The sequence below is a fragment of the Peromyscus leucopus genome, chromosome 3 (assembly GCF_004664715.2).
Source record: "Peromyscus leucopus breed LL Stock chromosome 3, UCI_PerLeu_2.1, whole genome shotgun sequence".
NCBI classification, from domain to species: Eukaryota; Metazoa; Chordata; class Mammalia; order Rodentia; family Cricetidae; genus Peromyscus; species Peromyscus leucopus.
Window position 1 is genome coordinate 60,229,125 of NC_051065.1, and position 70,202 is coordinate 60,299,326.

Below are 70,202 nucleotides of genomic sequence, written 5' to 3' on the forward strand. Positions count from 1 at the left end.
GAACCTGATTTATTATTATTATTGTTATTTTTACCAGATCTCTATTGATTACCGTGTGGTTTTTATTGGGGGTGTTTTTGTTTGCTTGTTTTTGTGTTTGCTGGTTTGCTTGCTTGCTTCCGACACAAGGTCTTGCTGCAAACTTACTGTGTAACTGAGGATGGCCTGTTTCTACCTACCACGTGCTGAGGTCATGGAAGTGTGTGTGTCACCAGGCCTATTTTTTTTTTTTAATTTATTATTATTTGAGGGGTGTTCTGTTGTACTCTGTGGAGGTCAGGGGACAACCTTGTGGAGTCAGTTCTCTCCTTCCACCTTTATCTGGCTTCCAGGAAGGAACTTGGGTCGCGAGCTTGTCTGGTAAGTGCCTTGACCCACGGAGCTGTCCCACCAGCCCCCCCCCCCAGGCCTGCTTTTAAAGAAGCGTTTCTTTCTCCACACTGCACCTAGGAAAACAGTCCAGACACTTCACCTTTCTCACAATGCCCTCACTGCTCTGTCCGGTATTGTCCACAGTTCCCTCTCTGCTGTGCCAGGCCTGTATCTTCAGCATGACCAGACCAGACCCCATTTACTTCCATCCTGCTCTTAGGAGGTCCTGGGCCGGGGAAATTATGCTCAAGTCTTGTTCTTTCAAACTCCAGCTCTGCTTCTACTGCCTCAATACAGAATGCCCCATCCCTCCAGGCTATATCCTTTTCTGGCTTTGAGCAGAGCTTTTTAGAAATATCTCTAGGTCCTAGAAACTGTGCTTGAAAAAAGCACAAGGACAGGGCAGAAGGGCCTTCTGAGCCTTTACATTTGGTTTGATCATGGAAGACTATAATACTTTTTTAAAGGTGCAGTGTATAGCCCAAGTTGATGACCAACTCAATATCTTGCTTGAAGCCAGGTATGGTGATGTAGGCATGTATCCTAGTACTGAGGGAGCTGAGGCAGAAGGATGACTTGAGATTAAGCCTGTCCTAGGCTCAAAACAGGGAAGAAAAATCTTGCCTCAACACCTCGCCCTCATCCCTGCTGGCATTACAGCACATACACACCACCATGCCCAGCTTCATGTATACTTCTTTTAAACAATTGGAAACAAAGTGTCCGGTATCCCAGTGTCGTAGAGCACTGTCCTCCAAGTAGAACAGCCATCATCATCGGAACAGCTGGGACTGCTTGCAAGAAACCAGATCTGGCATGCTGACTATTGACATTCCCTCAGAAGAGAGTAAGGAGGATGTGAGGTCCAGCAGCTTCCTCCCGCACCTCCCAGCCACTCGAATGCAATTCTCCTCTAACTGCACGTGGCCTCCCTTCTCAGGAGGGGCTGGAGCACCTAAGAGTGTAGGCTGACTGATGGGAGACTCCATCTCTGCAGCTCTAAGGAAACTGCTGTCCATGCTGAAGTGTGACTTCCCAGTGGTGCAGCTGTTTTAGGGTCACTCACTCTCCTGTAGATAACCCCTCACCCATGCTCTGTAAATAAGTTCAATAAATGCATTGGTTCCCCAAGCTGGAATCCCACGTTGATTTGTTGTCTGTAGGTGTTTGTTTGCTTCAGCTCAGGGAAAGAGTTCCCAGCTTCCTATAGTCCTTAACTTTAAAAAAAATGTGTGTGTATAGGTGTTTCACCTGCATATATGTCTGTGTACCACACACGTGCCTGGAGCCCACAGAAGCCAGAATAGAGCAGGTCCCCTGAAATGAGAATGACTGTTGTGAGCAACCATGCAGATGTCCCAGTCCCCCCAGAAGAAGAGCCAGTGCTTTTAATTGCTGAACCATCTCTATATCCCCCATAATACTCTCATGAGTGCAAATAGTTCTAATTGTGATCAACAGAAGCTGGCTGACGAACCAAGAATGAGAAACTTCTGGGAAGAATCTGGAATCATTCACAGACTCAGGTGCAGTTGAACCAACCCAGGATACAGGGGGAAAAAATCACCTTATCTCTGTTCCCTTCTCTGTGTTGGGTCTCTCTTCCAAACCAGCTTACTTACTCCAAAAAATGAGAGATCAGACTGTTTTAAACCCAGTATAGTTACTTCATCCCTGAAGAGGAAGAGCTTTACTTGGTTCAGTTTATGTCACAAGCCCACCCTGCCTCAAGGACTATTGCCTGGAGACTAGGATGCTATGATGGAGCTCACCTAAGTCAGATGCTTGCCCTTCCATCACTGACCAGGCTGGCGATGCAACCTAACAAGATGACAATAGTGACTTGCCCTGGTGGCAAAGGTCTGTAATCCCAACTCCAGGAGGCTGACAGAGGAGAATCCTAAATTCAAGGCCATCCTAAACCAGTTGAGGTTTGCCAGTGCTACAGAATGAGTTCAAGGCCAGCCTAAGCAACACAGTGATACTATGTATGTCTCAAAAACAAACTAAAAGAATGGGGTGGTGGTGGCTCACAACTTTAATCTCAGCATTTGGGGGCAGAGGCAGGTGGATCTCTGAGTTTAAGGCCAGCCTGGTCTACAGAGTGAGTTCCAGGACAGCCAGCGCTACACAGAGAAACCCTGTCTCAAAAAAAAAAAAAAAAAAAAAAAAAAAAAAAAAAAAAAAAAAAAAAAAAAAAAAAAAAACCTAACAAACAAAAAGGGAAAAAAGCTGGGATATAGCTCATATCAGGGGGCACTTTTAAAATATGTGAATGACCCTCATGTGAATGACTTTTAAAATATGTGAATGATTCCTAGTACTGAGGTCAGGGAAAGAAATTAAGGGGAAAAGAAAAAAAACCAAGCAAACAAAACCTGAGAGGAGCCTTTCCTACAGGGAGGGAAGTTCTGTGCCAGGGGAAGAGAGGCATGCCAGGCTGATGATAATGGGGCTCCTCAGCATACACACAGCAATGGAAGCACCTTGAGCCAAGGTACGCTCTGTCTAGTATTTTTTTTGTTTTGTTTTGTTTTGTTTTGTTTTGTTTTTGTTTTTCAAGACAGGGTTTCTCTGTAGTTTTGGTGCCTGTCCTGATCTCACTTTGTAGACCAGGCTGGCCTCGAACTCACAGAGATCAGCCTGCCTCTGCCTCCTGAGTGCTAGGACTAAAGGCATGTATCATGACTGTACTGTTCAGTCACCCCTGTTAACCGGCTAGCTCTGTGTGTAGTGCTCATACTCTACAGACGTAGAGGACACAGATCCTAACATGGGCACACCCTTATTTCTCTAATAGCAGCAGCACTGTTTGTAGTGATTGGAAGCCACATTGAAAGATTTTTCCAGAGGCATGTGTCAACACATGAGTGTCAGCAGGAAGGGGCAAATGTAGTTTCTGAGAAAGACTCAACAAAGTGACATTTTTCTTGGCGAGTTCCTTGAAGTACAAGGCTTTGCTCTTGTAAATATAGAAGCAAAGCAGAAGCCATTTTGTTATTGAGTGCTTGCTCCATGCCAGGCACACAGCTTCCACAAACAGTCCACATGAATGGCCTTACATTCTCAGTGGAGAGATAAAAGTAGCAAATACAGAGAGAGCATGAGCCACACCATCTAAATATTTATTTATTTGTGTATTTGTGTGCCTACATGAACATATGTGTACCACATGTATACAGAAGCCCTCTGAAGCCACAAGAGGGTGTCAGACCCCCTAGAACTAGTTACAGGTGGTTGTGAGCCACCATGTGGGTGCTGGGAACTGAACTAGGTAGTTCTCCAGCCTTCGTGCCTTTAAAAAAATAATTAGATTTTTTGAGACTGGGTTTCATTATGTAGCTATGGCTGTCTGGAACTCAGAGATCCACCTGCCTCTGCCTCTGCCTCCCAAGTGTTGAGATTAAAGGTATGCAACACACACACACACACAGAGAGAGAGAGAGAGAGAGAGAGAGAGAGAGAGAGAGAGAGAGAGAGAGAGAGAGAGAGAGAGATTTTTTAAAGAGATAAGATGAAAAGCAGAGAGAAGAGAATTAAGGGTTCAGAGACCTCAAATATATTTTTGTAGTGTTTTGGCATATATAGAATTGGAAGAAAGGGCAAGAAAGCATGCATAATTAAGAAGAATGCATAATTAGGCAGTCGTGGTTAATAGATCGTCTAGTTCATTGATGTCCCAGTTCTGGTTCTGCAAAGTGGTTAGAAGAAGTCCTTATCGCTGCCATTGAATTGCTTGAGAGGATCCATCTGGCCCTACAAGATAGTTACTTCTGCTGCAGGGTGCAGCTTCAGGGTATAACTGCCCTTACCTGAGAGATGATCTGTTTTTCAACATTCTGCTCTTCCTGGGATTCAAAGTGACTACAGGCTTGGGACAATGACTTATGTCTGCGCCTTCGGCTGAGAAAAGGGATGACATGGGTCCAGTAGACACACTCCTTGGATGATTTACATGCTTATGGAGAGTCAAGCAGGAATGATCCGAACAAAGTCAATAAACAAGATGAAGGCGGAGACACTGGGACTTGCCTTGTGAGCCAAATGAGTCAGTGCTTTTTTAAAAAAAAAAAAATTATATAGATGGAGGCTTTAAGTGCTTGAGAAAACAGATGCTGAAAAAATTCTTTCAGCAGGTCTTGGAGGATGTTGTTAGCTGTAGTCAATGTAGAAAGGGATTGAAAGGAAGAGTATGGGCTCAGGACCCCCAAGACCAAGTAGTCAGCACAAAGGACAGTTATTTGCTCCAGAGGGACAGGGGACAGGAATAAGGAATAAAGACAGGAGATAGAGGACAAGGGAGACGAGGAAGGGAGTAAGGGAGAGGGGCCAGGGTGTCTGCCCCAAGGGGAAGACCGCCTCTGGCCGGAGAAGAGACAGATGTGGCACATAGGAAAATGGCAGTTTATGAAGGTACAAAGGGAACCCCCATGTTAAAATGAGGTGTTTAATTTACATGTTAATTAGGTGAGCCAAAGGGGCTTTTGATTGCTGGACTTCAATACTCTGATAGCTGGATCTTGGCAGTCAGCCACAGGAGGAGGAAATGGCTAAATACAGGAATGAACCTTGGGGCTAGCTTCAGGAATGTAATCTAACGGTTTTTAGCAAAGCAGAGGGAATCAGAGAGAAGGGCAAGGCCTGCCAGAGCCACATGCTCAAGTAGGCTAGTGTCCCTTCAGGGATCACTTGTAGAACATGAAGAAAGAACCAGTCTAGTGAGAGTAGATTCTCAGAGGAAGCTATTCATGCCCATTGTTCAAAGTGGAAACTCCCATCCTTCTCATTCATCATCGACGGACAGTGTGGTGGAAACGAGGCAAGTGTGGCTGGTGTTGCTGGTATTGGTTTGGGGGGTTTGTTGGGAGTCAGTGTCTCTTTCGATATTTCTGGCTAGCCTGAAACTCACTACAGAGCTGAGGCTGGCCTCAAACTCCTGAGTGTTGGGGTTAAAGGTGCTGGTGATGATGTGGCCAGACGTTTCCAAGCCAGAATGCTCAACATATTCACCACGGTACAAGGACAGGTTAATTATTTGTGATTAAGGCTACCTTGAATTCTGCAATGCTTCTGATTACCATAATTATTATTCTACAGTGGATTGCCCTGGGCATTTGAATCTGAGTTTCTAGTTTCTAAAAAGCCAAGTAACCGGTGAGCGTTTGGAATAAAGTCACTTGCCTTTGAGAATTCATCTTTTTTTTTCAGCCTAGGCTGTGTTCTCCCCTCAGAGAAAAGTGTGAGTTTACTCATTTAATATTATAATATCATATATAATAAAATATTATTATCTTTATTTTTGACAATTACGTTCATGTACAGAACGTATCATGATCACATCCAACCCCTCCTTACCCTCTCTACTAGTCCGTCTCCTTCCCACGTGCCTCTTTTTTTTTTTTTTTTTTAACTTACACATATTTGAATCTCTTAAAGCATTTCGCGGTGTGCAGGGGCTGACCTTAAAGCCAAAAGTTGCTCTTGATTTTGCGCCTATACCCCATACTCAATGGCTGGAGTGGCAAGCTGCAGTTCACCTTCCCGGAGCACTGTGGCGCAGTAGAAACGCCGCGCGGCGGCGGGAGGAGCGGGGGCAGCTCTTCTTGGCACGGGGAGGGGGCACGTTCCCAGAATGCACCTTGTATCAACACCGCGGCGGTGGCGGCTCCCCGAAGTCCAGGCGGTTGGCGGAGTGGCACCCGGCCCGAGCTCTCTCCCGCCAGTCGGTGTTGTGGGGCGACTGCGGCCATGGCGGAGTCGGCGCCTGCTCGGGTAGGGCGCGCCGCAGGCGGGGAGGGCGTCGGGGGAGACAGCGCCCTGCCCGGGGCGGGGCTTGAGCGGCTCGGTCGCGGGCTCGGTTTCCTCCGCGGCCGTTGGCGCCGGCGGATGCCGACCTTCCTCCCGGCCACCCTCCCTCCCCTCCGCCCGCTTGCTCTCCGGGTCCTTGTGCGTGGGGCTCCGAGCTGGGCTCTCTGCGTCTCCGCGGAGAAACTTCTGCGAAGCTTGTTGAATTGTTTGTGGTCGTGCCCGCATAGTTCCCTGCTTCGTGCCAGCTGAGGGACTCGTTTTCTGAGTTGGAGTGATGGCGCGGGTGAAAACCCTGGTTCCGCTCGTCGCTTTTGAGCTCAGCAGCCGGAGACCGCAGGACTTAGGGCTTCTCTCCGACCAGTGGGTTTTGGTCCGGGTGCCACGTTCTGCCGTAGATTTTTCTGAACTGAGTTTGCAGCTACAGGTTGAAACCAGGCGGGGCCTCCTCTCCTTGGGGACAGGTGTATTTTCAGAGCTGTAGGTGCGCACTGTTATCTGCTTTCCTCCCCTTCCAGCTGTCTCTATTCAGGGAATGTGAAGACTCTGAAAATGACATGAGGGCTGTCCCAGCGCTCACCTCTCTAGGCCTTTGTCTCCTTAACTTGAATTGAGAATGTTGGGTTCGTGGTTAAAGAAATTTCTAATTTTTTTCCCCTGGCTCTTTTTTCCATACTCTGTCACAGTAGCGGTTAACTTAGGAAAAGGGTAGGATAGATGGAACTTAACTGGCTTCTTGTCGTTGACAGGGCCTCACTCTGTGTAGTACAGGCTGGCCACCAGCTGGTGACAATCTTCCCTACTCAGTCTCCTCAGTGCTAGGATTACAGGGGTGAACCATTATGCTCGGTTTTGATTGGTAGTGGTTTGTTTTGAGGCACAGTGTCACGTGCCTCAGCATAGCCTATCAGAGGATGACCTTAAACTCTCACCTCTGACCCCCAAGTGTAAAGATTACAAGCATAAGCCTTTTTCTTGTCTAAATTTTTTTTTTTTAATCTTTCAAAATAAGGTCTTGACATGTAGTTGGCTGCCTGGGACTAGCTATATAGACCAGGCTAGCTTTGAACTCCTGCCTCTGCAACCCAAGTGCTAGTTAGAGACTAGGAGTTCGACTCCCTGCTAGGCAAACAGAGGGGCCATGGCTAGGTAATAAAGATGGCAAATTTCCAAGATGGACATTCTCTTCCTCATCTTCCCAACTTGAGACAAGACTGGCAGCCTAAACCAAAGGCCTTTGGAGGCTTGTCTCCCACCAGCAGGTCCCCTGCTGACGGTCTGGATCAACAAGTTCAAGGCCTGATCAGACCGTGTTGCCCAACAATTATGGGCCAATCAGTCATCTTCAAATGGAAGGACTCTTCAGAGGTTTTAAAACCCCCAGCCTTGGGTTGGGGATTTAGCTCAGTCAAGCGCAAGGTTCTGGGTTCGGTCCTCAACTCTGAAAAAAGAAAAAAAAAATAATAAAAATAAAAATAAGACCCCCAGCCTCAAAAAAATCCCAGTAGCTTCCTGAATTTCCCTTCTGCTTTGCAGGTGGTCCTTTCTCTGTGTGTCTGCTGCTCATGTGTCTCCTTGCCCCCAATGAACACTTTTGATCAACTGCAGATTCTGTCGGTAGTGTTTGAGATTTCTCTTGCCTTTTAGTTCTTTAACTGGTGGAGAGGACAAACCCCATCCAGACCCCTAGGCTGTCTCATCTCCAGACTCCTAGGTGGTGTTAGTGGGACCATCCTTGTGCTCCTCGGCGTTTGAATTGAGTTTTACTGCAGCTTTTTTGGGTTCAGAAACACTTTGGGGACCCTGAGATATCTTTTTGTGAAAGAAAAAAAGAGGTCAAAGAAAAATTGTGTTGAGAACTTTGCCTTGGCTGGAATTGACTATGGTTTTTCTAGGAAATGGGTAAGAACAATTTAGGAATGGACTGAAGGATTTATCAGTGTTTATTTTCAAGGAATTACACTAAACTGGGAAAGAGGACACTCGTGTTTACAGCATTTCTGTGTCCGACTTACTTAAGACACAGGTGCAGTCTGGTGTTTCTCTAGGGTGGATTGTACCAGCATGAGGTAGGAGGACCAGCAGACAGACTCCTTTTCTGGTCATTCCACCCTTAGTTATGTGTCACCAGCAGACTTCATTGAGATGGTAAAGGTCCACCAAAATCTCAAACTCAACTTGAACTTACAGTTTTGGCACTGTAGAATGTATTTAAACTGTTCTTGAACATATTTGTACTCTTACATCTCTCTTCAGGTAAGGATTCTGTACTGCTAAGCCAAATTCATGTCTTGATAATGACAACCAAAAATAAAAAATGCTGAGGGGAAGAAACCCTATGTAAATGAGATGTATAGAAAATCAGAAGCCCATTATTTTGTATGATAATTTAAAAACAGCATTACAAATAATACTTATAACCCAGAAGTAGACAGTGTGAACTCTTTTTTTTTTTTAGTGCAAACTCTTAAAAGATGAGCTGAGTTGTGAAGCCAACTTTGAGAGCATTTGCTGAACAATTGTGTTTGATATTTATGAAATCAAGAGACCTTGGAAAAAAAGAAAAACTAAAGTTAGGACTTGAAGCAGCACTGGGTCAAAGAGTAAACTTTTTTTTTTAAAGTCAGGGTTTCACAATGTAGGTAGTTATGGCTGTCTAGGAACTTGATATGTAGACCAGGCTGGCCTTGAACTCACAGAGAACACTTGGCTCTGCTTCCCAAGTTCTGGAATTAAATGCCTGGCTGAATAAGACAGTAGCTTGTTACGGAGTTAATGAGAAATAATTAAGCTATATGACAACATTGATGTAGAAGTTAGGAAGAAGTGATGAAAGTCAGTGGTCTCTGTAAATATACTTTTCATAATTGCTAAAAGACTAAAAAGTCAGTCACAATAAATATAATTGAATTAAAAGGCAAAGATTATGAGGATGGGGAAAATCCAACCTTCATTTTGGAAAAATCCAAAAGAAAAGTCTATACAAATGTTTAAATATAAAAGGATATGAGAACAATTTGTCAGAATAACACTAATTAAAAGAAACTTGGCTTAGAAGTGAATCATTGCCAGAGATCGAAAATACTCCTGCACTAATAATGGAAAAGGATTCAATTTTCTATCTTGAAATGACATCTTTAAACTAGTTTGAGGCTAATTACATAGCTTCGGATATATTTTAAAATTGACAGACAAATTTCATCATTATTTAGAATATTCAAATATAATCTAGTATTTTATCTAGCAGGAAAAAATAAGATATTGTACATCCAGCAGAACTCTTGCAGAGTGTGGGGATACGCTGCTCGTTCACTGCAGTAGTCTAGCTACAGGGGCTGTCAAGCCTTGAAGTACAGCTAGTGTGACTGACAAAATGAGCGTTACATTCTTTTAGTTTAGCTCATCATGATGGCTCACGCCCTTAATGCCAGCACTTGGGAGGCAGAAGCAGCTAGATCTCTGAGTTCTAGGCCAGCCTGGTCTGTATTACGTGTTCTAGGCCAGCCAGAGCTATATAGAAACTTGTCTCAGAAAAGGGAAATCCCCAAAATAGGAATAGAGAGCTGGGGAAAGGTGTGTGTTCAAAAGCCATTATTAATATTTGTTTAGTTTTTATTTATTTACTTGTTTATTGTTATTTGAGACGGTTTCTCTGTGTAACAGCCCTGGCTGTTCTGGAACTAGCTCTATAGACCAGGCTGGCCTTGAACTCACAGAGATCCGCCTGCCTCTGTCTCCCAAGTGCTGGCATTAAAGGTGTGTGCCACCACTGCCTCACTATTTTATCCATTTTCTATCAGCATATAATGTCTCTGTATATACAGTATAGGTACTAAAGAAAGAAGGAAGAGAGGGATGGCCTGGAAAGATGACTCCATGGATTAGAGCACTTGTTACTCTTGCAGAGGACCGAAGTTCAATTCCCAGCACCCATATAGTGGTTCAAAACCATCTGTAACTCCAGTTCCAGAGAATCTGATGTCCTCTTCTGGCCTTCACTGGTACAGGCACACGTGTGGTACCCATATGTACATACATGCCAAACATTCATAGAATAAAAAATGTAAAGAAGAAAGAAAAGGAAAAGACACATCAGAAATGGAAGTTGTGTTCACACAGGTCTGGGTTGGTATTAGATGTGACTTAGACTTTGGGTAGGGCTGTTGAATAGTTGGGGTCCCTCTACCTTCTGCATGCATGTGGGCTTCTTCACATACCTGCTTGCCTGTGTCTGCCCCACCAACACAGAGTGGAGCACAGACATGAGGCTTTCTCCACTTTGACTTCAGATTTGTGAGCAAAGTAGATGTTGTCTTTAAGTCACTAAATTTTGAGATGGCCTGATACATAGCAAGAGTTGTCTGGGCTGGAGAGATGGCTCAGAGGTTAAGGGCCCTAGCTGCTCTTCCAGAGGTCCTGAGTTCAATTCCCAGCAACCACATAGTGGCTCACAACCATCTATAATGAAATCTGGCTCCCTCTTCACCTGCAAGGATACATGAAAACAGAACATTGTATACATAATAAATAAATAAATCTTTAAAAAAAAAAAAGAGTTGTCTGGAATAGAAAGCAAGGAAATATATTAAAATATCGAACATGCTTTAAAATTCCTTCAAATGCAATAGCATACTGTATGTATGGATCAAAACATTTTATCCTAAAAATGTTATTTCTCAAATTTAATCTGTGGAATTTGATGCATTTCCCAACACAGTCTCTGAAGATACTTTTGTGAAATTCTTAATGTTTGTAGAATATCAGTGGGCCAAAAGAAGCCAAGGTACTGCTATAAAATAAAGAGATGGGATTTGTCTTAGTAAGTATAAATACTTACTATGCAGCTAGAGTTAATAAAGTCATAGTATTGGTTAAGTGACAGAAAAATTAACCCATAGAAGGGAAAAGATGGCAGAAACAGACTGACAGGTAAAAGAACTTGATTTATGGTAGAGAATAACATTACAGATTAGTAGGTAAGTGTTGATGGTTTACTATTATTATTAGTTTTGTTTGTTTGTTTGTTTTTTTTTGACAGAGTCTTACTATGTAGCCCTGGCTGCCTGGGACTCCCTATGCAGACCAGGATGGGCTTAAACTCACAAAGATCCACCTGTGCTGTGATTAAAGGCATGTGCCAACACGGCTGGCCCTGCTTTTATTTGTTTGTTTGTTTGTTTGTTTGTTTGTTTTGTGTGTCGTGTGTGTATGTGTGTGTGTGCCATTTTACTCCTGTGGTTGTCAGATGCCAGCTTGTGGGGTTAGTTCTCTGCTTCCACCATGTGGATCCCAGAGATCAAACTTTTAGGTCCTCAGGCTTGGCCTTTATCTGCTGAGCAATCTCAATAGCCCGATAATGGCTTTAAAAATTGTTTTTTACATTTATTTATTTACTTTGTGTATATGTGTACATGGATATGTGTGCACACATGAGTGTAGAGGTCAGAGGACAGCTTGAGGGAAAAGCTTAACTGTATGGTGATATTTTTTCTATTTTTCTAATATTTTCCAAAATTATTATAAAATACACATGTAACTTTTCTTTCTTCCCTCCTCTTTTTTCTTTCTTTTCTTTCGTGTTTGTGTGTGTGTGTGTGTGTGTGTGTGTGTGTGTGTGTGTGTGTGTGTGTTGTTGTTGTTGTTGTTTGAGAGACAGGGTCCCTGTAACCTATGCTGGCCTTGAACTTGCTTTGTAGTGGATGACCTTGAACTTTTAATTCTACTGCCTCCTTTTCAAGTACAGGGATTTACAAGCGTGCATCATGGTTTATATGGTGCTTCAGGTCGAAGTCAGGGCTTTGTGCATGCTAGGTGAGCATGATACCAACAGAGCTGCATGCCCAGCCCCACAGGAAATTTTCAGTACCTGTTTTAGTTAGGATTTCTATTGCTGTGATGAAACACCGTGATCAAAAAGCACATTGGGGAGGAAAGGGCTTATTGCGCTTGTGCTTCCATATCATTGTTCATTATTGAAAGAGGTCAGGGCAGGAGGCTGGAGGCAGAAGCTGAGCAGAGGCCATGGAGGGGTGCTGCCTACCAGCTTGCTCTCCATGGCTTGGTCAGCCTGCTTTCTTACAGAACTCAGGATCACCTCCCCAGAGGTGGCCCCACCTACAGTGGCCTGGGCCCTCCCACATCAGTCACCAATTAAGAAAATACCCTATAGGCTCACCTGCAGCCTGATCTTACTGAGGCATTTTCTGAGTTTAGGTTCCAGTGATTCTAGCCTGTGTCAAATTGACATAAAACTAGTTGGCACATTATCAGGAAAAAAAAGCATATTTGAATTTTTGTTTGTTTTAAAGAAGCTAGCTAGGAGTCCTGGACTTGGACTTGCTTTCTTTCTTTGATAGTTGGAAGTGACCTTGTCTCACTGGCTCGTCTCCTCAATCCTACAGCACAGGAGGAAACGGCGTTCCACACCATTAGCTCCCGCCACACCACCTTCACAAACCACAGAGAAAAGCCCATATTTTCAGACCACAGAGATCTCACTTTGGACAGTGGTGGCCGCTATTCAGGCTGTGGAGAAGAAGATGGAATCCCAGGCTGCCCGACTACAGAGCCTTGAGGGACGTGCAGGGACAGCCGAGAAGAAGCTGGCTGACTTTGAGAGGACAGCCGTAGAGTTCAGCAACCAGCTGGAGGGCAAGTGGGCCGTGCTGGGGACCCTGCTGCAGGAGTACGGGCTGCTGCAGCAGCGCCTGGAGAACGTAGAGAACCTGCTGCGCAACCGGAACTTCTGGGTCCTGCGGTTGCCCCCTGGCAGCAAGGGCGAGGCCCCCAAGGTAGAACCTTTAAGTTTAAAAGTTAGGAAAGAAGGGGAGCCTAGCCCCTGATTAGTCCAGATGTTAAACCACTGGCCGTACTCATGATAGGAGTCGACGTACTCATCATCTCTTGTGGCTTACCCCTGCAGGTGTCCGGATCCCTTGAGAATGACGGGGTCTGTTTCTCAGAACAGGAGTGGGAGAACCTGGAGGACTGGCAGAAGGAGCTCTACAGAAATGTCATGGAGAGCAACTATGAGACCCTGGTCTCTCTGAGTGAGTGGCAGTTTTCTCCGTGAATCCTCTCAGAGCCCTCCTGATGGCACCTGAGCCTCTGCCTGACTCATCCTCTGATCCATTGCTGGGAGGAGGGATGAATCACCTGCAGAGACTTGGGAAGGTCTCAGGGATGAGCCTTTTGTGTTTCTTCTCTGTGGTAACACAATTCACTTCTTGAAACTGTTTATGAAGATATTATGCTGCTGTATAATATAGGCATTTAATACAGAGCTACAAAGTATTAGTTACTTTTCTGTTGCTGTATACAACACTGAACAAGGCAACTTATAGAAAAAATTAATCTAGAGTTTCTAGTTTCAGAGGGTTAGAGTCCTTGATGGCCAAACAGAGGTAGCAGATGGCAAGTGGTTGGAACAGCTCCGAGAGAGCTCATTCCTTGAACCTCAAGCAGGATGCAGAGAAAACTAACTCACATTGCCTTCAGTCTTTTGAAACCTTAAAGCCTGTGCCCACTGACTTGCCTCCTCTAATAAGGCTACGCTCCTAACTTCCTAAACAGTTCCACCAGCTGGCGACAAAGTCTTCAAACATGTGAGCCTATGGGTGCCATTTTCATTCAAACCACCACAAATATACTTTTGTTTAGTTTAGTTTAGTTTTTTGAGACAAAACCTCTCTATGTAGCCCTGGCTGTCCTGGAACTCATTATGGAGATGAGGCTGGCCTTGAACTCACAGAGATACCCATGTCATCTTTCTCCCGTGGGCTGGGACCTAATGTACCACCATGCCCAGCTAATGTGCCTCGTTAATATTTAAGATGGTTTGATGAGAAATCCTGTAAGTTTGGAACTGATGAGGTGGCTCAGTGGATAGAAGTGCCCGCTCTACAGCCTGATACCTGCGTTCAATCCCAGGATAGAAGGAGACAACTGACTCCTTAGAGGTGCCGTCGCGGGCTTTCTTCTGGGCTCCAGCCAGCTCCCAAATCATGGCACAGAGACTTATTATCGATTATGAACGGTTGGCTTTCTCTTATGCTTGTCCCAGTAGCTCTAACTTAATTTAGCCTGTTTTTTTTTTTTTCATCTGTGTTTTACTCGGGGCTTTTTACTTTTCTTTTATTCTGTATGTCCTACTTTCACTGCTTCCTCCGTATCTGGCTGCCTGGCTGGCCCCGGGCGTCTCCCTCTCTTTCTCCCTCATTCTCTGTTGTTGGTTGTTTTGCTCTTTTGTTCTTTTGTGGGGGTGGGGGGTGGTGAGGGGGATACTCAGGGCACACAGCTCCCAAATAAGTCACACACAGAGGCTTAATCTTAATTATAAATGCCTGGCCTTAGTTTGGCTTGTTTCTAGCCAGCTTTTCTTAACTTTAAATTATCCCAACTACCTTTTGCCGCTAGGCTTTTTCCTTTTCTTACTTCTGTAAATCTCACTTTCCCCCATACTCCATGGCTGGCTGGGTGGCTGGGTGGCGGGGTGGCTGGGTGGCTGGCTCCTAGCATCCTCCACTCCTTGTTCTCTCACTCCTTCTCCTTTTCCTCCCAGATTTCTCCTCCTATTTATCTCTTTGCCTGCCAGCTCCGCCTGTCCTTTTTCCTGCCTTGCTATTGGCCATTCAGCTCTTTATTAGACCAATCATGTGTCTCAGACAGGCACAGTAACATAGCTTCGCAGAGTTAAACAAATGCAACATAAAAGAATGCAACACGTCTTTGCATCATTAAACAAATGTTCACAGCATAAACAAATGTAACACATCTTAAAATAATATTCTACAGCATTTCCCCTTTTTTGTCTAAATAAAAAGAAAGGTTTTAACTTTAACAGTAATACTATACATAACAAAAACAGTTCTTAGGTAAGAATTACACTTACAATAATCTGTCCACTTGTAATTAGCATATTCAGAGAAAATAATGCATTATCTATCCTACCTTTGTGAACCCAAAGTTTTTCAACTAATTTACTTTCTATCATAACTAAGGAAAACTGCAACTATCATAACTAAGGAAAACTGCAACTATAACTATCTAGTCTTCAACTCCATCAGAGACCTCAGAAGGATATAATATTATCTAATGACAGAGACATTTGACTGCCTAGATAGTCACCCAAAGTGCCTAAGCAACGTTGGAACATCCATCGTTAGCCTACAGATCCAGATTATCTGGCAAACTTTTCAGTGAAGCAGGAAATTTGAAGGTCTGTCCTGCCTTATTTTGGCATAGTCCAACAGTCTTTTTCCTGTGTGTCCTGCATGTCCAGTCTGCACAGCACATTGTCGGCAGTCAAGGTAAAAGCAGTTTCTTTGCCCAGTGGCTAACCTTACCACAAAGAAAGCAAACTCCATAAGGAGTTTCTTCAATGCCCATCATCTTCTCTGAAGTAAATTGGTGCTGCCAGAAGCAGATGTGTCTCATTGTCATGAAAAACCCTAAGTTAACAGAACATTTTAAACGCCATATTCTATAGGTCTTTGAAGTGTTTGAAGACCATTTATCTGTTTAAAATGTATCTCTGTATGATCTAGAAAACACAAATAATATACACATGTAATATATCTACAAATTTGATTGTTATAGATGACTAACTACTGACCTGTGTTTCATGATCCTAAATATGTATCCTAAATAGTTCATAATAATAGCTTTCAAAAACTAGAATTTTACCTTATCTTTTTAAATGAACCACATATGTACAGTACCTTAAACAAGAGTAGAAACATATACAATATGTTGTAACAAAAATAACCTTAAATTTGTATCAGTATACAAAAATCCTTTAAAGAAGAGTAGAAACATATATACAGTATGTTATAACAAAATTTACTTTCAATTTATATCAATATACAAAAGTCCATACCAATATAAAATATTTGAGATTAATAGTTGTTTTTTTAGTTTAAAGTAGATTGAATAATCTACCCTTTTATCATTCCTATATTCTCCTAAAGATAACAAACATCCATAACCCACCAATTAACCAAAAGCCTCCCACACCCTTCTTGGGAATGTGAGCATTGTTTTCTCCAAACTGCTTCCTAAAGATGCTTGGACGAAGCATATTTAGGGACCTTGAGAAAATTTTGAGATAATAGCGAAGTCCTGGAAAGACCAGCTATAACCTTTGTTGATAGATATCACCTGTCAAGGTTCAGGAGGTCTCTCTTGATCAAACCTGATCCATATTAACCTGGAACAAACCCACAGCCTCTTGTTTCCTGTGGAAACAAAAAAAAAAAAACACTTCTCTAAAGTAATGCATTTTTTTATTTCTTTTTTAAAGTTCAAGCATTCCTAAAATATCTAAGTTGGTTCAATTTAGCAGTCCAGTTCGCAATCCCATGTCTCTTAGCAGCTGTTGTTTGCTTATCAACATTCAAAAAATTCAAAATCAACACAATGATATACATGATCCAGATTCCCTGTGTATTTCCCATCTCTATGTGGCTTATTCTTTTACTAATTATTTTATTATTTTACTCTCTCTCTAAAGACTTTCCTATTTCTAAACTATTTCTTTCTTTCTATAACTGCCCATACCTGTTTTCTTTCTTTCTTAAGCCTGTGCACATTGTAAAGCACACTGGAACCTGTTTAGAGGTTTCTCCGTCTGGACCTCTTTTATTGCGTATCTTTTAGCCTTATTTCATGAGCAAAATAGACTGCTGAGCTACACCTGGATCCTCTACGCAGCACTTGGTTGGCTCCACTTGCTTCTAGGTCCATGAGAGCCAAGCCGAAAGCCCTGTGGGAGTTGCATGACCAGGAACTGCATTCAGCTTCCTAGCTATGAAATGCCAGTGCCCTGCACTGTGGCAGGCATGCTTAGTTAGTTTTTTGTTCCTATTTCACGTACCAGCTGCTCAAAGGCTTGCCAGCTGGCAAACACTCTTCAAGAGCCATGTCCTCTCCCTGCGTGCACTGCTCCCCTCTGCCCCTCCCCCCAATTTCTCAGACCCTAGGGAAATTTGAGCCTCATATTGGTACACCAAAATGTTCTTGGTTGTTTTGCTCGTTTGTTCTTTTGGGGAGCCCACTACCCAGCTGCCAAATGAGTCACATATGGAGGCTTATTCTTAACTGTAAATGGTGCCTGGCCTTAGCTTGGCTTGTTTCATGCCAATTTTTGTTAACTTTAAATTATCCCAACTACCTTTTGCCTTTGGGCTTTTTACTTTTCTTCTGTAAATCTTACTTTCACTCTTACTCCATGGCTGGCTGGGTGGCTGACCCCTAGCATCCTCCTCTCCTTGTTTTTTGCTCCTCCTCCTTTTCCTCCCAGATTTCTCCTTCTATTTATTATCTCTGTCTACCAGCCCCACCTGTCCCTCTACTGCCTTGCTATTGGCTGTTCAGCTCTTTATTAGACACTCAGATGTTTTAGACAGGCAAAGTAACACAGCTTCACAGAGTTAAACAAATGCAACATAAAAGAATGCAACACATCTTTGCATCATTAAACAAATGTTCCACAGCACAAATGTAACACATCTTAAAATAATGTTTATAACAAGATATCTACAGAGTCTGTTTAAAGGGCAAAGAATTTATTAAGGGGAAAAACTCATCATACAGAACAGAATTGACACAGGTTCTGGAATGCTGTTCCGGCCACCTGGATCAGTCCTGCATCCAAGTCCCATGAGGGAGCGAAAGAGAGACCGATGCCTATGAGCATCTCAGGTCTTAAGGGTCCCCAAGAGGCCACGCCCCAGGGGCATGTACTTCAAGGTCATAGGTAGGTGGATCAGTTACCTGCTGCCTCTCTAGGGGTGGTGCTTCAAGGTCATAGACAGAACAGCTACCCACTGCAAATATTCTACAACAGTTCTCTCCTCTTTTCTCTTCCTGTTTCTTGTTCTCTTGAGCCTAGATTCCTCCTCCTACTCATTCTCTCTGCCCACCAGCCCCGCCTATCCCTCTACTGCCTAGCTATTGGCCATTCATCTTTTTATTAAACCAATCAGGTGCCTTAGGCAGGTAAGGTGAAACAGCAACATAGTTATATAGTTACCTAGTTAAACAAATGCTGCGTAAACAAATGTAACATACCTTTACATAGTTAAAGTCATATTCCACAACAAGTGGCTTTCTTGCCACAACAATATTGCCTTCTGGCTTTCACATATGCACTATGGCACAGATGTACTCAAACTGTTACATGTTATATACATACACACATAAATAATAAAATTAGAGCTGGGCGGTGGTGCCGCACGCCTTTAATCCCAGCACTTGGGAGGCAGAGGCAGGTGGATCTCTGCGAGTTCGAGGCCAGCCTGGGCTACCAAGTGAGTTCCAGGAAAGGCGCAAAGCTACATAGAGAAACTCTGTCTTGAAAAACCAATAATAATAATAATAATAATAATAAAATTAAAACATTTAATTTTTAACTTTTAACATTAATTAAAAAGGAATCTTGTGCTGGGCGGTGGTGGCACACGCCTTTAATCCCAGCACTCAGGAGGCAGAGGCAGGTGGATATCTGTGAATTCGAGACCTGGCTGGTCTACAGAGTGAGTTCCAGGAAAGGCACCAGAACTACACAGAGAAACACTGTCTCAAGAAAAAAAAAAAAAAAAAAGAATCTTGTAACTTGAGATAGACAGCACAGGCTGACAAAACCCCTTTTCTTGGCAATTAGCCGGTGTCATCACCAGCCACTGTGGTCTCCATGTTTGTTTGGTAGACTGGAAGTACTGTATGTGGAAGTGTTTTAGGTAAAATATTACTAATGCATGCTATATGACGAATGTATTCTTTTCTTGTTAGATAAATTCTTTTAAAATGTGGGTCCTTGGAGGAATACCAAGGAGGCCACTGACTGACCAGAATGAGGGTGAGGAAAGCCGAGTGGGTCAGAGAGGTGACTGATGTCCCAGAGGGGTTATGCACTCTCTGAAGGCTATTCCCATGTCACAGAGCCTGCCTTGCCTGGCATTGCTTCAGCGGGGAGGCCAGGAGGATGAAATTAGGCACTGTGGAAGGAATCCTTGGCAAAACCTCAGCTGTATGGGCAGAGGTGGTAGTGCTGTGTGGACACTGGTACCTAAGCCTAGTGGCCCTCATGAAGGAACAGCAGAAATTAGGGCCAGCTCATGCTGGTGAGGATGAGGAGTAAGAACACTCCTCCATTGCTCGTGGGAGTGCAAACTTTTCACTTTGAAAATCAGTATTGCAGTTTCTCAGAAAATTGGGAATTGAACTACCTCAAGACCCAGCTATACCACTCTTGGGCAGATACCCAAGGGATGCTCCATCATACCACAAGGACACTTGTTCATCTATGTTCATAGCAGCGTTATTCGTAATAGCCAGCAACTGGAAACAGTTTAGATGCCCCTCAACCAAAGAATGGACAAAGAAAATGTGGTACATTTACACAATGGAGTACTACTCATTGTTGTTGAAAATGATGACATTGTGAGGTTTGCATTGGCCAGAAATGTCTGGGGAAATGACAGTAACATTTTCTCTGTGTCTTTCTAACCGTTAGTATTGATTCCCTGGCATCTGACCAGCGCTGTAAGTTTTTACTCTCTTGGACTCACACTGTGTCTTTTCCAACCCAGAGGTCCTTGGCCAGCCAGAAGAAGAAGCGGAACTGGGTGCAGAGATGGTGGGTGACTTGGTGGAAGAAGGTACCCACCTGGGTGAGTAGTTCTAGAATATTCTTCCGTCTTCTTCCTCTATCTCTATCTTGTAGGTTCCTATAGCTTATCAGGAATTTCCCCATAGCCAAACTGCCAAATAATGTCAATGATCTCATCTGGCACATGCAGGTTGTGGACTCCTGTTTAGTTTTGTTGTTGTGTTTTTGCTTATTTTATTTTATTTTTTCCAGAAAGGGTTTCTCTGTGTAGGTCTGGCTGTCTTGGAATTCCTGTGTAGACCAGGCTGGCCTTGTTCTCAGAGATCCACCTGTATCCGCCTCCCTGGTCCTGGGAGGTAACACCATCCAGCTTATTTGTTTATTTTTAAAGGTTTATTTTGTTTTTATTTATATGTATGCATGTGTGTCTGTGTGACTGTATGATGTGGGGGGGGTATCCATATAGGGCAAAACAGGGTGTTTGATCCCCTGGAGCTGGAGTTAGGGACGATTGTGAGCCACCTGACGTGGGTGTTGGAAACAAAGGCTCTTGTTCAATGGGCCATCTCTCCAGCCTCTGCTTGTTTTTGAGACAAGTCTTACTATGTTGTATACAATAGCCTGGACTCACTATGTAGCTCAGGCTGGCTTAGAATTCATGATCTTCCTGATTCTACCTCCTGAGTAGGATTACAGTCGTGAGCCACCATACTTGCACTAGAACTGTTACAGGTGTTTCTTAACTCCTGCCGGTCTTTGGAGTATTGCAGATCGTGGCATGCTTTTTCATGCCCTGTAAGTAATAGACATAATAGGCTGTGGTCAGAGTGAGTGATAGAGAGTGGGCAACGAGTCTCAGGGCCAAGGGAGAAAGAAACTGGGGAAGGCATTTGAGCAGAATATCCAGGAGGAACAGAACTGGATGGACTTGTAATTTATTTTATTTTATTTTACTATTTTGTGTGTATGAGTGTTTTGCCTCCTTATGTGTACTGCATGCTTGAAGCAAAGAAGATATCAGAACTCTTGAAACTGGAGTCATCGATGGTTGTGAGCCACCATGTGGGTGCCGGGAATATGAACTTGAGTTCTCTGCAAGAACATCTTGGACTCTTACCCACTGAGTCGTCTCTCCTTCTGGATGCATGGTTTTCAAACTGTTAGTTTAGTGGGTTAAATGCAGGGCCTTGCACATGCTAGACAAGCGTCTGCGGCTGGGCTTTATCTTCAGCCCCCCTTTTAAAAAATCCTTTTAAAAACTTGAGATAGGGAGTTCGAGTCCAGTGTGGTCTACAGAGCGAGTTGCAGGACAGCCAGAGCTGTTACACAGAGAAACCTTGTCTTCAAAAAGCAAAAGAAATTTTTTTTTTATTAAAGATAGGATCTCACTGAGTTGCCCACACTCATCTTGAACTTGCTCTATAGCCTAAGCAATCTGTTAACTTGCCTCATCTTTCTGAGTAGTTGAGATTACAGGCCTGTATCACCAGGCCCAGCTTCAAATTTGTTGTTTTAACACTTTTGAATTAATGTTACAATATATTTTGTCATTTTTTATAGTTTAAATACCAGTCTATAGATAAGTTTGGACAACTATAGTAACATTGTTCTCTTAAGAGTAAGATGTTCAGATCCTCCTCCAGATTGTCCTCATTCAGTCATCCTAAGGAGCTCTGTTCTGAGTCTTCTGAAGTCCTCAAGCGTTTGGCTCTGGAGATAGCGAAGTGCTGGAATGTAATCTTTTGTTGGTCTTCTTCCTTGCAGCAGATAGGGCCATGGTTAAGCAGGAGGCGCTGTACAAGCAGGAGGGCCCTGCAGGTCTTCCCAGCATGTTTTCCAGCGCTGCTGAACAGCAGGCTTTCTTTGGCTCAGAGCAGGCTGTGTTCTGGAATAGTCCAGGAGATTCTGCCCTCTTGGAATCAGGCCCTGGGGACTCTAACCCTGAATCTGTTGAGGGCAATAGGGACCCTGCTCCTGCTAAAAAACAGAAGTCTCAGAGGCAGGTGCAGCTGGGTCAGGAGTGTGGACAGAGCCAGAAGGTGAAAAGGGACGCCAGCCCGTACAAATGTTCTGAATGCCAGATCAGCTTCCGCTACAAGCAGCAGCTGACTGCTCACATGCAGAGCCACGCGGGCAGAGAGCCTCACTCGGCCACAGACCCAGAGGAGAGCCTTAGGCCCAGGCCACGGCTGAAACCACAGGCCAAAAAGTCGAAGCTGCACCAGTGTGACGTGTGCCACCGGAGCTTCAGCTGCAAGGTCAGCCTGGTGACCCACCAGCGCTGCCACCAGCAGGAGGGCCCCAACACCAGCCCGCGGATCCAGGAGAGGTTCTCACCTAACAGCCTGGTTGCTCTGCCCGGCCACATCCCCTGGAGGAAAAGTCGGAGTTCTCTCATCTGTGGGTACTGTGGGAAGAGTTTCAGCCACCCGTCTGACCTGGTGCGCCACCAGCGCATCCACACCGGTGAGCGGCCCTACAGCTGCCCTGAGTGTGAGAAGAGCTTTGTCCAGAAGCAGCACCTCCTGCAGCACCAGAAGATCCACCAGCGGGAGCGGGACGGGCTGGCCGCAGCACATGGAAGGCCCAACGGCCTGCTTTAAGGTTGCCGGCCCCTCACCATCGGGGGTGGAGGGGGGTGGCATGAGTCCCCCGCAGAGATACTACAAAGTCAGGCTGACTACTTCCTGAGGAGAATTGTTTCTGCTTGCCCCCCTTGGCTAAGCACAAAGCCCAGTCTGAGACACAGGAGAGGATCTGTGGCCCCAGCCATCTTGGCCCTCTACCGGGTTTACTGTTTCTTCAGCCCCCAGGTCCCTGGTTTTCTCCTCTCTGGTGCACTGTCACACCACCGGGACTGGTGGTCAGTTCCAGGGTCCACCTTAGCATTTCACACGTCTTCCCACAGTTCAATGGGGCCACAGATGTGTGGAGAGTTCCAGGAAGTCACCCTCCATTTCCCTGCCTTTTGTAGCCTCCCTGTTAATAATTAGTATAAATAATTTAAAGGAACTGCTTAGGTTGTTCTAAAGACCCCTTTTTGGAGTTAGATTCTCGTTGATTTTTTTAAAATATAGCTCAAACTTGTTTTATAAATTTCAAGAGTTGTAGAAGTTGTTCCTAACATGGGAACTGAGCCTACCCTCCAGGAGGGAATAGTTTATGGGCTCTTTTAGCCCACCCACACTTAACATAGGCCGCAGAGCCAAGACACACTGCTGGCTGCCCTCAGTGGGTTGCTGAGTGTGCTCAGATGGGCTGGTCCTCTCAGGTGGGCCGAGAGGACGCCCCGAAGCCCCTGCTGGAGTCAAGACTTCTCTGAAGAAGCTGAGGGTTCGGTTCTGGGAGTCGGTGTCTGGACGTACTCTCCTCCTCCCTGCCCCTTGCTTTGCTGTGTTTCTGCAGCTCTGTGGGGGGTGGGGTGGGGTGGGGGGCGGAAGGCTGAGGTTGATTCTGTTAGACCAGATATCACTTGAGGTGGTTCAGGTTAGACTTTCCAGTGTCTGTCCCGGGGTGAAGGAGAAAAGCACAGATGCTTGTCTCAGGAGTGTTGAGTACGCGCCCCACTGTCATTCGGGGAGGGAGGAGAGTGGGTTCTTTGGTCATATGTGAATGTATCCTTGGATGATTTACAGTTGTCTGGAATAAATCTTGTTACATGTATTTAAAAAAAAGTCACATGCAATGTTTTCTGTTTATCAAGAATTGTCACCTGGAATGAAGTCGGGAGAGATCCCTCACCAGGAAGCCTAGCCTGAACCATGCCCACCTTGCCTCAGAGCTCACACACTGGACCAGGGGTATTGTTGCTTCTCCAGTTATATGCCTTAATGTCAGGGCTAGATTCTGTATCCCTGTTCCCAGAAGTACAGTCTCAGCACCTGCTAGGAACTTGAAGGTAGTACAAGCCCAGACTCCATCCCTCTGGGTTGGAACATTTTATTTGTTTGTTTGTTTTTGTTTTTCCAGACAATGTAGTCCTGGCTGTCCTGGTACCCGAGTCTCTGTAGATCAGGCTGGCCTCCAACTCAGAGATGTGCCTGCTTCTGCCTCCCGAGTGCTGGAATTAAAGGTGTGTGTTAACACTGCCTGGCAGAATTCACATCTAAAAAATTATTTTTGGTGTTTTGAGGTGGGGTTTTATGTGACCCAAGTTGGCCTTGAACTTGCTGTGACCCTTGAACTCCTGATCTTCCCATCACCATTTCTCAAGTACCACCATGCTGCGCAGCATTGTTTTAATGCCAGCATATAGCACTTTCATTGCGATATTAAAACTTGAAACGCAAATGTTGTAGGGGGTAGGGAGAAAAGCATACTTTATCCCACAGGGACTGAAGAAAAGCTAGGAAGTGAAGATCAGCAGGGAGCCAGGCTTCACAACCCACGAGATGCTGTAGCTGTGGTGGTCAGCATCATTTTCTCAGAGAACACTTAAGGCTTTGTCACGATGACTGGGTGTGCATTGGGTAGAACGCCTGTAAACAATCCCTAAACAACGCCTTCAGTTTAAAATTTTCATTGAAGTTCTGAAAGTTTAGGAAGTAGAGCCTGGACAGTTACAAGATTACAAAACTTGTGAAAAATCCATTAGAAAAAGAAAAGGATTTTTTTTTTTTCTTTTTTTGGTTTTTCAGAACAGGGTTTCACTGTGTAATAGCTTTGGCTGGCCTGGAACTCACAGGGATCCTCCTGCCTGTGCCTCCAGAGTGCTGGGATTAAAGGCATGCACCACCCCTGCCTGGCCCAGATCACAAAGAAGGCTTCAGAAATCCCTGCTCGCCCAGGGACAGATACTGTAGTGTCCAACACAGGAAGGAACCTGTTTTAAAAGGCAGATAGTTTCTGAAGATGGGAGGGGCTATCAGAGGCAAAGGCTTCCTTCCTTCCCACTTGAACTTGGGTAGAACTTTATATTTAACAGAAGGACCTCCCTCACATTGGAGAAAAATCAATAGCACCTTAATCCATCATGTCTTTGCATTACAGCAGCAAGATCGTCTTAATGTATAATAGATAATTTCATTCAAAAATTAAAATTCCTGCATCCCCACTTGAACAGCAATTCTTATTCCAGAGTTAACGCATCACTTGTGATATTAGTACTAGACAATATCCTTCGTTGGAATCCTATATCAAAAAGACAGAAACTGAATCTTCATTCAAAACAAAATGAGTAACTTGGGTTTTATGGCATATAGTTTTATTCAACACGAGAACAGGAAGAGGACATGGAGGTGGAACACAGGTAGGTGTCTATACAAAGACTGAAGCTGGGCATTGGGGAAATCTCATGGGTCCATGTGTACACGGAACATACTTGTTTTTGTTTTTGTTTTGTTGTTTTTGTTTTTGGAGACAGGGTTTCTGTGTAGCCCTGGCTTTCCTGGAACTCTGTAGACTAGGCTGGCATTGAACTCAGAGATCCACCTGCCTCTGCCTCCCGAGTGCTGGAACTACAGGTGTGTGCTACCATGTTCGGCACATTCAACATCTTACCGTCATTATGTGACCCTCAGTAGGCACTGTTTTTTGTTTTAGTTTTTTAACATTTGTATGTGTATGGGTGTGTTCATGCCACGGTGTATGTGTGGAGGTCAGAGGACAACATGTGGGAGTTGGGTCCCAAGGGTCAAATTCGGATTCAGGTTGTCAGTTGGTGTTGGACATTTTTTTTTTTTTTTTTTGGTTTTTCGAGACAGGGTTTCTCTGTGCAGCTTTGCGCCTTTCCTGGAGCTCACTTGGTAGCCCAGGCTGGCCTCGAACTCACAGAGATCCGCCTGACTCTGCCTCCCGAGTGCTGGGATTAAAGGCGTGCGCCACCACCGCCCGGCACATTTTTTTTTTTTAAGTAGCGCACTCTAACCCAGCTGTTCTGGAACTTGTGATGTAGCCTAGGTTTCAATACACAGCAATCCTCCCACCTCCAGCCTCCTAGATGTTGGTATTTCAGGTGTAAGCCAGCATGCCAGGCTCTGTAGGCACTGTTTGAAATAACACAGATTACTTGCCTGTTGAAACTGTCACACATTGAAAGGCTGCTCTGGGAGGTATGGAGAAGAAGCGGGGAGGGAAGTGGACTGGTTAAGTTGGATGTAACACACAGGGCAGCAACATCACATACCCAACTAAGCTGGCATGCCTTCTCTCTCCTTCCTGGTCACAGTTAGGTTCTAGGGGTCGCTAACTTGACTCTCTAGTCAGCCAGGCTACTCTCATCACCATATAGTGTTCTGGAGCTGTTGGACACGGGCTTTCGTCAGGGTCTTGCCGTGGCATTCCCAGCTGCTAATCAAAAGCAAACTCTTTAGTGTTGAAGGCTTCTGCAGCCTGCCTTACCAGGTCTCTTCAGTTGTATTGCAGTCACGTTATTCTTCCTGTCCTGAAGAAGCCTCTCTTGTTTTTTTTTTTTTTAATTTTGGTGTCCAAGCTCCTTTTTGGAAGAGGTGTCTTCATCTGTTTTACATTTAGTGTATGTGTGAGGATGTTGGGGAATATTCCTTTACACTGAAAATATGTCACGGGGTTGGTTTGATAAAAAGCTAAACAGCCAATAGCCAGGTAGGATTTGGGGGGTGGGGGGTGGGGGCAGAGAAGACACTGGGAAGAAGAAGGTGGAGTCCACAGCCAGACGCAGAGGAAACAACATGGGCATTACAAAGTAAAAGTAACTGAGCCACATAAAAGAACGTAGATTAAAACAAATGGGTTAGCCGGGCGGTGGTGGCACACGCCTTTAATCCCAGCACTTGGGAGGCAGAGGCAGGCAGATCTTTGTGAGTTCAAGGCCAGCCTGGGCTACCAAGTGAGTTCCAAGAAAAGGCACAAAGCTATACAGAGAAGAAACCCTGTCTCAAAAAAAAAAAAAAAAAAAAGGAAAACAAAAGAAAAAAAAAAGAAATGGGTTAATTTAAGTTATAAGAATTGGTTAGAAACAAGCCTAAGCTATCGGCTGATCTTTTATAATAAGTGTGTGTCATGATTTGGGAACAGATTGGTGGGACAGAAAAATCTGCCTACATGAGGACACATAGCCATGGCACACAGTGGGGATCAGAAGACAATCTAGAGTTCTCTCCTCCCACCGTGCGGGAATGGTGATCAGTCTCCAGGTAGCAGGCTCAGCAGCAGACAACTTTCTTTACTCGCCCATCTTTTTCTCATCCATTTCTTTAGAGAGCAAATAAATGATGGGTACTTGTTATGTAGGCAGTTTTAACATTTGGGATATATCAGTGAACAGACACATGGACCGTAGTTTGTTTTCTATTAAATCTAGTTTTTTTTTTTTTTCTTTTTTGTTTTTGAGACAGGGTTTCTCTGTGTAGGTTTGCGCCTTTCCTGGAACTCACTTGGTAGCCCTGGCTGGCCTTGAACTCACAGAGATCCGCCTGGCTCTGCCTCCCAAGTGCTGGGATTAAAGGCGTGCGCCACCACCGCCCGGCCTTAAATCTAGTTTCTTATACTGGATCTTTATACAGACTTCCCTAGACTAACACAGTATTATAGTGTGCACTCTCCAATTGTAGTTCAGTGACCCCAAGCACAGCCCTAGAGACATAGCTCTGCCTGCCTGTGACCTTGAGTACTGGGTCGTGGCCTCTTGGCTACCCTTAAGACCTGAGATGCACGTGTGCAGCTCTCCTCTCTCCCTCATGGGTTGGGATGCGGGACTGACTGAGACAGCCCAAACCAGGTGAGACTGTGCCCAGCATTCCAGAACCTGCGACAATTCTGTTCTGTACAGTGAGTTTTCTTCCCTGTAAATTCCTTTGCCCTTTAAGCAGAATCCATGGATTTCTCAAATTACCAAATGACTGGTAACTTTCATGTGCAAAAAGAAAGTTTTTTGAGACAGGGTTTCACTATGTAATCCAAGCAGACCTGGATCTTTCCCTGTCCCAGATTCCCAAATGCTGAGATTACAGGAAAGTGCCACACACGCAGATAAATATGAAATTTTTTTGTTGTTGTTGTTGGCTTGTTTTGGTTTTTCAAGACAGGGTTTCCTTTCCCTGTAGCCCTGGCTATCCTGGAACTCTCTGTAGACCAGGCTGTCCTCAAACTCAGATATCTGCCTGCCTCTGCCTCCCAAGTACTGGGATTAAAGGTGTACAGCAACATGCCCAGCTTGCAGCTTTTTTTTTTTTTTTTTTTTTAAGTTTTACTTACTGTGTGTAGGTCAGTTTTCCCCTTCTACTTTTATGTGAGCCCTGGAGGTTGAACTCAGATCATTAGGTTTGCATCATCTTGGACAGCAAAGGCCTTTACACAGAACTAATTTTCTTTTAAAATTATTATTTTTTAAATAAATTCATTTTATGTACATTGGTGTGGAGGTGTCAGGTCCCCTGGAACTGGAGTTACAGACAGTTGTGAGCTGCCATGTGGGTGCTGGGAATTGAACCCTCGTCCTCTGGACGAGCAGCCAGTGCTCTTAACCACTGAGCCATCTCTCCAGCCCTAGAATTATTTTTAAAATATTTTAAACACCAAAACAAACATCAAAAATACAAAAAAACACTTGCCAGCCAGAAGTTTATTGGCTTATTGGATAAAGACCATAGCATGAGTGGAAAATACAGGAAATGAAGAAAAGCAGGTTTTACTTTCTATTCCAAGGTTAATTCTGGCTTTCCTGAGTAAGGCTTTCTAGTTTCAGAAGGAAATTGGTCTTAAGTGGAATAGTTTATTCAGGATAATTCAGAACATGAACTGGTTAGAGAGCCTTACAGATGAACACAGTAGCTGTGGTCCTGCATTGTATCATTTGAATGGTACAGGATGATCATCCTGGAGCCAAGGCTTTCAAGATGCCCTGCTGATGTCACATGCCAGTCCAGACTGGGTGTGGCAGAGAGGGCTGGAAGAGGGGGATCTGCTCAGGATGCGCAGATGAGACTCATAAGGTGGGTGCCTGAGAGGAGGATACCCCAGAAACACCTTCCTCGAGTTCTGGAGCAAGCCAGGCAAGTGCTCTACCACTGAGGTACCCCCGAGTCCCGGGCTTGCATTTTGTTTTAAATGCACTTTCCCCCCCTTAGGGCTTCCCATTTGTTCTGAAAAAGCAAAAAGAGGGTTTAGAAACCTTTATGTTTCCCCCTAGGTTCCCCTCTCTAGGTTACAGGCCCTAGAAATTGGGATCTTCAAACCCTTGGGATGAGGGTAGCCCGGAAACTTCCTGAGCGTTTCCCTCACCGGCTTCGTTCCCTGAATTCACCCGCGCGTGGGTTTGCTTGAAGCCAGCTGCCGGGCGAGCAGGGCACCAGTGGCAGGATGGGCATCGCAAGCTGGCGGCCCGCGGGGTGGAGCGCGCTCAAGGCCGGCCCCGAGCGCCCCCGAGGTGCGGTCCTTCGGACTGCAGGGGGCGCTGTGCGCGCCGGGCCGCGGCCTTCCCCGCTGCTCTGTTAAAGGGCCCGCGGGGCACGTGGCACGGGACGGTGCGGAGTTTGCGGCCGCCGGGCAGCAGTTCCGACGCTGGGCGCCTCCTGCTCGTCACCGACGCGCAGCCTGTCGGCGGAGAACCACAGCCCGCGCCTGGCCCGACCTGTCGGCGGAGGATCGCACGCCAGCGACGGCACGGTAGCCATGGCCGAAGCGGCGCTCGCCCGGGTAAGCGCCCCGGCCCGTGGCCGCCGCCTGCGAGGGTCTCGGCACACCGGTCCCGGAGCGCCACCTCCCTACCCCGGCCCCCACCCAGCCCGCCGGGGTCGTGGAGCCACCGGCCTGGAGGCCGCATAGGCCACTGGCCTGCACCCAGCGGCGGGAGGCCCAAACACCAGGCCCGGTGGGCTGGGCCCTAAGACCGGTGACCTGCTCCCCCAAACCACCCCCGTGTCCCTGCTAGGCCGGGCGCTCAGATTCCTCCCGAAGGCATCGAAGGACCCCGCAGATAACACAGCAGAGAGCCCCTGTCCATTGTTTCTTCTGAGGCCTTCGGCCCGAGCAGTCAGAGAAGGCCCAGGGTGGCCTACCGGCCACGTCCGCAAGGCTGAAGAAGATGCCGAGGGGCAGAAGTTGAGTTGAGGCCTCAGGCCAACACCTTAGAATGTGACCACGTTAAAATTCCTAGCAGCTCTTCTTTTAAGTAGGAAACAATTTGAACCCTGTTTGCAACAGGTTTCCGAATTTTGTGGCCTTTTTCGTTTGTTTCTTTAAAGATTACTTCAGTGGTTCTCAACCTGTGGGTCACATATCAAATATTTACAGTTACAAAGTAGCAACGAAATAATGTTATGGTTGCGGGTCAGCACAGCATAGGAACTGTATTAAAGGGTCGAAGCATTAGGAAGGTTGAGAGACCACTGCAAATTTAGCAGTTTTAAAAGGGTAGCTTGGTCATGTTCAGTTTGGCCAATTCAGAGGACATGCTAGAAGAACTTTTGCCTGTAAAAATCTCCCGGTAAGTGGTATCTGTTATTACCAATATGTCTTAGACAAGTTTCTGAAACCTTAGTTTCCTGGAAAGTTTTTGAAGGGAACCTCTCCTTCCCTTTAGTTTTCTGTGTGTCCTTCTGGGTTCCCTGACTGCGAGGAAGAGAAAATGGGCTTTATGGGAGTTGGGCTGGAAGACCTTTCTGTACCTGTCCAGATGAGTCTGCCTGATCATTCCACCTGCTCCTATCCTCAGCTGTCTTGCAGAACCTCATATCCCAAAAAACTTGCCAACAGGATAGATCTCAACACTACCAACCACATTATTGTAATAACTACAGCTCCCCCCGCCCCCGCACAAGGGATGCTCAAGTCCCTTACATAAAATAATGTACTGTTTGCAAATAACCCGCTCATATATTCCAAAATATCATAAATCATCTCTAGATTTCCAATGCAATGGAAAGGCTAAAAGTTGCACAGCGGAGGAAATAATGATAAGAAAAGTGTGTACATGTTCAGAACAGATACAATTTTTTTTCTTTCTAAATACTTTTAATCTCAGGTTGGGTGATTCTTTAAATGTAGACCTGCAGGTACATGGGAAGAAATGCTTTTCTTTTCTTTTCTTTTCTTTTCTTTTTTCTTTTTTAAATAAAGACAGTGTTATACTATGCAGTCCTGGCTGGTCTGGAACTTGCCGTGTAGACCATACCAGGCTGGCCTTGAGCTCACAGAGATCCACCTGCCTTTGGCTCCCAAGGGCTGGGATTAAAGACATGTGCCACTATACCTGGCTGGTCTCAACTCTTTAGTCTAGGCTAGCCTGGAACTGTCCTGTTCAGGCTGCCGTTGAACTTGAGGCAATCTCCCTACCTCAGTTTGTAAATGCTGGGATTATAGATAGGTGCCACCATGCCTAGTTTACGATGTGGCTGTTTGGATTGTATGATTCTCTTGTCCCTTGAGCAGATTTCTCGGAGGGACAAGCAGGTGTGTAATAAGAGGCCTCCCACCTCTTCTTTTTCACCCCAGCCAGATGCAGAGAAGAGCTCATACCTCTACTCCACAGAGATCACACTGTGGACTGTGGTGGCAGCCATTCAGGCCTTGGAGAAGAAAGTGGACTCTTGCCTGGCCCGTTTGCTGACTCTGGAAGGACGCTCAGGGACAGCCGAGAAGAAGCTGGCTGACTGTGAGAAGACAGCTGTGGAGTTCAGCAACCAGCTGGAGGGCAAGTGGGCCGTGCTGGGGACCCTGCCACAAAAGTGTGGGCTGCTGCAGCGGCGGCTGGAGAATGTGGAGAACCTGCTGCACAACCAGAACTTCTTGGTCTTGCGGCTTCCCCCTGGCAGCAAGGGCGAGGTCCCCAAGGTAGCCTTTGGATAGCCCGAGGTGGGGAGCCTGAGGACCCATGCCTGTAAATGTGTGGGTGAGCGAGTGTGACACTGTGGTTTCAGGTGCCTATGACCTTTGATGACGTGGCTGTGTATTTCTCTGAACTGGAGTGGGCCAAGCTGGAGGACTGGCAGAAGGAGCTCTACAAGCACGTGATGAGGAACAACTACGAGTCGCTGGTCTCCCTGGGTAAGGCTGCAGAGGATGCCTGGGCTTCCGTCTGAGGATAGCTTCCTGCAGTCTTTGCCTTTGCCATAGGCAGCCAGCCCCAGACCTTTCCCCATGCCCTCTCCATTCTGTGTGCAGATTCTGCCATCTCCAAACCAGACATCCTCATCCGGATAGAGAGGGGAGAAGAGCCTTGTCCTGCGGACCCTTGGGGTCAGACGGGGAGTGAGGAGGAGGCAGCATGCCCCAGGAAACTGAACGCTGGTAAGTATTGGCACATGCTGGGGCACAGTGAGCTACACACTCCCTTCCTGGATATACTGAACCGTCTTGGAGCTGGAAAGGGAGCACAGGGCCTTCAACCAGAATACGCTGTTCTTTGTCTGAGGCTGCTCTGAGCAGGAATAAGCAGAAGACTTCTTAGAGCTCTAAGGATTCTGCCTCTCTATAGGAGGCACCAGCACAAAAGGGATGGCAAATACAGATCAAGGATATAATAGGCATCTCCTAAGTGGGCTGATGGTCAGTTATGGTAAAGCATGGTGGCACCACCACCGCACTGTGCCAGCCTCAGTGGTGTCCACATCCACCTGGCGTCACTGTTGCTCAGTTCAGCCGTTATCAGGAGACCACTGCTGCTGTTGTACTTCTCTCTGGGATGGCCCTTTGGGGACAAGGCTGGGGTTGTTCCTCCATAGCCGGTGTGCTACAAGCCGCAAAAAAATATATAAAGCAGGATTTCAGCTGATTATGACAAAGCTAATACCTGGAAGAAGCCAAGGGCCTTCCAGAGGTCAAGCTGAGGCTCAAGGAGTCTTGGTGATATTTGGCTTCTGATTATCAGCCTTTTTCTGCTATGAGTTTCTTGTGCTGTTATAGCTTTTCCATCATTTATTGGGCACCATTTCCCCTCCACTAAAGGAATATTTAGATAACCTGCACTGACAGCTGTGCACAGCCAGAACCCCAGTTTAAGCTTCCCTCTAATTATCGTCATTGGCAGCATCCCACCAGCTCCATCCCTGGAGGGATGAAGGTACTTTATCAGAGATACCTCTGTACTCTCTAAGAACACCAGACTTAAGCATCCAAGACCAAACGAAACAACACCTGTGTCTTAGGTCAGAAGGATAGCTTTATTTCTTGTGCAATTTAGGGTGAGACCCTCCTTCCTTACAGCCTTACTGATAGACTCCTAATTTCTTACCTAACTACTTCTAGGAATGTAGACTGAATACATAAATTCCCTTTTTGATATACTAACTGATCATTAGCTCTCTATTGGCCTCCTCCTTTATTGGTCTCCTCCTTTACCACTCCCCTTTTGGGTTGTAAAAGAAAGCCTGGTGGTCACTGCCTGAGGAAAATTCTTATCTGCCTTTATGACCCCATAAGAATTCAAGCCTGGTGACCTTGCTCTGTGAGAGGACTGCCATTTCTTGGCTTTATAACTGGATTCCTGAGAGACTTAGGGAGAACTGAGAGAATACGGAGAACTGAGAGGTGGTAGAAGGAGAGAGAGGAGGATTTTTGAAGAGAGAACTTGAAGACGAGACAGAGAAGAGACAAGAGAACAGAAGAACTAGATGGGTAAGAATTGGAGAGGAATGGTCTAGATTGAAGGACTAGAAGAGAGTACCAGAGGAACAAGATGGAAGACGAGGAAGAGCTAGATGGGGAAGAACAAGATGAGAGAGGAGCTGATATGGGAAAGAACTAGATGGATGAGAGCCTAGATGGGGCAGAACTAAGATGAAGGAATTAAGATAGAACTTAGAGGGGACAGCAGACAAATGTAGAGAAGAAAGGAGCAAAAAATAAGAGCAGAATAGAAGCTGTGTAGAGAGAGAAGTGACAGAGAATAATAAAGTGTATGGACTAAGGAGTTTCGTGTATATAGATTCATTTCTTTCGTGCATATAGATTCAAATTATCAGCTGGTTGTAGATTCTTCCTGGACCTGGGAGGGGACTATCGAGGGGTTGAACCCCTTTGTCCCCGATACGAAAGGGGAGTATTACTGACTCCTGAGAGCTGGAGAGGTTCAGTGGCTAAGAGCATACACTGCTCTTGCAGAGGACCTGGGTTCAGTTCCCAGCACCCACATGGCAGCTCACAGCTGTCTGTAACTCAGTTCCAGGAAATCTGGTGCTCTCTTCTGGGCAGGAGGCATGCATATTGTATACATACATATGAAGGCAAAACACTTATACACACAGGCACAAAATGTTTATTTACTTATTTTTGTTTTTTAAGTCATGGTCTTGCTACTGTGTAGTCCTGGCTGGCCTGGAACTCATTATGTAGACCGGGCTGGCCTTGAACTCACAGAGATCTGCCTGTCTCTGCCTTACCTGCTGAACCATCTCACTGGCCCTTATAGACATTTTGAATTGTTTTTTGAGGCAGGGTCTCATTTTGTATCCCAGGCTTGCTTGGAACTCATTTTGTAGCCACCTTGGTGGTCCTCCTGCCTCAGCTTTCCAAGTGCTGGCATTACAGGCATGTGACACCACACTGGCCTCTTGTTGCTGCTATTTGCTTAAAAAAATTATATTTATTCATTTATGTGTCTGTGTATGTATGTAGGTCAGGAAAATACTTAGAGGAAGTTCTTTCCTGCCACATGTGAGTTCAAGGGGCAGAACTCAGCTTGTCAGGTTTGGCAGCAAGGGCACATACCTCCTGTGCAATCTTGCTGGCCTTGTTTGCTTTTAAGACAGGGTCTCACACCATAGCCCTGATTGGCCTGTCACTTAATATGTAGCCCAGGCTGGCCTTTAACTCATAGCCATCCTCCTGCCTCAGCCTCCTGAATGCTGGGATTGTAGGTATGAGCACCACACCTAGCCGAAGCAGCTGTGTTTGGGTTTATTATGGAGGTAACGATTTTGGAAGCTACTGAGTGTTGTGTGTACACTGTCTGCGAACAGTGTGATCCCCCAGTGTCCAGCACTGTGCCTTGTATGTGAAAGAGTCAGTAGCAGCATGTCAGATCCACTTCTCATGTCAGTAGTTCCTGTGGAAGAGAAATGCCAGCCGAGGCAGGGAGAGGCCTGTTTACGTTGCTTTTGAGTGTTTCACATGTCCTGTTTCCTGAACCCCGTGTTCATGAAAAACCACACTGGTAAGTTCAAACACATGTAGAGATAGAGCCTCCTCTTTCTGTGATTGTGGATTTCTCATCCAAATGCTGTTCATCCCAGCTGTCCTCAGCACACGTGGGTCCATGGTGGGAACCTTCGGCTGATTTCGTCAGCAGATCATCAGCTCTCTAACCATCAACCTTTTGTTCATAGTCTATTTCTTCTTCTTAATCATTTGGGTTTTTGTTGTTGTGGTTTTTTAGTCCTGAAAGACAGGAGAGAGAGGAAGTATGAAGGATATATCTCCCTCGGCAGAGTGTTTTACCTAGCATACATGAGGCCCCGGTTTGATCCCTAGCACCAGAAAAACTGGGTATGGTGGTGCATGCCTATAATCCCACCACTATGCATATAGATGCTGGAAGGTCAGAAGTTTAATGTCATCCTCAGCCACATTGTGAGTTCAAGGCCACCCTGGAATACGTGTGAGACCTCATCTCAAAAAACAACCACAGAAGGGCAATTGAGATAACTCAACAGTGGTGAGAGGTCCTCACCACTGTGATGAGAGGTCTTCACTGTGTATGAACCTGACGATACGAGTTTTATCCCCAGAACCCACAGAGGAAGAAAACCAACTTCTGAAGGTTGCTTTCTGGCCTACATACCCCATCTGTCTGTCTGTCTCTCTCTCTCTCTCTCTGTTTCTCTCTCTTTCATATATACCTCTCTCTAGTAATTTTTTTTTTAAAAGAAGGAAATAAGGCTGGGCATGGTGTGACCCAGCAGTCAGGAGGCAGAGGGAGATATAGCTCTATGAGTTCTAAGCCAGACCAGTCTACATGTTGAGTTTCAGGCCAGCCAGAGGTATATACAGTGAGACCCTGTCTTCCAAACAAAACAAAACAAAAGCAAGAGGAAAGAAAACCAAAATGCCCTTCCCCCAGCTCTGTTTTGTGTGGAAGAGGCTGTTTAATCACATTTGGGGGGCCTCCATTCAACAACCACAGCCACACCAGGTTATAGGAGCTATTCTGGGAGGCAGGCCACAGCAACACCATGCATGGATCCGAGGGTATGAAGAGGATAGGTATGGAGGTGGAGTTGTCTGAAAAGAGTATTTGGCGGGCTGGAGGGATGGCACAGTGCTTAAAAGCACAGGCTACTCTTCCTGAGGACCTGGTTCAATTCTCGGCACCAACATGGCAGCTCACAACTGTCTGTAACTCCAGTTCCAGGGCACCTGGCATCCTGACACAGACATATATGCAGGCAAAATACCAACGCACTAAACAAACAAATAAATCTTTTTAAAAAGAGTATTTAAAAAAATCAGAGCTCCAAAGACGACATCTTCAGTGTGTCTTTTCTGCTGTGCCGAGGGGCTCCCTGGCATTACAGAAGATAGCTTGAAGCAGGAAGGCAGCAGCCACCCTGATGTCTGGTGGACATCCTTTTTCCTCCTTTCCTTTAATAGCCAGGTTCTTTTTTTTTTATGTTTATGTATATTTATTTTACTCTTGTGTATAGATGTTTTGCCTGCCTGTATGTAGCACACCTGTGCATGCTGTCCCACAGAGTCCAGAAGAGGACATTTGACCCATGGTACTGAAGTTACAGCCTATTGTCAGCCACCATGCCAGTGAACAGCCAGGCTCTTGATCCAGCTGCCATGTCCTGTGTCACACTCTCAGTTGAAGTACATGTTGTGCAGAGTCCTTGTGGACAAAGAGGCTTTAGATATAGCTTATCATGGTGGCACACACCTTTAATCCCAGCAGAGAGAGGCAGAAGCAGGTGGATCTCTCGAGTTCGAGGTCAGCCTGGTCTACATAGTTAGTCCCAGGTCAGCCAGGGCTATGTAGAAAAGCCCTTTCTCAAAAAACAACAACAAAAAAGAGGCATTACGTAAGAATCAAGCTTTGGGGGTAATGAGCATGGCCACTGTATCTTCACATCCTATCTTTGGTTTGAAAGCCCAGGATCCCAAGACTCTACATTTATGTGACTCCAGAGTCACTGGCCACCTGCCTAGGAGACCTTGGTATTGTTCTCAGTGACATTGGTTTGCGTTTCTAGGAATCCCTCTGAGTCCAGAGCATGCCCCACGTCCACCCAGCCCTGCCCAGGAGAAGACAAAAGAAAGGCAAGCACCTGAGCAGCAGCAGCAGCAAGAGGAAGCACGAGCTGCTCCGCCTGAGCCAGACACTGGTGGGTGAGGTCAGCTGGGCGGCAGCAGCACTGGTGTCCGCGGCATGGGGACAAGCCAGATACTGAACTGTGTTGCGTAGGCTCTTGGGAGCTGGGCCTCTAAGGTGGCCTTGAGAGGCAGGTTTAGTCTCTTCAGTCCTCAGGTGTCTGGATAGCACCCGGACATACCTGGCTGGCTGGAGTAATGGGAGGAGTGTGGATGGGGCCTGCTGGAGCTTTTACAGTGGCCGTGTCAACGTGGCGGTCTGTGTCCACACCCCCAGTGTGGTGCTGGGTTGGCATGCTGCAGTTTCTCAGTCTTCTGAAAACCTGTTGAGAACTCTGACTTGCCACTCGCTCAGGACTCTGTGTCTGCTTCTGTCTCTAGGCAGTTCCTGCTGGTCCTTCTGAGACTGACTCAGGGCACTGAGTCTCGTGCCCTCAGCTTCGCTTCCTTCTCTTCCCCCGTTCTTTCTGGACGCTGGCCTCATTCCCAGTGCTGTTGCCCTCCTTCTAGTGGTTTCTCTGCATTTCCCCATCGCACGTGACTCTCTCTACCCTGTGTTCCTCCCAGCCAGTCTGTAAGCTCACGCTGTATGCATGGAGTTTGTGAGGTGGGACCTCCGGTAGGAGGTAGTGTCCCTGCCCATCGCAGGCCTGGACTCTGTCCTGGGGCCTTCCAAACCTTCTGTGGTTGAGGCTGATGAAGGTGACATGGGAGGGACAGGCTGTGAGCCTGGACCTACAAGGGGTTGGGGATGTGGCCTTCATAGCTCTGTTCCTACCTCAGAAGCCCTCCCGATGGAAGCCTGACGATCTCCTCTTCCTCGCAGGCCCTTAAACGAGTCCAGAGCCTGCTGGGGAAATGGTCATATCTCCTGTGATACTTGTGTCGGGAATGGCCCTCATCCGATTCTCCCTCTTACAGGAATTCCAGCAAACACCAGCACTTTATCGATTAAACAGGAGGGAGAATTTACAGAGGGAGACTTGCCAGCCTCCGCTCCTGCAGATAGTCTGCCTTCTGAGGGGCCAGGTGAGTGAAAGGAGAGGACACTTGTGGCTGTGCAGAGCCTCAGAGAAGCTCCGAGGGCCACTGGGCAGCAGTAGCACTTGGCCTGTGGTTAGCTGGCCTTAATGGGAAGACTGCTTGAGACTGCCTGTCTCAGGCTGTGGTCTGCTAGTGATAGAAAGGCTGCTCCTGTGGGCTGCTCCAGTCCCACAGCAGCCTGTGAGGTGGCCTACCTGCATTCACAGCCTGTGGCGTCTCGCACTTGGCGTGTTGACCTGTAGTTTAAGTGTAGGTCCTTCACCTGAAGTCCATGTTTTTCTGGTAGGGCTCAATGACAAGACCTTTATTCTCAGCCTGGGGACAGCTGTCCTCCCTCCCTTCAGCCTGTGCGTTCATGGCTCTGTCCCTGCAGCTGTGCCGTCTCAGCTGCGTCCTTGCATCAGGTGAGACCTGCACTGAGGCCCTGCAGGAGTCGCAGGCTGATAGGATTTGTTTGGGATGAGTGACAGACCGGCAGTCACCCCTCCCTAGGCCACAGAGGCTTTTTTTTTTTTTTTTTTTTTGAGATGGGGTGTATATAGCTTGCTGACTTTAAAATCACTGTGTAGCAAGGCTTGTCTTAAATTTGTGTCTGTTCTCCCATCTCAGCCTCCTGCGTGCTGGGATTACAGCCACAGGTGACCCACAAGGCCTCCAGTCATGGTCTGGAAGCAGCTGGGGCCCACGGGCTCCTTGTCCTTCTCTAGTTGTAACCATTATCTTCACAACACTTAGGGTCTTGGGAGCACCATTGCCATGGCTGGAGTGTCTCCCCACTACGATCTCACCCGTCTGTCTCCCAGAGTCCAATCCTTAACTCCACAGAGTCCCTGGCTTCTCTTGGACTCTGCAACTTTCTCCCTTCTCCGCTGTTCTTAGCTCATCTTCTAGGAATGAGCATAAGGCAGCAAACCACGTGGAATAATCCATGAGGCAGTGCCTGCCCCATGGTGTCTGTGAGGAGGACCTGATCTGCTCTGCTGCCACTCACGGAACCGGGAAGGGAGGAGAGGCCTGGGCCTGGCACAAAACCCGGATCAAATGGCGAGGGGGCCGTGGGTCCTCTTGGAACCAGTGATGATTCCTTTACCAGGTGGCGGTGCCGTGACCGTCAAGACAGAAGCCCAGGCTGAGGATGAACCTGAGCAGCACCTTCTGGAGTCCCCCAGCCCGTCCATGTACAGAGTCCACAGAAGGCCCAGGAACAAGACCAGAGGCCCTAGACGGCATCATGCCCAGGAAGTGCCTAGGGTATGGAGTAGGGAACCCCGGGCAGCAGAGGCTACGGAAGAGCCACCCCGTATCCTTCCTCGACAACGGGAGCGGACATTCCCATGTCCTGACTGTGGGCAGAGCTTCCGCTTGAAGATTAATCTGACAATCCATCAGCGGACCCATGCAGAAGAGGAGGGACACAGGGAGGCTTGGAGTGGCTTGCCTCTGGGGTCAAGCCACTCCACCCTGGAGCCAGGGGAGGTGGTGGTGCCCGGGCCTGTCATCAGCTGGCTCCCCGAGGAGCCCGTGAGCCACCGTTCCCTGGCAAGCAGTGCTTTCCTGGGACAGAGGTCAACAGCTAAGGTTTACCACTGCAGTGAATGTCTGCGCTCCTTCCAACAACGGAAGACCTTGATACTGCACCAGCGTCAGCACACAGGCAGCAGGCAAGGCTGGCCTGCCTGTCGCTACTGTGGCAAGGCCTTCCGCCGGCCCTCCGACCTCTTTCGTCACCAGCGCATCCACACTGGTGAGCGTCCCTATCAGTGCCCCAAGTGTGGCCGGGCCTTCAACAGGAACCACCACCTGACTGTCCACATGCAGACCCACTCCTGAGGCCAGGCGGTCCTGCATTTCCCCGTGCCTTCTGGCCACCAGGAGAGCCCAGCCCTCCGTGGTCCCAGCCCTGAAGAGGAACCTGACCAGAGGAGCCTGCCGTGGTACCCTCTGGCTCTCCTGGGTACCGCGGAGGATCCGTGCTTTCTCAGGGCCTTTTCCTTGTGCCTGACCGACACTGGTCCCTCGTTCTGGAGCTTTGGAGAGTCTTGTTGGTTTCGTTTTCCATTCAGCTTCCATGGGAAGAAGTCGTCACCCTTTTGGTGACTGTAGGTGTGTGACTGGGTGCCTCTATCTCCTAATCCTCTCTTTAGGACATTCCTGACTGGTGAAAGATTCCTCAAGATTTAAGGTGGGGTCTTTGGCTGGTACTGTAGTCAGTAGGAACAAAGATTTTTGGCTCTTCTAGAATGGAGAGGCCACAGGGGGAAAGGTTTGAATGGATAAAAATCTGCAGTCTGAGAAAAAAAGCAGTTCACAGATGGCTAAGGGAAGGCACCGGCAATTTGTATTTTTAAAAATTTTTATTTTTTTTACTTTGTAACTTTGAGACTTCTAGGAGATCCCACGCTGCTGAGAGGCAGGAACTCTCTGCTACCTCCTCCATGCGGTGCTGACAGGGGGGAGGACCCGCTTAGACCTGTTTTGGTGGGGACGGCTGGGCTGCTGTTCTGAAAGCGGAGTGCCAGGTGTTTTAAATACCTAGAGTGACTCACAGCCTTCCCTGCCTTTCCCTCATGAGGCCATCATGTCCGTTACTACTTTTACTAGGAGTTGTGAGGGAAATGCAAGCTAGGAATGGTCTTGGGGTTGACAGTGTGGTTGACCCATCGTGACAGACCTGCAGAAATGCCTGTGGGGATTGTAGCACAAGCCCAGGCAGCCCCTGCCTGGAGGACTCTGGGAATCCTTCAGCTCTCTTGAGCCTCACGTTCCTTGTCTAACAACGAAAACAGCCCCAGGATGTCACCTTAGAGTTGTCTGTGCCAAAAGACACGCTAGACAAGTGTGTCTGAGTTGTCCTTCCTTTTAAGTCTGGGTCTTTTCTTGGTTGATCCTGTGCCCTTTTCCCCAGACTCCTTTGGGACGGACCTTTCTATTTTGCCAAGTGGCAGTTCCTTCGGTTTCTGGAAAGTAAAACTTTCCAGCTGAGCTGGCACTATAGGGGCCCTTCAAAAGCACAAGCCTAAGACCAGGAGTTTGGGGTGACAGTGTCAGAGAGTCTTGAGGGTGGCTGGGCCTCTTTGCCACACCATGCTGGATGCCGCCTAGACAGCCTGGTGGGTCCCAGCTCTCCTGGTAGTTTGCTCTCGTTTGGCACGCAGACACCCAGGCACGTTCAGGAGGGTTCCCAGGTGCCTTCCTCTGACTGTGCTGTTTCCCGACGTCCTTCAGACCCTTGCCTCTCAAAAGTCCTGAACAGATGAGGCACAGGGTAGCACTGCCATCATTCCTGGGGCAGAGATGAGTAAGCAAGCCTATGGCAGTTCAACCATGGTTCTGGATCCTCCTTGCCTGCTCACCCAACTGCTGTGTAAGCCCCTGAAGCAAGACTACAGCTGTTGGTTAGTGCTCAAACAAGATATACGCAGTCTGTCTGTCCCACATAATCCTCAGCTGCAAGAGCTCACTGCTGCTGCTCTGGAGGCGCAGGGCTAAGGTTTCTAGGCCCCTTTCTAATGCTACATGCTCCCTGGAAACAAATATTCTATATTTGAAGCACAGATTCAAATGCTAGGAGTGGGGGAAATGGTGCTCTGTAGCTCTGGGCTTGAGTGGTTTTCCAGCCTCTGCCTCCAGAATGCTAGGATTTACTTGCCTGCGCCATCATGCCCAATGAGGCTTACTGCGTTTGCCCGGGAATTCACTGGGACACGTTAAAGAATGTTTTGAGCCGGGCGTGATGGCGCACGCCTTTAATCCCAGCACTTGGGAGGCAGAGGCAGGCGGATCTCTGTGAGTTCGGGGCCAGCCTGGGCTACCAAGTGAGCTCCAGGAAAGGCGCAAAGCTACACAGAGAAACCCTGTCTCGAAAAAAACAACAACAACAAAAAAAGAATGTTTTGAGTTTAAAATGAACGAAGGCTGCTTGCTGCAGGAGCCGAGCGATGGAGTCCAGATAGGATCCCAGACTCTTCTGGCTCCCTCATTTTTTAAAACAAAGAAATGGTTGGGCCGTATGACTCTTAAGAACTGTGAAGGTGGAAATCTTAGCCTCATCGGTGCTCTATAAACACGTTGGAATAAACAACTACGTGCTTGTGGTCTGGTTTGTACAGGGTAGTCTGAGCTGGTGACCTCAGTGGTTTGTTTGGCTCTACACAGGTGGAGTTCATAGGCGAAAGGAGCCAGACACCTGGCGCTCACACCTGCCGGGTGGAGACAACGCGCCAGCGCACGCTGTGGGGCTGGTGCTTCGGCTCGCCGATGAGGCCTGGGCTCTGTCCAGCCAGGAGGCGGAACCTCCAGGGCTAGCCAATGGGGAGCCTGCTTGCAGCGGGTGGAGCCTGCGATCCAGCCGCGGGAGCCGTGGAGGAGCTGCTGAGACGCCTCCGGCTCACGGCTCTGCAGACTCTGTCCCTGGGCTGTTCGTCCCTGACGGCCATCCGAGCCTGGTGCGTGTGGGCCAGGAAGGGCCGTCTGTAGGGAAGATCGCAGCGGCGACTCTGGGACGAGGCAGGATCGCGTGCAGCCATGACGGAGGCGGCCGCTGCTCCGGTAAGGGCGGCCCGCACCGACCATGTGGGGGATGCGAAAAGGTTCCTTACACCTCCTGAAATTGGGTAGAGCTCAGGTAGGGCCTCAGGGAGGAAGACTAAGACGCTTATGTCCACATGATAAAGTCCTTGTCTCTTGTCCAGGTTTTGAGCATTCATAATATAAGCCAATTGAGCTTAACCAGGAAATAAGTGGGCCTGATGCACCGGCTGTGGACGTTTTCACTCCATATGACTCCTTTTCTATGATCTCTCCGCCTTCCCCTCTCAATTATTAGCTATCTCAGATCTATTCCCGAGCTAAGGACCCTCCAGCTAATCCCCTTGGTCCTGGGAACCGTAATTTTGTCCCTGCCTACGGGGGTTCCATGGCCTTCCAGGCCTGAATTGGATTCCATTCAGGGTGGATGCATACATCCTCCCCTGCTATTTCCCTATAACCCACGGGAAGATTTGCTACTGCAGCTGGTAGGCGTGTTTTAGGCCCAGGCATGACCTATCGCCTTCCAGCTGTGTGAACGAACTGCTGCGATACTGTCTCTGAAGGTAGAGGTCATCTGCTAGCAATAGCTTTGCAGTGACCTCAGACAGTTCTGGTGCCAGATTTGTGGCAAGGGTCACAGATAAACGAAGACATTTGACCGTTATCTGTGAAGACTGTTTGCCTCCTCCCAGCCGTATTTTGTTGTGTGGGTCAGTGGTCAGACTTCAGGATGGTGTCTTGGTACTGTGAAAGAAGGGAGGGAAGGATGGGGTCGGTGACAAGTAGTATCTAATTGTGGGGGGCACTTTTTGTATCTTTATGGAAGATGTCTAAAGGGAAGTTTAGTGTCACAAAATTTGATTAATTGCAGTCTTTGGTTTATAGTACATAAAACATTCTGGTCAGTGGTCTGGAACTTTCTTGTTTATTAGTAATAATACAGTATAAGGTAATGTGATACACCTCGAGGGCTTTTTTAATACCTGTAGTTTATTTCATCCTTCACTGCCTAAGAGATAGGAAAGTCATGATGACCTTGTAATTGAGAAAACAGCCTTAGGAGAATAGTGTATCTTTGCCTCAAACTGCACAGAGTTTAGTTCTGGAAGAGGCCTGGTCCAGGATTTATCTGCCGTCCCCACAGAGGAGCTCCTTGCTCTTTGTTTTATTATTTGCAGTTATGCTTGATACATTGTCCACCTCCTTTAGACAGGGTGCTCTTCGGGATATTTCCTTTTGACAAGGATGCTGGCTTTCAGCTTTCTCCGACCCCTGCTTGTTGGCAGCTAAGATCTAGCCTTCCAGTGGGGAAGGAAACCTTAGGGGCTGGTTGGTGAGGTGCCCCGGTCACAGAAACCTCGCGTCCAACCTAAAACAAGCTGGAGTCCACTGAGAGGAGGGAACCTCAACTGAGAAAATGCCTCCCGTAATATTGGACTGTAGACGAGCTTGTAGGGCATTTTCTTAACTAGTGTCTGGTGTGGTAAGGCCCAGCCCGTCATGGGTGCGCCACATCTGGGCTGGTGGTCCTGAGTTCTATAAGGAAGCAGGCTGAGAAAACCATGAAACAAGCCACTAAACAGCACTCCCGACGCCTTTGCTTTAACTCCTGCCTCCAGGCTCCTGCCTTGCTTGAGTTCCTGCCCTGACTTCCTTTAGTGATATACAGTGATGTGAAAGTGTAAGCCAAATAAACCATTTCCTCATCAAGTTGTTTTTGGTCATGGTATTTCATCACAGCAATAGAAACCCTAACTAAGACACCTAGTGTCTCGGGCAGGTTGGGAATTCACACAGCATTAGATGATTCATGTGGCCCTTAGAGATCACTGAGGTCAGAACAGCAGGGCCTCATGTTAGGGGAAGCTGCTGTAAGAGGAGGTAAGGGTGCTGGGCATGGTGGTGCATGCCTTTAATCCCAGCACTTGGGAGGCAGAGGTAGACCTCTGAGCTCGAGGCTGGTCTGAGCTACTGAGTGAGTTCCAGGACAGCCAAGGGTATACTGAGAAACCCTGTTTGGGTGGGAGGAGGTGGGGGGGGGGTGAGATTGCCATTGGGTATGCAGGTTTTGTGACCTTCCTGTTGGGCTGTGTCCCCAGAGGAAGAAAAGGTGGTTAAGTAACTGATAGAACTAATATAAGTAGAAAAGCAATATGGTTGGGGTTTTCTTTGGGCCGCCAACCAGCTCCCAAGTAAAAACATGGAGACTTATTAATTATGAAAGCTCAGCCTTAGCTTAGACTTGTCCCACTAGCTCTTTTAACTTAATTTAACCTGTTTCTATTCATCTATGTTTTGATTTGAGGCTTTTTACCTTTCTTTCATTTTTGTATGTCCTACTTTCCTGCTTCCTCCATGTCTGTCTGTCTGGCCCCTGGTGTCTCTGTGTCTCTCTTCGTCTCCTTGAGCCAAAATTCCTCCTCTAATTCCTTGCCCGGAGGTGCCACCTATACCTCCTCCCTTGCTACTGGCCATAGACCAATTAGGTGCTTTAGGCAGGCAAGGTAAAACAGCAACCCATCTTTACATAGTTAAACACATATTCTGCAACATCAACAAATACAGCCCATCTTTGCATAGTTAAACAAATATTCCTCAACAGAGCAAGAGTAAATCCAGTATACATTTGAATGCTCACTATTTTGCTTTCCATTGCAGTGGGAATTATTCCTCCCATGAAGGTCCTGTGGGGTCCAGTGTCTTTTATTTTTGTCTGGGATCTAGCCTGTGATGAATCTGATCCATTCCAGAGGATCCTGATCTTACTATATTTGAGAACAGTTCTCGGCCCTCTGGAAGCTAACCCATCTCCTTGTCTCTGGTCACAGGACTGGCATGTGGGGACTGACCTCCAACAACAGGTCCAGATCCAGTCTGCGGAGATCTCCCTTTTAGCCATCCTGGCTGCTGTTCAGGCAGTGGAGAAGAAAACAGAATCCCAGGCTGTCCATCTTCAAAGCCTGGAAATACGAACAGGGTCAGCTGAGAAGAGGCTGGCTGACTGTGAGAAGACAGCCATGGAGCTCAGCAGCCAGCTGGAGGGCAAGTGGGCCGTGCTGGGGACCCTGCTGCAGGAGTACGGGCTGCTGCAGCGGCGCCTGGAGAACCTAGAAAGTCAGATGCAAAACCGGAACTCCTGGGTCCTGAGGCTGCCCCCTAGCAGCAAGGATGAAGCCCCCAAGGTATGCATAGAGTGTGAAGGGAGGCCTCCAGTCTAGTCACAGTGGACCTTAAGGAGCTATTAAAAATGTCAGAAGTGACATTGAAAAGAGTCTGCTTAGGCAGTAGAGTGAGTTGTTGGGAAGGATATGTTTAGGCAGCAACAGCTGTCTTATTGCAGAATGACCCCCTCCCCCCTTTTTTCAATTGAAAAGAATTGTTTTTAATTGGTAGTATACACCTTTAATCCCAACACTTGGGAGGCAGGGGCAGGTGGATCTCTGAGTTTGAGGCCGGGACTACAGGGTGCCGGACAGCCAGGGCTATATAGAGAAACCTTGTCTTGAAAATCAAAAAAAGAAAAAGAAAAAAATTGTTGCTGGGTGGTGGTGGTGCATGCCTTTAATTCCAGCGCTTGGGAGGCAAAGGCAGGTGAATTTCTGTGAGTTAGAGGCCAGCCTGGTCTACAAAGTGAGTTCCAGGACAGGCTCCAAAAGCTACACAGAGAAACGCTGTCTCGAAAAACCAAAAAGAAAAAAAATTGTTTTCATACAATATATTTTGATCACGTTTTCCCCTCCCCCAGTTTCTCCCAGATCCTTCCTATCTCCCCACCCACCCAACTTTACATTCTTTTTGTCTCTCTTTAAAGAATGACTACAACAACAAAAACAGCTGGACAGTGGTGGCGCATGCCTTTAATCCCAGCACTCTGGAGGCAGAGGCAGACTGGTCTCTGTGAGTTCGAGACCAGCCTGGTCTATAGAGCAAGATCCAGGACAGGCTCCAAAGCTACACAGGGAAACCCTGTCTCAAAAGACAAAAAAAGAAAAAGAAAAAAACCCACAAAAATAAAAAAGCAGATACCAAAATATACAAGCAAAAGACTAATAAGACAAAAACACGTCCAAACAAAGCAAAATTAAACAAAGTCTGTAAAAAATACCATGGAGTTTGTTTTATGTTGGCCAACGCCTCTTGGACATGGGGCCTGCCGTGAAGTATGGTTAATATGCCCAGTGAGACTCCACTGGAAAAACTGCTTTTTCCTTTGCCATTGGCTATCAATTTTGGATAGCTTCTCAGTTAGGGTAGGACTTCCATCTGCCTTGAACCCGTGCAGGTCATGTGTACACGCCATCCACCTTGAACCCATGCAGGTCATGTGTACACACCAGTCTCCATGAGTTCATACGTGCATCAGTCTTGCTGTGTCTGGAGGACACTTTTTCCAAGGAGTCGTTTCTCTGGCTCTTACCATCCTCCTTCTTCCTTTTCCACATAGATCCCTGAGCCTTGAGGGGAGGGGTGAAGAAGACATTCCATTTAGGACTGAGTGCTCCAAAGTTTCTCACTCTGCACATTGTCCAGTTGTGGGTCTCTGTTAATTCCCACCTACTACAGGAAGAAGCCTCTCTGATGAGGGCTGAATGAGGCACCGATTTGAGCCTCAGTCTGGTGCAGCCACTTTGGTAGAAAGTGTTTGAGTGTGGGCAACTGACACAAAGGAATGGAGATGGGCTAGAAGGGAAGGCCCCAGAATGACTTTTTGAGAGTGAGGACTGGTTCAAGTCGAGGAAGTCTACAGAAAGCATCTCCGTTCAGCTTCCGACAGAAGATGCAGGTGTGCACAGGAGGAGCTGGGAGGACGCTTTCCATGGTCATGGGGTGGGCAGAAGCTAGCATTTGGTCAGTGGTGCCCACAATTTCGGAGCTCTTTCTGGCTGTTCTCTGAAGGGCTGTGGGGATTTGTATTCCTCCAGGTTTCCATGACTACTGAAGAGGTAGCTGGGTGTTTCCCCGAGCAACAGGAAGGCAGTCCGGAAGACTGGCAGAAGGAGCTCTGCACGCACGCAGCAAAGGAGAGCCGTGAGGTGCTGGGCTCTCTGGGTAAGAGACATCCCCAAGGGCTTCCAGATGTGCTTTCATCCTTTTCCTCAGTGTGTTGAGACTCTTGGATCTGAGAGCCAGAGTAGACTGGGCCTCTGTCTTAGAAGCTGGTAGACGGTATCCTTAATTCCCGTCTTTAGGACTAAGTGTAGACATGCTTCTATTTTGTGTGTATGGGTGGTTTGGCCTGTATGTATGTCTGTGTATCATATGCATGTCTGGTGTCTGCAGAGGCCAGAAGAGGGCATTGGATCACCGGAACTGGAGTTATAGATGGTTGCAAGCTGCCATGTAATTGAACCTGGGTCCTTCGGAACCTCTGGAAGAGCATTCAGTGCTCTTAACCACCAAGCCATCTCTCCAGCCCCATGGGCATGATTTGTAAAGGTATCTAAGATCTAAGAATTGAGGGCTAGCAGTAAACAGTAGGCCCTCCAGCCAAGTGTGCAGGAGTTTTATGTGAGACTTGATCTAAAATTTTATAGCCACATCCCCAGCTCTTGCATCATCCTGGAGCTTGCAGAAAGGTTAAATCACTTATCCAAGGCTTCAGTGGCGATGCACAGATTAGAACCTGCTCCTCACTGTCCAGTTCCTCCCAGTTCATTTCTATAGAGTGGAGATGTCCCTACCTTTGTCCTCTAGGACTTAGTTTGTGACTCTGCCTACTCCTGTTCCACCACTGAATTCTGATACCAGTCCAGGAGCTGTGGAAAAGGGGCAAGGGTGAGGCAGATGGTTTACCACCTCCATCAGACTTGTGATGCCCTGTCTGTGCCATGGCCCAGCTCTTTACCCTGCTTCCACCAGGAATGCTCTCTGCAGGGAAGGAGCCGAGTCTTCGCTTGATGTTTCCCTTCCACACTGCCTGGCACACTCTAGGGTGACAGAGTATTGGGTCAGAATGAGAGCTCAGTTTTCATTCTCTTTCAGCTAATAGCACAAGTTGGAATGCAGATTGCAAAGCTGTTTGCTTTCCAACTGCTAGAGATGGAACCTTGTGAATGCTAAGGGAAGCGCCCTCCACTGAGTTAGAGCTCCAGCCTTTTTTTCCCCGTATCTGACAGGATCTTACTATAACTTAGGCTGGCTTGGAAGTTACTGGGTAGCTCTGGCTAGCCTTGAACTTGTGCTTTCCACCTCAGCCTTTGGAGTATTAGGATTATGGGTGTGACCCACCCTGGCTTTTTGAAAGGTAAAGAAACCCTTAGTTCAAATGGAAGAAGCAATAGGAGAAGAAGGGAGCACTCTACTGAAAGGAAATAGATTCCCTGTTTGCTCAGAACACAAAGTTAGCCAAGGTACCATTCCATGTTGGGGTGTGTGTGTGTGTGTGTGTGTGTGTGTGTGTGTGTGTGTGTGTGTACGTGTACCTGCTTGTCTGTACGTTCCTGTGGGGGCCCTGCACACATGTGATGTTGGATCCCCTAGAAAGAGTTAAGTCAGTGGTAGGAGCTGGGAACCAAACCCAGGTTCTCTGTGGGAACTCTCTCTCTCCAGCCCTGTTCCTTGTTTTTAGATTTTTACTGTATTTGGGGAGAAAAGCCCTCATTTGAAGGAGTCTCGTTGGCTAGGTAAATGAAGGAAGAGCACACTGAGTGGTAGGCAAGTTGCACTGGGGTTAAAAGTGTTTTGGGGCCCTGCAGGGGTAGGGGTGCCACAGAGAAGGTAGAGTGCCAGGATACAGAAGTCAGCCGATAGAGCTCGGGAGACAAAGGGCCAGGAGAGCTTGCTTAGTGGGGGGCGGCACTTGTTGGCTCACTGAGGACCCTGCTTCCCCTTCCTGTGGTACAGTGAGGGGACCTGGGGCCCCATGGTAGGTGTGGTCAGGAAGCAGATGCAGAACAGGCTGGGCTTGGCTGGTATATCCCTGGAGGTGCCCAGAACTTTCCTCTGGAGCTTTGGCATGCTCTGGAATGTGATATCCTTAGGGGACTAGGACTGTCTCACCTTGGATAGTCTTTGCTGTCTTGGCAGTCACTCCACTGTCATTTGGTGTAAACTTGCTTTATTTTCTACAAGTTTCCGAAGGCAGCTCTTCCTGCCCAATTTCTGAGAATCTTCAATCAGTAAGCATAGGCCTACAGTTTCAACATGTTCAAGTGATTTGGATACCTCAGGGTTTGAGAAGCTGGTTATAGGGGTCCCCCGGGCAGAGGCTGATGAGCTCTAGCCTTTTGATGATTATGCAAGTGCATTCTTACATGAATATGGTTTTGCTCAGCAATGCAGAGGTCAAGCATTTTTTTCTCTGCATACGGCCTTGCTATGTAGCCCCAGCTGGCCCAGAACTTACTATATAGGCCAGGCTGGTCTTGAACTTGTAGCTGCCATTCCACCTTTGCCTTCTAAGACCTGGGATTGCAGTTGTGCACCACCAGGCCCAATTTAAAAGGCTTCTCCTGGGCTGGAGAGATGACTCTGAAGCTAGAGTGCATGCTGCCATCTAAAGGTTCTGAATCTGACTCCAGCACCGATGTCAGACACCCGTGTCAGGTGTCTGTGAGCTGCTGGTAGCGCCAGCTCCAGGGATCTGACGCCGTCTGTCCTTGAGCACACTGCACTCATGTGCACACATACATACATGCATCATAACCACATTTTTTTTTTTTTTTTTTTTTTTTTTTTTTGTTTTTCGAGACAGGGTTTCTCTGTGTAGCTTTGCGCCTTTCCTGGACTCACTTGGTAGTCCAGGCTGGCCTCGAACTCACAGAGATCCACCTGGCTCTGCCTCCCGAGTGCTGGGATTAAAGGCGTGCGCCACCACCGCCCGGCCATAACCACATTTTTTAAAAAGCCTCTTTATTGGCTACCTTCCCCATCCCAAGCCCCTCCCAGCATAGCTGCTATTCTTATTATTGGTGTACGTACTCAGAGACTTCACAGTGTCCGTGTGTGAGTCAGAAGATAACTTGTGTGAATCACTTTTCTCCTGTCACATGGGTTCTAGGAATTCAACTCAGGTCATCAGACTTGGTAGCAAGTACTTTACGCAGGTGACTTCTTTTTCCCAAGGCTTTAATTTTAACTTCCAGTTAAAATTATGGAAGCAACCTATGTAGGGGAGGTGGCTACATGTGGCTGGGCAGCATTTATTTATCAGGAGGGAGCATGGATGATGTGCTGTGGTATGGATGTGGAGCTTAGAGATGGGCACCGAATAGTGAGGTCCCTTGGCCCTTGAAGGACACCTACCCTAGGGTACTGTGTTACATGGGCTGCCAGACAGGGACTGATAAAACCCACACCCAAATACTGCAGTAACAGCTTAGACAAGATGGTTTCCCACTCCTGACAGGCTTGTTTGGCAGCTCAGGTGTCCCAGACCCAAGTGTCTTTCAACCTGTCGCTCTGCCTTTCCTAGGGAGTAACTTTGCCACTGCCATTCAAAGTGACCAATTAGGAAGCAAGTAGAGCTGGTGGTGGCGCACACCTTGAGTGCCAGCACTCAGGAGGCAGAGACCGTGAGTTCGAGGCCAGCCTGCTCTACACAGTGAGACCTTGTCTCAAAAAAAAAAAAAAAAAAAAAAAAAGCTGGAGAGGTGGCTCAGAGGTTAAGAGCACTCACTGGCTGCTCTTCCAGAGGTTCTGAGTTCAATTCCCAGCAACCACATGGTGGCTCATGACCATCTATAATGAGATCTGGTCCCCTCTTCTGTCATGCAGGCAGAACACTGTATACATAATGAATCTTTAAAAAAAAAAACAACTAGTAGGAGCAGTGACGCACACCTTTAGTCCCAGCCTGGTCTACAAAGCAAGTTCTAGGACAGCCAGGCCACGTAAGAAAAACCCTGTTTTGAAAAACAACAAAAAGCTAGAAGAAGGGAAAGGATTGCCTTTTCTCTTAGTACAATACATTTATTTCCAATTTAACAAGCAAAGTTAGTGCTTATGCACGATAAATATTAATCCACTTAAATCTCTTGTAGGTTTGTGTCTTTTCATATACAAATAGATGAAAAAACTAAGCCACAGAGAGGCTAGGTAAATTATCAGAGGTCATGTAGCTAGAAAAGTCTGAGCCTTATTACATCCTGTTGGTTATCTGCTTGAAGAAGTGTTCTAGAGGTATGGTCTGTATTCTGGAGGGATCTGAAGGCCCAGCCAAACTCCTGCTGTTCTTTCCTTCAGAAAGCGGGGTGGTAAAGATGAAAGGCTGCTGGCCCTTGGTCATAGGCTACCACTGGTCATTCAGAAGCCGTGTACCCCTGCTCTCCCGTCTTATCAGAAATCCCAGTACTTATTTGTTCTGCCTTTGCTGGGTCTGTGGTTCTGTTGGGAGTGCACTGTGGTCACTGGTCCTGGACAGAGACTATCACAGGAAAGAGGCCATGACGTCTGATGCCCTCGGGGCTTCCTCTCTTTTCCTTAGAAACAGGCCAGCTGGAATCTGTCCCAAGTGTTCTTCCCTGGATCAAGCAAGAAGAAGAGGCGTATGAGAAGAGCCTACGGGAGACAAGCAGTGCATATCTGTGCTCAGGTGAGGCCCAGGGGCAGGCTGCTTATCTGGGCCTCTGAACACCCTGGGGGGGAGGGGGTGGTTTCTGTATTCATGTCTGGAAGTGGCAGCGAGCAAGAATCCTGTGTTGTCCTGTTGTCTCTGTGCTGTTTGCTGTGGACACTTGTCCCACCCTATCCTGGCTGGCTTAGGAACTATGCTGGCATTGTGCTGGGTGGGCACTGTAAGCACTGACTGATGCAGAGGACACATCCCCATCCCCACAGGACTTTTCAGTTAAGAGAAAGACAACCACAAATTAACAGTACAACTAAAGAGGAGGAAACCATGTCTGAGCCAGAAAGCCCTTTGAGAATGATAAAAATTGTGGACAGTGTCCTCAGAAGGCACGTACACTTAGAATGTATTTACATGGGAAGGCCTTCTGTAATCAGGGTGTGAGGGGTGGGCTATCTCATTCATGGTCTTGGTGGCACCAATCAGGTTGTCAGGGAGCTGGTCTCGGGAGGCTGTTGAAGCCACAGCTTAGCTGCAAGGGCGTTTGGATGACATGTAGATGACACAGACTAAGGCCTCTGGCAGAAAGCAAGTGGGAAATAGATAGGTGAGGGCCAGAGTGACAGGCTCATGTGAGTGAGCCTCAGGCCTTCCATACCAAAGAACAGGAGGGATCAGGTGGTCTCGCTCCAGAGCCTGTGGCAGAGATGACTCATTGCTGTGTCTCCTCCCACCAGAAACCTGGCTAGCTAACAAGAAAAGGACCCTGGAAGGAGAGTCCGTGGTACCAGAGACAGCCTGGGCAACCGATGGAAGACCCAGCAAGGACGACTTCGAGAGGGGAACCGGTGGGGATCTGCTCCCTGTTTCCAGAGAGAGAGAGGTTGCCTCCCTCCCCCGAGGCGCTCAGAGTCAGCCTGTGCCAGCTCCTGAGGGCACTGCGAATGGCCAGAACTTCACTGTCAAAGAGCCCGGCACTCAGCATGATCACCCACACCATGGAGCTCAGTCCTTTGCCAGTCTCCAGTGCCCCCAGAGTGCCACCCAGCAGGTCCCTCTCGCCAGGAACCGGTGTGCACCCACAGCCCAGCGTGCCTACACCTGCATCCAGTGTGGCAAGAGCTTCGTCCACCAGTCAACACTCACCACGCACTACCGCACACACACCGGGGAGAAGCCGTACAAGTGCGCCGAGTGTGAGAAGCGCTTTGGCCGTCTGTCCACACTGCTGGAGCACCAGCGCACCCACACCGGAGAGCGGCCCTTCCCGTGTGCACAGTGTGGCCGTCGTTTTGGGCGCCTGTCCACACTGGTGGAACATCGGCGCACCCACACGGGTGAGAAACCATTTCCGTGCACCCAGTGTGACAAGCGTTTCACACGCTTGGCCAACTTGACGGTGCACCAGAGTGTGCACTCCGGGGAGCACGCCTTCCAGTGCGCCCAGTGTGGCTCGTGCTTCCCGCACAAGCCCGGGTTCCTGCGGCATCTGCGCAGCCACTCTCAGGAGAAGCGCTTCACCTGCGGCCAGTGTGGCAAGAGCTTCACCTGCCGCTCCTGGCTGGCGCGCCACCAGGGCAGTCATGCCCGCTCAGCCGCCTCTACTTACGTGGCTTGTGAGAAGAGCTCACCAAGCCATGAGTCACCGGCGGGTCTCCTTAAAGGCGCAGCTAGGGGGAAGTTTTCCAGTGTCCCTTCTGGCTCACCCAGATCCAAGGACACTAAGGCCTATGGCAGAGGTCAGCAGCTCGGTGGCCAGGGGCAGGAAGGTCTGGTGGGGTCTCTGCATAGTTGTCTCTCTGTAAAGATGGAGAATGCAGGGTAGCACCCAGAGAGTTCCCTAATGAGGCCGCACAGGGCTTCTGGGTCCCCTTGAATCCAAGCTGCCTCCTACGGGGCGCTTCTTGGGTCAGATGTGTGGTGCCTGCCATCTGCTAGGCCTCCCGGGGAGGGTGTCTCCCACGGACTGCAGGTGCTAAGTGCCCTGAGATTCTTGCTGCAGGGAAGGCTCCAGCACCAGGTGAAGGGAAGAGGGAAACGTGAGTATCTGCCAGCAGCAGCGGAGTCCCCCGAGATCCTGGAAGCCTCATCACCATCTCAGCAGTTCAGGCAGCAATGAGCTTTTCACCATCAAAGGGGTTGGCCAGTTAGAATGCTGCAATTTTGAAAAGTTGAATTGCTCGGCTTCTGTCTGAGCAACTCAACTCAAACTAGTTTCCAAGATTAACTTAGGACAGGGCTGGGGATGTGACTCAACAGAGTGTCCATCTAGCATGCATGGATGGCGCCAGGGTTAGATCCCCAGCATCAAATTAAGCTGGCCATGATGGCACATACCTGTGATCCTAGCATTCCTGTTGATGCAGGAGGATCACAAGTTCAAGGTCTGTTTGGCTACAGCGTCCCTGTTTAAAGAAACAAAGTATCCTTTAGGGTTCTCAGATACCCCATGTCTCACCAGTGGCCCGTATTTGTAGAATAACCGCATGCGTGTTCCCAAGGAGGGGCTGGGACTCAGTGTCATTGTCCCCACTTTGGAGGAATGTGGGAAAGCAGACCTGTGCTGCTTGCTCTGCCCTCTGGGCTTTGTCTACATCTGGAGGTGATTTTTACTGAAGATCTGAGATTTCCCATATTCACTTAAAACCTGTAAATAAAGATATTTATGAAGAACTATAAACTCCCCTTCTTGCCCTGACGACCCTGCCAAAATTGGTTATTGTTTTGCAGTAATATTTGGCTCCAGATTTGGGTAATAGTGGCGAGTTATTTTTAACTGTGGTCCATGTTAAAGTTCTGAAAGAAAAAGTGATGGGAAGCACCATGGAGGCAGACTCGGGGTGGGGCAGGCTGATTTTTTTTCCTGGAGGGCACTGTGTCTGGGCCATAGAAAGCACGACTGCCTGCAACTCAAGCCCTCTTCTTCAAGGGACACACATACATGAAGCATATGCTCACATAGACATGTGCACATAAATATAGAAGCTTAAGAAAGAAAGCATTATCTGTGGAATGGGCGGTATGTTTCCATTAGGGGGTACCACACAATTCATCTCTCCCCACCTCAGTATTTATACATTAACTTTCATTAATCCTGAGGTCTGTTGATTGTAAAACACCTTTATTTTCTACCTCTCTAAGCAAAGAAAAGCTGTAGCCCTGTCCTTATGACTTACCAATGCAAGATAAGTGCATCCCAACTGTAGCCATATTTTCAATTTGAGCAAAAGTGTCAGGCTCTCCTGGGTAGATCCTGACCAGCAAATGTCTCCCCATCCCCAGGTGCTGGTGGTAATTTGTATTCCTCCCCTGTTACTTTGTACCAAATGTAAGCCCTTTACATAACACACACACACACACACACACACACACACACACACACACTCAGAGCGTGGACCCCAGTGGCATCATTTCAAAACTCCCATAGTAGCCAAGCACGGTGGTGCGCACCTTTAGTCACAGTACTGAGGCAGAGGCAGGTGGATCTCTGTTCAAGGCCAGCCTGGGCTACAGAGTGAGTTCCAGAACAGCTAGGGCTGTTACAGAGAAACTGTGTCTCGAAAAGCAAGCAACAACCCCCCCCACCCATATCGTAGAAAGCACTCCTTAATGAACAAGTGCTCCCATAACCCCAGGTCCCAGCTGCCATGTCACACTAGGACAAGGACCTGGAAACGAGCCTGTTCTGCAGTGCCTTCATCAGGGAAGCAATCATTTCTCAAACACCGTCAGGGTGAGGGTGTCTTCATGGTCCTCACAAAGGGCCTGCATCTGGTTGCATAATCTCAAAGAATGAACAGTGTCTTGGGATAATACTATGAGGGCTGGGAATGGAGCCTGGTAGAACTGTTTGCCTAGCATGCATGAAACTGTGATTCCCAGTACCATATAAACTGGCAACGATGGTGTACACCCATAATCCCAGCACTTGGCATGTGGAGGCAGAATGACCTTCATCCTTGGTGACAGCGAATTTAAGGCCAGCCTGGCTACGTGAAACCCTGTCTTCAAAGACAAAGTCCTGAAGCCAGCCTGGACTACAGAGTTAGACCATCTCAGAAAAATGTCTCATGTAACAGGAGCTGAATGTTTGAGAACTGGAAGCATCTGGGGACAGGTGGTAGGAAAGGAAATCCAGTCCTGTGCAGAGGGTGCTGGAGCTTAACTACTGCAAGTCAAGATGCTGAGCTTTGGGGAATCTGTAAGAGAACAGGTCCTGTGTCCAAAGCTGTGGAGCTGGTGATGAGATGGGAAGCCTTTCCTCCTCTTCTCCATCTGCCCAGAAATGAGGAAGCCCTGTGCTGTGGATATCGCTCTATATAAATAAAACACTGATGGCCAGTGACCAGGCAGGAAGTATAGGCGGGACAAGGAGAGAGGAGGATTGGGGAAACAGGAAGAAGGGGGAGAGACACTGCAGCCACCGCCAGGACAAGCAGCATGTAAAGATGCCGGTAAGCCACCAGCCACGTGGCAAGGTATAGATTTATAGAAATGGGTTAATTTAAGATAAAAGAACAGTTAGCAAGAAGCCTGCCACAGCCATACAGTTTGTAAACAATATAAGTCTCTGTGTTTACTTGGTTGGGTCTGAGCGGCTGTGGGACTGGCAGGTGACAAAGATTTGTCCTGACTGTGGGCAAGGCAGGAAAACTCTAGCTACAGCCCTGTGCAGCCAGCCGCTCTCACTACCGTGGACAAAGGCCAACACAGTGGCCATGCTTTCCTCACCGTATGTTCTTACACTGCGATCCAAAATAAATCCTTCCATTAGACTGCTTCTGTAGCCATTCTTCCAGAGGATCACAAAAATAACTACTACATTCCCCTTCTGCTCTTTTGTTATGTAGTATTCTGAGACCATGTCTTACATGGCAGTAGCCCAGGCTGGCCTGAAGCTCCTGTCTCAGCCTGTGAGTGGTAGGATTACAGTATGAGGAACCATGCTTGACTTCACAGTCTACTCTGGCCCTTCCTATTTTCCTTACTCTGCTATGTTTCTCCATAGCTCTGTGTCTGACCTACAATCAGTTGATTATCTTCCTCCGTGACAAAAACCACAAGACTGGGACTTTTTGTTCCCGAAAAAACCTGCTTGGCATTCCTTAGATGATTACCAAATATTTCAACTTGAGTGAATAGATACTTAAGTGTTGTAAAAGCACTGAGAGTGGTGGAACACGCCTTTAATCCCAGCACTCCAGAGGTTGAGGCAGGCGGATCTCTGTGAGTTTGAGGCCAGCCTGCTCTACCTAATGAGTTCCAGGCCAACCAGAGCTACACAATAAGACCTTGCCTCAAAAAACTATGAAAGCTACCCAAGCCAAGGTAGACACTTGAGGTGATTATAAACAGAAAAACTATATTTCAAAAGAAAGCTCTAGTATACCTTTTATTCAATTATAGCTCTTCCTCATTCTCAAGTTATTTTAATTCAACTAGTTTCTTCTAATATTTGTTTACAAGTCTTACCCCCTGTTGTCATCTGGTTGGTTAAGTTGGTTAAGTTGGTTAACTTCAGCCTTGAGTTCATAATTGGAAACCATTATACAAACCAGGATTGTCAATATGCTGTTACAATGTCCCTGTACTATTCCTTTTTAAGATGGGTACCTCTTACCTGTCAAATTTCTATAGAAATACAACTAACTGAATAATGTTGGCCCAGTGCTTTGAAATGATGTCAGCACCTATGGAGCAGTGAAACTGAACTTAATAATAAGCTTTAGGCAGCCATAGACTGAGGGCCACTTCTTCTAAACCTATTGCTCAGAAATGGCTAAGAGAATCGTAATGGGCTAGAGACATGGCTCAGTGGTTAAAAATGGACCTGGGTGTGATTCCCAGCACCCATATGGCTGCTCACACCTTGTCTGTGACTCCAGTCTCCAGTTCCAGGGAATCTGATGCTCTCTCTGGCTTCTGTAGGCACAAGGCACATTAGAGATGCACAAGTATACATGCAGATAAAAACACCCATACACATTAAAAAAAAAATATTCTCTTAAAAAGGTCTTGATGGGGCTGGAGAAATGGCTCAGCAGTTAAGAGCACTGGCTGCTCTTCCAGAGGTCCTGAGTTCAATTCCCAGCAACCACATGGTGGCTCACAACCATCTGTAACAAAATCTGGCGCCCTCTGCAGAATAAAAAAGAAGGGGGGGGGGTCTTGAGCCAGGCATTGGTGGCACACGCCTTTAATCCCAGCACTCAGGAGGCAGAGCCAGGCAGATCTCTGTGAGTTCAAGGCCAGCCTGGTCTACAGAGTGAGTTCCAGGAAAGGCACAAAGCTACACAGAGAAACCCTGTCTCTAAAAACAAACAAACAAAAAAAAGGTCTTGACGCTGATGGTGTACACCTTTAATCCCAGCACTCAGAAGGATAGACACATGTGTCCCTGAGTTCAAGGCCAGCCTGGTCTATCAGTGGGTTCCAGAACAGCCAGGACTACAGTGAGACCCTGTCTACATTATGTGTAGACACAGAACTACACATAATGCCCTGTCAGATGCATTATGGGAAGAGCTAAAAAAACAAACAAACAAACACCAAAGAACCCACTTAACTATAAGTAACAGGATTAGTGATACTTTTGGGAAAAGATCTTGATCAAAAAGGAAGACTATACCAGGCATGCTGGCATATATATCTGTAATCCTAGAGGCAAGAAGATCAGGAGTTTAAGACCAGCTTCAGCTATAAAGTAAGTTAGATCAGCCTGGCTATACGAAACCTTGTTTCAAACACAGCAAGGAAACTTGGCTGGGAAGTGATGATGTACACGTTTAATCTCCGCACTCAGGAGGCAGAAGCAGGGGCGGAGTTCAAGGCCAGTCTGGTCCACACATCAAATTCCACAACTAGGGCTACATAGTAGAACCCAGTCTTTGTTTTTCAAGACAAGGTTTCTCTGTGTCGCCCTGGCTGTCCTAGAACTCGCTCTGTAGATCAGGCTGGCCTCGAACTCAGAGATCTGCTTGCCTCTGCCTCCCTCTGCTGGGATAAAAGGTGTGCACCACCAAGCCTGGCTTAAGACTCAGTCTTTTAAAAAAAGGAAAAAAAGTAGGGAAGTATTACAAAAGCTGTTGATGAGTTGGAGCCTGGAGGTCCTGGCAAAAAAAGGGTCTCCTGCTTGTATGTCTGGGCCAAGAACAACTGCAAAGATCTCCTTGAAGGTCGTTTGAGTATGTGCCTATGGTGTTGAAGCAGGTCAGCACAGGGAGTCTTCACGTGCTTGGACTGATTTGGTTTTATGTTCACCCCATCTCCTGTAATAATGCATGGGTAGTTTAGCTCCTCCATTTGAAGGTATTAATGCGCGCGCGCGCGCGCGCACGCACGCACACACACACACACACACACACACACACACACACACACACTTCTAAACAATACACCTAATAACTGCAGAATTCCTCAGACCCCCACCTCTATCAGGCCATATCCCTCACTAACATTAGTGTACGTTTCTCCACGCCTAACAACAATCAGGTGTGTTCTTAGTGTATCTGGATAGGAAAGGAATAGGCCAGTCCAGCCTAAATTGGTTTCGGGTGTGTGATAGCTAGAGAAACTCATTTTATGCTAGGCATCTGTTGTTGTTTGAATGTAATGTAATTGGCCCCCATAATCTCATAGACAGTGGGACTATTAAGAGAGTGTGGCTTTGTTGGAGGAAGTGTGTCACTGTGGGTGGGCTCTGAGGTTTCCTATGCTCAGGATACTGCCCAATGTTTCAGTCAACTTCTTGTTGCCTTGGAGGTGCAGGATTCTTAGCTACTCCAGCACCATGTCTGTCTGCACAGTGCCATGATCCCTGCCATGATGATAATGGACTGAACTTCTGAAACTGTAAGCAAGCTACCCCAATTAAACATTTATCTTTATAAGAGTTGCTGTGTGAAAAAAAAAAGTTGCTGTGGTCATGGAGTCTCTTCACAGCAATAGAAACCCTAAGACAGCATCCATCTTGGTACCCATTAGACATTTGTCTCTGACTCCAGTCCCTGAAAAGTAAGTTCCCAGTAACCCTGATTCAATGACCCCCACCCAAAAATGTACAGCCGTGACCATCTACTTGTTATGTGACTGTTTTTTTGGCTTTTGTAACTTGCTTACATAGATACCCGAAGATTGTTTTGGGTCACTTAACTTGGCAGAACAGACCAGTTTTTCTTGCTTACATTGATATTGAAGGTCTTCTTGTGGTTTTCCCCTTTAAAAACCCTTCCCTCATCCCTCTCTTAAAGCAATCTCAAATTTGGCTCAGATCTTTTTTTTGTCCTGCTAGCAGCTAATCAATAAATCTTTAATTATAATTAGATTGAGTATATATATTTCCCCCCTCAGGGATCACAAACTCTGTAACAGGTGCTTGAACAGTAAGGTAAACTGCATCCTTCAAGTGAACTGTTAGAGAGAATCTCCTATTTATCATCTTTTATTTTTTCCGGTTAAGTTGTAGGAGTTTATTTTAAATAACCTACAGTTGATTAAAAGGGAATTCATGATAAAAATAGAAGATACTTGAGGAAAGATGAGGGAATGGACTCTGCAACACACTAAACTAACAATGCTTCCTCTAAAATTAGTGATTATAGCAAAAAATGTCTTCACATTAAAATTTTGCTTTTTATGTTTTTTTTTCAATTTTTTACACAATTACAAAAGAAAAATAAAAGCCCTAAAATCTTGATTATTTTTCTTTTTTTGTTTTTTTGGGGTTTGGTTTTTTATTTTTTTGACCAAATGCTCATTTTCCTCTAAATTTATTGACCTGTGGAAGTTTTTATACAATAAAGTCTTTCAAATGAAAGACTGGGGTTTCCAAAGAAAAAGATGGATCTCTTAAAGGGTACAAAGAATGTTGAGAACAAAGGATGATGGGAAAACAGTTTCAGTCACTGATTATTTCATATCATTAGACTCACTTGCCCTTCATCCCTCCCAACCCCAAGCTACACGATCTTTAAGATCAAGAAGAAGGCTTAAATACTTTAAAATAATTAAAAAGAAATAAAAATTCACATTTAAAAGGGAACACTCAAGTCAGGAAATATTTTCCCATCATGCTTTTCTGTGAATAGGTGTCTGAACCAAACACTGCTGATGTCACACCTGCTTCAAGTTTAATGAAAACTGATTCCCATGACGATAGAGTGACAACTCTAATAGGTGTGCTGGGTTTTTGTTTTGTTCTACTTAACTTTAAATTCCTGAAATAGGGGAGAGGAAGGAATTTAGGAATCGTTTCTATTAAAATATGGAAGTCATTGCAAAACCCTAACTGTTAAAACGCACCAATATAATCAGACTTCGCGTACAGTAGCTGAGAGAATCCAAACATTGCAGTAAAACTGAATTTGCCCGGCAGGATGCTGACAAATTCCCATCACTTGCTCTCGAAAATAAAAACAAAATTCAAAGCAAATCAAACAGCTAGAATTTGATAACCTGAAATATTTTTAAATAAGTTGTCCATAGGACAAGTGGTTCTCTCCTCCTCATAACATCTCCAGGTCCATCTTTTTGCAAAGATGTTGGTTTGTTAAGACTTGTGGCCTCTCCCTCAGGTGTGAGGGCAAGTGAGGCTCAGTTTATCCATCTTCCTCAAGCCACACTGTCCCTTTTCACAGAACCCCTGGCAAGACTGGTCAAAACTCGTAGTCCTCATCGGTCACATCAATGGCCCAAGCAAACTTCTCCCTCTGGGTTTTGTTGTAAATCTTCTCAATTGGGGACCCCCCACTTCTTGCACCAAGCCACTATGATCCTAGGGTCCAGATAATTGAGTTCGGAGGTTCCCAAGGCAATTTGTTTATTCTCCTCTCGATCTGTGGCTTGAACTTCCAGCTTCATCAGCTGCTCTTCTAGTCTTTGTACAGCCTTCTTTTTTGACTCTACTACCTTCTTGGTCTTTGCATCCTTCATGACTTTGGCATCAGCCTTAGCACTTTTCAGGTCCCGTCCAGCATCTGCTAATTGGTCTTTCTTGGCATTAACCTTAGACTTCAAGTTCATCATTGACTTCTCAAAGGTCTTTGGTGGCGCCCTCTGGTGGTTACAAAGAATTGCAACAACTCGATTGGCGTGATTATATGATAGAATCTTTGCTGGTACATTCTCATCAGGGGCTGTGAGCTCTTTAAGCTGCTGCTGTATCGTGATGGAGGCATTGTACGTATGGAACACCTTGGCAGTCAAGCCCTCCATGAGATCCTGAAGATTCTTATTTAGAATACCAATATTAAGTCGATCAAAAAGATCACCCTCGGGCTGCTTGTTCTCCATAAATTATCATCTTATGTATATGCATAATTGGTATGCCTATGATTAAAATCAGATGCATTATGGGAAGGAACATGCACAGTAGAAAAATGATTAAATGACCTCATCAATTGGTCAAAACCAAGAAACAGGTCAGGTGTGGTGGCACATGCCTTTAACAGGTGGATCTCCAAGTTCCAGCCCAGCCTGGCCTAATACTCATCTCTAGGTCAGCCAGGGCTACACAGTAACATCTTGTCTCAGAGGAAGAGAGTGCCTACCCCCACTATACTTCTTATAATCAAACATAACTCCTCCTGAACCCCCAAACGGTCATTTAACAGTATTTGGGGCCTCTGAGTAGGGACGTTGCCGATGGCTGAGAGAGTAAATGGCTTATAAGGCAGAGTGAACTCTCTGTAGCTGGCAGGAACGGGCCAGCACACTGTCTTCAGCTGTGTTCACTGTTCCTGTGGACATTACTGAGTGTTTGCCGAGCACTGCGGATGCTGAGAAGGACTGCTCAGATGTCTATGGGGGTTTGGATTTGTCCCTTGTTATTTTAGCAATATTTGCTGGTCCTCAGTGACATGTTAGTCTCTGCACTAAATGATGGAGCAACACAGGGAACCGAGGCATGGTGGTGGTCCTTATGGGAAGATGTAGAGGGATGGAGGCAGATAGCAATGCCCTATTCAGACCTGGTTCAGTAGGGCATTCTGTAAATAACAATGGGCCACACTAGTATTAGAAACAATATGTCCACAAATTTAGCTTTCTGTGCCTAGTATTAAGTATGAATCCCCCCCCCCTTTTTTCCTGTTCTCTTGGCGTTCAGGATCAAACACTAGATCTCACACATGCAACGCGGCTGACTACCACTAACCTAGACCACCAGTGCCAATCAACCTTTTTTTCAGGGCTGGAGAGATGTGTCAGTGGTTAAGAGCACTGGCTGCTCTTTCAGAGGATCCGAGTTCAGTTCCCAGCACCCACTTGGCAGCTCACAACTGTCTGTAACTAAAATTTTAGTGGATCTAACTCCCTCACACAGATGTACATGCAGGTCAAACACCAGTGTACATAAAAGGAAAAAAAAAAAAAGGGCAGTTCCTTTTCATAAAAAATTTTGTTTTTTTTTTTGTTTTTTTTTTTTTTTTTTTTCAGTGCTGGAGATCAAACCTAGGGCCTTAGGTATACTTGGCAAGCACTACCACTGAGCAGCACCCCTGGCTCCTAAATCCCTTTTTACCTGTATTTTATAATAACTCACAAGCAACTGGGCTTAGAAACGATATTAGTCTCATCATCTTTAAAACGTGTTTTAGCCACTGTGATAGCTCAATGAGTAAAGGCAATTGCTACCCTACAACACAAGCCTGATGACTTGACTTGGATTCCTGGAATCCACATAAAGATGGATGGTGAAGCCAGTGGCGGCGGGGCGGCGGCGGGGGGGGCGGCGGCGGGGCAGCGCACGCCTTTAATCCCAGCACTCGGGAGGCAGAGCCAGGCAGATCTCTGTGAGTTCAAGGCCAGCCTGGGTTACCAAGTGAGCTCCAGGAAAGGCACAAAGCTATGCAGAGAAACCCTATCTGGGGGTGTGGGGGGTGTGGGGGGGTGTGGAAAGGATGGTGAAAACTGACTATAAAGAGTTGTTCTCTGACCTCAGCACATGTGCCATGGCATGCAAGGTTCCACTCATACTCATACATATACTCATTTAAAATGAGTGTGTGGGTAAATGTGCCTGAATGGAGTGGCCTGAGCAGGACATAAGGTGTCTTCTTTGAGCCTCTCTTCCTTGAGACTGTTATGGAATAATCTTTTTGTACACTGTGAAGATGTGTCTATGCCAAGGTGCCTTCTGATTGGTTTAATGAAAGAGCTGACTGGCTGGTAGCTGGGCAGGGTATAGGCAGGACAGCCAGACAGAAGACACTGGGAGGAAGAAGGGTAGAGTCTGGGAGTCGAGAGCAGACACAGAGGGAAATAAGATGAACATGTAGTGTTGAAAGAAGGTACAGCCATGTGACAGAGCATAGATAAGAAATATGGGTTAATTTAAAATGTAAGAGTTGACTAGTAACCAGCCTGAGCTATCAGCCAAGCATTTATAATTAGTAATAAGTCTCTGGGTGGTTATTTGGGAGTGGCTGCCAAAACACAGAGAAACTCCACCTACATGAGACAGAGTTGCTCATTAAACCAGTAGCTTGCTGTTTCTGATAGGTTCTTGGGATTCCCCCTCCTCCACCCCTCAAGGTTGGTTAATAGGCACATGTAACCATTCCTAGCTTTTTATGTTGTTTCTGGGGATCCAAAGTGATAGGATATGAACTTAGGTCCTCATGCTTGTGTTCTTATCCACTGAACCATCTCTCCAATTCCACTTTTAACAGTGTGTGTGTGTGTGTGTGTGTGTTTGTGTGTGTGTGTGTGTGTGTGTGTGTGTGTGTGTGTGTGTCTTTTCCAGGATGATCTTGAACTCCTAGACACAGTGACTCTGTCTCGGCATCCCATGTGGATATCACTACAGGTACATGCTACTGCCACTATGACTAGCTCTATATTTTGTTGCCTGTTTTGAGACAGGGTCTGATGTAGTCCATGCTGGCCCTGAACTCATTATGTAACTAAGGATGACCTTGAATTCTTGATCTCTTGCCTCCACCTGGCTAGTTCTGGGGTTACAGGCATGTGTCACCTAGAGCTTCATGAATGCTAGGCAATCGCTCTACTAACTGAGGTATACTCAGTCATTTATATTTTATATTAAGAGAATGTACATGTTTATGTAGGGACACAGATGGCCAATGGGGAAAGAACAGAGGTTCTTTCAGAGGACAAGGTATTGCCATGGCACACAGAAGGCAATTCCTGGAGTATGTTGGAGCTTTGTTCTTTTCGCACCTTCTTCCTTTTGAGATGGGTAATAAGTAACGGGAAAGGTGGCCCTAGTGATTAAAAGCACTGGCTGCTCTCCAGAGGACCTGGGTTTGATTCCCAACATCCACATGGCAGCTCACAACCACTATGTAACTCCAATTCCAGAATATCTAATAACCTATTTCTAGCTTCTGCAGGCATCAGGCACACACATGCACACATACATACATGCAGCCAGAATACCCATGCACATAAAATAAACTTTTAAAATTATTATTATTATTATTATTATTATTATTATTATTTTGAGACAGGCTTTCTTTATATAGCCCTGGCTGTCCTGGAACTCACTCTGTAGACCATGATGGTCCAAACTCAGATTCTTCTGCCTTTGTCTCTCATGTAAAAATAATAGACTTTAAATATATATATATATATATATATATATATATATATATATATATATATATATCACATCCCTTTAATCTCAGCACTTGGGATGCAGACACAGGTAGATCTCTGAGTTTGAGGCCATCCTGGTCTACAGAGTGAGTTCCAGGACAACCAGGGCTATACAGAGAAACCCTGTCTTGGAAGAAATCTCATGCTGGGGATGGTGGCATGGGCTGGGAAGCCCAGCTGCTTGAGAGGCTAAGGTAAGGCCGCACTCCAGCTCACCTACACATTCCACCACCACAGAGTGCTGCGGCTTCCTTCCCCTGTCTGCAGGTGTGCTGGCAGGAAGTGCCTCACACTCTCTGCCTTCAGATAGGACTGGGTTTTGCATGGTGTGTGTGAGCGCTCCTGCCTGCCTAGGTATCTCTTAGCATCACGTGCTATTGATGCCGTATGTTATGTGTTCCTCCAATCTGAGTTGAATTCTTTCCTTAGTGCCTCTTACTTAGCTTTCCTATCTGGGGAGTCGGGCTCCAGCGAAAACTATTTTCTGGTCGAACAGGATGCCACCCCAGGGCCCTGCACATCTTGAGCAGGTCAGTGAAGCTGGAGACGCTGGTGGAGACACAGGACCACTTCACTGTTCTCTCTGCAGGCCAAGGCTCTGTCCAGGGAACCCCCATCTTGGGACCAAGTGTCCTAAGGTTGCCAGAGCAAAGTACCACAAACTAGGTGGTCTCGACAGTAAAAGTTTGATCTCACATTTCTCGAGAGCGGAAGTGTGAGATCCAGGAGGCGGCTCAGTTCCTTTTCTCCCTCCCTTTCCTCATCCCCGGGGATGGCTATCAATCCTTGGGATTTCTTGCCTTTCTCTAAGGGTCAATTCAATCTCCAATCTTCTCTAGGAAGAAGAGTTTAACCTTTTTTTCGAGACAGGGTTTCTCTGTGTAGTTTTGGTGTCCTGGAGCTCGCTCTGTAGACCAGGCTGGTGAACTCACAGAGATCCGCCTGGCTCTGCTTCCCGAGTGCTGGGATTAAAGGCGTGCGCCACCACCGCCCAGCTCTAATGGTCATCTAAACAGTGTGACCATAACATGAAACTAAAAGTAAATGGGATTAGTGAGAGCCTTTGCTACCAGCAGGGGGTATAGTTCAGTGGTAGAGCATTTGACTGCAGATCAAGAGGTCCCTGGTTCAAATCCAGGTGCCCCCTTAACCCCTCCTATAGTAGGTGTGGGTCACTCTTTTGCATATCCAGTAACATTCATCTATTTGGGATGAAAAAAGTGCGGATAGTGGGGAAACAAGAAGGAAATTCTAAAGAGCTGAAGGAACACAATCAATAAATAGGTGACCACCAGAGGGAGCGATTGATCAGGCTGAAACTGGAAAAACAAAAAACATTGACCTAGCCATGTTTACTTCAAAGACCTGGCTGGAGAGAATAGAAATTAGAGCAGCTACCCTATGATGATGACTAGGCTGGACTGGTCCTGGCCCCTTGACAGTCTGCCTCCCCTGCAGAGGGGTTAATCCCATAACCCTTGCAAGCTCTCTTCTTTCCTCACATTGCTGACAAAAACATCAATGATCTTGATGTTTCTCCCAGTTGATCTGCACACAAAGCTCAAGTGCAAAGACCCCTTGACCTTGTGGGTTTGAAGAAAGGACAGGAAATCCAACTTAGATTTATGGTGATGTTATTCATAATAGCTGAAATACAGAAGCAACATGGGCTGCAAGGGATAAAGGGCAATCTTTTGTTTTGCAATCGGTTGGTTATGCTTGTTTCTGTAGTTCCTGTTCGTTTAGTCAGGATTTCTATTTCCAGCATTCCCTCAGCATGTGTTTTCTTGATTGTCTCAATTTCATTTTTCAAATCTTGGAATGTTTCTTTCATCTGTTTAATTACTTTTTCTTGACTTTCTTTGATTTCTTCCATTTTTTTGTTTGTTTTTTCTTCCATTTCTTTAAGGGAATTTTTTATTTCCTCTTTAAGGGAGTTTTTCATTTCCTCTTTAAGGGAGTTTTTTATTTCCTTTTTAAGGGAATTTTTTATTTCTTTAAGAGCCTCTATCATCTTCTTAAAGTCATTTTTAGGGTTGATTTCTTCTGTTTCTTCTGCCTTGGTATGTTCAGGTCTTGCAGGTGTAGAATCACTAGGTTCTGATGTTGTCATATAGGTCTTTATGTTGTCGCCTGTATTTTTGCACTGGCATCTACTCATCTCTTCCTGTGCTCGGTGCAGGCAGTGTCTGTGTCTGGAGGTGCTTCTCTTGTTCTAATTTTTAGTCTTGGCTCACTAGGAGTTCTTGGTTAATTTGGTGCTGTTGGGCTCTGTTTCTTCAGGAGCAGCTTAGTCAAATCAGTGTTAGTGGGTTCTGTCTCTGGGAGCAGTTGTTCTCAGTTGGTGTAGGATGTGCTTATGGTTTTTAGTGGTTGTTAGGTTCGTAGGGGTTAGTTTTTTTGTTTGTTTTTTGGGTTTTTTTTTGGGGGGGGGACAGGGAATGGTAGCTCTGATGGGTAGGGCCTAGGGGCTAGAGACCTGATCTGTTGGTCTGGAGATGAGAGCTTACCTTTTCTCAGTCAGTGAAGTATACACTTACGATTCTGGTGATCTGGTTAGGTGGTTGGGTGGAGCCTTCTTTTGTGTTCTCAGGTCATGTTTTGCTCCTCAGCTGATCTTGTTTTCTCAGACTGCAAACTGTAGGATTCTGAATTAATTCCTGGATGGATTTCAGCTGAGCAGGGTAGTCTCACCAACACCTCCAAGTTGTTGGGTTTCGCAGGATCAGCAACTGGGTCCTGGGTTGGCCTCAGACAGAGTGTTCAGATCTGTTCTGGTCTCGTTCCACAGAGACAGCTCCTTCCCCAGGTGTTGGGATTAAAGGCATCCCTGTTCCAAGCTCTTGATCAAGAGCTTGTTTTCACTAACTCCTCAACATTTGATTTTGAAAAGGTTTTTATTTTTACTTATACTTTTACTCCAGCTCACATTGTAGATTTTTATTTTAAAAAATGTATTTTTATTTTATATGTATGAATGTTTATATGCATGTATGTGCACCAAGTGGGTGCCTGGTGTCCACAGAGGCCAGAAAAGTGTTTGGGAGTCCCTGGAACTAGAGTTATTAGTGTTTGTGAGCCAACATGTATGTGGGAAACTAAACCTGGGTCCTTTGCAAGAGTAGCAAGTACTCTTAACTACTTCTCCAAGGCTCCAATATCATGAGCTGTTTTTTTTTTTTTTTTTTTTTTTTTTTTTTTTTTTTTTTTTTTTTTTTTTTTTTAATGCCACTGAGAGGCTGGAGAGATTAGGGGCTGGAGAGATGGCTCAGAGGTTAAGAGCACTGGCTGTTCTTCTAGAGGTCCTGAGTTCAGCTCCCAGGAACCACATGGTGGCTCACAACCATCTGTAATGAGATCTGGTGCCCTCTTCTGGTATGCAGGCATACATGCAGACAGAATGTTGTACACATAATAAATAAATAAATCTTTAAAAAATCCACTGAACTGTGAATTTAAATTTGGTTGAGATGGTAAATTATATGTTCTGTGAATTTCTCCATAGTAATAACAATTGAAAAAAAATCTCAATTGTATTTCTACATTTCAGGCACAATAGAAAATATAAACTGTATACAAATAACATTTGTTATAGCATAAAATATGAAGCATTAGAAGTAACTCAATCAAAATACTGGCAGAATTTCCTCCACCTGGGAAAGTATAAAAACTTGAGGGAGATTGTACACTAGATAGTTAAAAGTACTCCATATTCCATTTGTAAAATGCTTCAATTCTCATAGAATTAACTTAAGAGATTCATTGAATTCCAACCAAATTACTGACAGGCTAGAACAATTCTAAAGCTCATTGTGGAGGCCCACAAAGGTTTCCTAGTGAGATCTGAGCTTCATTCACCCAGCAGAGCTGCATTAGAGGATTGCTTGACCATGTGCATAGTTACTAGGTGATTGGAAGGGTCTACACTTGGCTGAGCTAGGGGAGGTCTTTTGCTCCACCCTTGGCATTCCTATAAATAGCCCTTTAGAAGAGACAGGAGGGCCCGTGGATAACGATCCAGGCCTTCCCTAGGCTCTCCTGTGTTTCTGTTTTTCTTCCCTTTATCCTTCTATCTAATATCTCTTATCCCTCTCTCTTCAAGAGTTCCCTGTCGTAAAATGTGGAAACCAGTCTCCCAGCTGGGCTCCCACAGTTCATTAAAAAAAATATAGTGTGTGTGTATATATATATCAGTGTGTGCGTGCATGTGTGTGTGTGCATGTGTGTGTGTGTGTGTGTGTGTGTTTATTTATTGGTGCACACTTGCCATGTGTGAAGATCAGAGATTAAGTTCTGGAAGACAGTTCTCTCCTTAAGTCTAAAGTTTACGTGACAGGTAGGAAAGGTTTGTAAGACATTGGAACAGGTATGAGATGGGGTAGCTAGATCCGCCAGTTACAATTATGAAGCAATAGTAGTTAACTTATTGCACAGGCAGAGGCAAGCCAGACAACATAACACAAGAAGCCAAGGACAAACCGGCCCTGTGCGAAC

At 46.5% G+C, this 70,202-nt stretch overlaps 3 protein-coding genes, 1 non-coding gene and 1 pseudogene across 5 annotated transcripts; 4 read left to right on the plus strand and 1 right to left on the minus strand.

Annotated features, from left to right (window-relative positions):
* Window positions 1-5,974: 5,974 nt before the first annotated feature.
* On the plus strand, window positions 5,975-23,460 carry LOC114700123 (zinc finger protein 212-like). 2 transcript variants are annotated; one of them, XM_028879634.2, is made up of 5 exons: window positions 5,975-6,144; window positions 12,579-12,968; window positions 13,100-13,226; window positions 19,767-19,847; window positions 21,551-23,460. In XM_028879634.2, exons 1-5 carry the CDS (start codon window positions 6,121-6,123, stop codon window positions 22,387-22,389), a joined length of 1,461 nt encoding a protein of 486 aa, XP_028735467.1. In that variant the 5' UTR covers window positions 5,975-6,120; the 3' UTR covers window positions 22,390-23,460. The 2 variants fall into 2 exon arrangements, with proteins under 2 accessions (XP_028735467.1, XP_028735468.1); XM_028879635.2 differs by having other exon boundaries at window positions 21,554-23,460.
* Window positions 23,461-28,496: 5,036 nt separating this feature from the next.
* Window positions 28,497-40,150, plus strand: LOC114700142 (zinc finger protein 282). Its single transcript, XM_037204300.1, is given in 8 exon segments — window positions 28,497-28,563; window positions 28,973-29,398; window positions 31,233-31,534; window positions 31,621-31,747; window positions 31,865-31,990; window positions 36,892-37,023; window positions 37,931-38,038; window positions 39,147-40,150. Coding segments are annotated over 8 exon segments (2,292 nt in total).
* A 1,720-nt stretch (window positions 40,151-41,870) lies between these two features.
* On the plus strand, window positions 41,871-54,765 carry LOC114700122 (zinc finger protein 282-like). The gene is made up of 5 exons (XM_028879633.2): window positions 41,871-42,601; window positions 45,412-45,765; window positions 47,506-47,632; window positions 52,008-52,115; window positions 52,829-54,765. Exons 1-5 carry the CDS (start codon window positions 42,578-42,580, stop codon window positions 53,914-53,916), a joined length of 1,701 nt encoding a protein of 566 aa, XP_028735466.1. The 5' UTR covers window positions 41,871-42,577; the 3' UTR covers window positions 53,917-54,765.
* A 6,793-nt stretch (window positions 54,766-61,558) lies between these two features.
* LOC114700055 lies at window positions 61,559-62,381 on the minus strand (annotated as a pseudogene).
* Window positions 62,382-66,783: 4,402 nt separating this feature from the next.
* Trnac-gca lies at window positions 66,784-66,855 on the plus strand. The gene has a single exon. It is a non-coding gene; the product is annotated as a tRNA-Cys (tRNA).
* Window positions 66,856-70,202: the final 3,347 nt, after the last annotated feature.

Coding starts and splice junctions, on each gene's coding strand:
- LOC114700123 (XM_028879634.2), top strand. CDS start 6,121: ATGGCGGAGTCGGCGCCTGCTCGG. Junction 13,227..19,766: donor TGAGACCCTGGTCTCTCTGA/GTGAGTGGCAGT, acceptor TTTCCAACCCAG/AGGTCCTTGGCCAGCCAGAA. Junction 19,848..21,550: donor GGAAGAAGGTACCCACCTGG/GTGAGTAGTTCT, acceptor TCTTCCTTGCAG/CAGATAGGGCCATGGTTAAG.
- LOC114700122 (XM_028879633.2), top strand. CDS start 42,578: ATGACGGAGGCGGCCGCTGCTCCG. Junction 45,766..47,505: donor GCAAGGATGAAGCCCCCAAG/GTATGCATAGAG, acceptor GTATTCCTCCAG/GTTTCCATGACTACTGAAGA. Junction 52,116..52,828: donor CAGTGCATATCTGTGCTCAG/GTGAGGCCCAGG, acceptor TCCTCCCACCAG/AAACCTGGCTAGCTAACAAG.